The sequence below is a fragment of the Bufo bufo genome, chromosome 9 (genome assembly GCF_905171765.1).
Source record: "Bufo bufo chromosome 9, aBufBuf1.1, whole genome shotgun sequence".
Taxonomy (NCBI): domain Eukaryota; kingdom Metazoa; phylum Chordata; class Amphibia; order Anura; family Bufonidae; genus Bufo; species Bufo bufo.
In genome coordinates this window covers 197,988,184-198,060,272 of record NC_053397.1, presented here as the reverse complement: position 1 = coordinate 198,060,272, position 72,089 = coordinate 197,988,184, and the positions used below count along the sequence as shown (strand labels likewise).

The 72,089-nt window shown below is 45.4% G+C and overlaps 2 protein-coding genes across 2 annotated transcripts; one reads left to right on the top strand and one right to left on the bottom strand.

Moving 5' to 3' along the window:
• Nucleotides 1-39,334: 39,334 nt before the first annotated feature.
• LOC120978862 (cytochrome c oxidase assembly factor 7) lies at nt 39,335-42,607 on the bottom strand. The gene is made up of 3 exons (XM_040407244.1): nt 42,447-42,607; nt 40,722-40,862; nt 39,335-39,859 (listed from the first exon to the last, which is right to left on the bottom strand). The coding sequence occupies exons 1-3, from the start codon at nt 42,550-42,552 to the stop codon at nt 39,411-39,413; spliced, it is 696 nt and encodes a 231-aa protein (XP_040263178.1). The 5' UTR covers nt 42,553-42,607; the 3' UTR covers nt 39,335-39,410.
• A 4,858-nt stretch (nt 42,608-47,465) lies between these two features.
• On the top strand, nt 47,466-71,798 carry ZYG11B (zyg-11 family member B, cell cycle regulator). Its single transcript, XM_040407720.1, has 14 exons — nt 47,466-47,662; nt 50,347-50,512; nt 53,845-54,599; nt 58,100-58,240; nt 59,208-59,384; nt 60,980-61,044; nt 61,268-61,367; nt 63,240-63,290; nt 63,742-63,903; nt 64,441-64,488; nt 68,808-69,005; nt 69,229-69,281; nt 70,646-70,743; nt 70,840-71,798. Exons 1-14 carry the CDS (start codon nt 47,660-47,662, stop codon nt 71,022-71,024), a joined length of 2,202 nt encoding a protein of 733 aa, XP_040263654.1. The 5' UTR covers nt 47,466-47,659; the 3' UTR covers nt 71,025-71,798.
• The last annotated feature ends 291 nt before the right edge of the window (nt 71,799-72,089 follow it).

Below are 72,089 nucleotides of genomic sequence, written 5' to 3'. Positions count from 1 at the left end.
CAGCGCCACCTGCTGTTTGTTATTTTCCTTGTTTGTAGTCCATCTCTGGCTGATCGAACGTCCTCAGTTTAAAACGTCAACATATGTTCTGTTAGAAGCTGTGGCAGTTACAGGGAGAGAGACACAGATACAGGCAGAAAGGACACGCTCCCTGAGCAGCCAGGCTGAAGATAATCTAGCGGAGCAATCGGAGCAGTGAATGTGGAGATCTCTGGATCCATATGGAGTACAGGGCCAGTTCTAGCCTTGTTAGAAAGGTATTGTCAAGTACTATAGGATGGCTAATTTCCAAATCCTTACATCAATCATGGTATAACCCCTTTAAAAAATGGTTTAACTGTCAGGTTTTCATGGGGTTTTTGAAGATTTTTATTGGCCTTTTTTTTCACCCAACCAGGGGTGCACCACCAATGAGACCAGGTGAGGCGATCGCCTCAGGCAGCACCAGGTAGGGGCAAGAGGGGGGCAGTGGAAGGGCCATGGGCAATGAGCGCTTTCATTGTGGCAAAGGGGTAAGGTTAAGAAATTGGCATGGGGGAGGGCGCCATTTCAGTTTCTCGCCTCAGGCAGCAGTAAGGCTAGGTGCACCCCTGCACCCAACGCCTGAAAACACCCACAGGATGGTCACATGATCACCCAGGCGCTATTTTCCTGGCTTCTACAGCAGAGAGAGAGTTTTGTTGGATTCCTCTATGTGTTCCCTGTGGTTTTTGGCATATTTTGTGCTTCTTTTGGAGTGCAATATGTCCTTAGGATCCGTAGACCAAGTACCACTGCTTTGGCTGATTTCCGGGTAAGTGAGAAGGGTAGGGGCGGACTGGCCGTAGACCCTACAGGGAAGTTTCCCAGTGGGACAATGCTCAGGGGGCTACCCGAGCCCTCCTCACAGCCTCCGAACGGGTCTGATGCTCTCAGCATTAATTCATGCTAGGAACATCTGCTACTTATGTAACACCCCAGAGGTGCATTATCACCTTTTACGCCTCCCCACTATCTCTTATGGTTAACCCCGTGTCATCCCCTGTATTAATTCCCAGGGCCTGCAAAATGTATATCCCTATTTCTATGCAAATGTTATTTTTAAGTGTAATATACCTGGTTTACCAGCAGATGGCGGCATATATGGCAGAGCTAGTTCACCTAGAATGGAACCCCTCTTTCCATTCTAGCTTGCTCCCTCTAGGGAGAAGTTCAGCTAGTTAGAGTCAGTCTAGCCTAGCCCTTCGAGGGGAGAGGTCGAGTCTAGCTTAGCCCCTGCTAGGGGAAGGCTGTGTCCCCTGAGGGTGCTCTGCTGGATCAGGAGGCCAAAGCAAAGAGCCTCGAAAGCCAGGAAGAAAGTTCCCTGGACAAAGACAAACCTATTGACCAGACTACAGAAAGTAAAGTACAGCAGAAAGGAAAAGATTCAATTTAATCCTGTTAGCACAGCAGAGCCAAAGAGAGCAACAGATGCAGCAGTTGCCGAGTGTGTTTGCCTGCCAGAAGTCATGCCAAAGCCTGCTGGTAACCAAGACAAAGCTTGTAAATTGTTTGGGAAAAAGTTTATTCAAGTAAAGTGCGCTGCGCTTATCTTATGCTCCTGGCTGGCAGATGAAAGTGCCCTCCTGACTTCAACTGTATTGCCGTACTCAGGATCGTGATAGAGTTGAATGCTGCCACGGGGGCGGCGGTATTTTCTGATGCACTGTGTATTTTGGCTCTGCTGGGGTAATATTTTGTGCTGCATTACAGAATTGCTGGCATAGTCTACTTGTGTTGGGGCTGCCTACTTATTTTGGCCCTGCCTTCTGTCAATTTGGACCCGCCTACAACATGGGGCCACTTTTCGTTTTTTTTTCTCCCAGGGCTACTTTAAAGGGGTTGTGTCACTTCAGCAAATAGCATTTATCATGTAGAGAAGGTTAATACCAGGCACTTACTAATGTATTGTGATTGTCCATATTGCCTCCTTTGCTGGCTGGACTAATTTTTCCATCACATTATACACTGCTCGTTTCCATGGTTATGACCTCCCTGCAATCCATCAGCAGTGGCCGTGCTTGCATACTATAAAAAAAATAGCCTATGAGCGCTCCCACGGTGTCAGTCACTAGGCAGGCCGGCACTTTTTCCTATAGCGTGCTAGTTATGACCACCCTGGATTGCAGGGTGGTCGTAACCATGGAAACGAGCAGATTATAATGTGATAGAAAAATGAATCCAGCCAGCAAAGGAAGCAATATGGACAATCACAATACATTAGTAAGCGCCTTGTATTAACTTTCTCTATGTGATAAATGCTATTTGCTGAAGTGAGACGACCCCTTTAAGTTCCTAGTCCAGCCCTGGAGAAGGGTCCTGTTCAGTAACCCTTTCAATGAGCCAGAGTGGAGAGACACTGAGAATACAGAACTCCAAGTCCCTCATGGATACAGAGTTAAAGGGGTATTCCAGTGGTTAGAGGACAACTGTTAGATTGTGGGTGTCCAGCCACTAGGACATGCACTGGTCACAAGAATAGGAGTACTGTGCCCTCCCTAGTATTGCATCAAGCAAGCACACTGCTGCTCCATTCAACTCTATTGGACTGCTAAAGATAGATATAGTGCAACGCTCAGCTATCTATCTCCACAGTCCTATAGAAATGAATGGAGTGGCAGTGCACATGCTTGACCACCACCCCATTCAAATAGGAGACATGGGACCCTCATTCCTTTGATCAGTGGGGGTGCCAGTGGCCAGACCCCTGCCAATGTAACAGTTGGTAATGTAAATTGATCAAATATTGGCTACCTCGAGTGACCACTAGGGGGAGCTCTGGAGCATACTGCATACTGTTTTGTGCATTACAAATGGTGTAAATCATTATATCATCCTGCTATGATGGCTTAACTGTAATCCAACTGTGTGCAATCATATACGTCCTACAAGCCATGGAAAATTAATTTTAAATATATAAATATATATATATATAGGCTTTTTTTTGCAGCTTGGAAGCAATGGATGATAGACACAAGCTGCAGATTGAGAGTATATAAAATCCCAATATGCCCTGTTAGATGTGTTAAACGTAAGAACAATGGTATCATTGATTATATTTTATGGAGGACCCATTTTCTCTTAAGATACTGTTAAGATTGCGAACTCTAAAATGTGTGAGGACAACAACTAGGACAAGGAAACAGTGGGATCTTACGCCACCGGTTATGTGACGACGCTCAGGAGGTTATATAACGGTGACTGGAGTTTCCAATTTACATTCATGTGTTGTTGATGAAATTACATCACGGTGACAGGACATCCTAACCTAGTCCTCAGTGTCAAATAAGAACCTAATTGATAACGTGCTTCTTTATGAAAAAGTCATGAAGCCCAATGCTGTGCATCGATATACAGCCATTATTCTTGATCCATTGTTGCATAATGTTATGACCCGGTGTGCTCTAATACATTAACTGCAGGGTGGTAAGAAGATGCATCACGCAGACACAAACATAAAATTGAGATTGCTTGAAGGACAGGCCTGGATGGAGACATGATAGGTACCTTATCTTAAAGGGATTGAAGGCGCAGCAGTTGCAGAGAGAGCAGAAGCTCTAGGTGTAACGGTAACGCCCCCGTTGCTCTTAGAGGCTCTTTTACATATATTAAAACAATTTTTATCAGCAATTATTATTATTTTCTGATTCAGAATGTAATCCTTCCTCTCATATGTGGATGAGGTAGTAAATATGCACATAGGTACATGTTGTACTTCATCCAGGAACCGTTTCTGATAGGATCCTTTATGCTGCGGCAAGCTTTGAACATGGCCAATCAGAGGATATGATTATGAGGTTCCTCCTCCAGTCATTTTGGAAGCCACCCATAATCTAATCAGAGCTGGTGTCCACCAACAGATCCACTGGTGTTCTGGATGACCACTGTTTAAGAGTCCACCCCTTGCAGTCTTGGGTCTGAAATAAGCCCGAGGGCTGGTCCCACAGGTACATAGGGTGCACGATGCCACACAGACACAGACAACGGTTCTTTCCCAGCAGTTGAGTTTACTGAACAATATAGTGAACAAGAAGCTGAGAATATATAAACAGATTGGTACACAGAGAATAAACCAACAGTGAATTTAACACAGCCTAACAATAATCCAGTAAATGTGATGTTTTCCCCAAAGTCCATTAAGCAGCCTAGCTGCACTTGTATGTTCCTGGACGAGTTCCTCGTTGGGGTGCACCCTAAGTATTGCACAATACTATTTGTGATCCACAGGGAAATGTCTGTCTCTTTAAATCAGACTTCCCTATTTGTAATCCACAGGTAAATGATGTCTGTCCCTTTGATTGCAGCTATAATCCTTACTCCAGCTCCCAGTATATAACACCCTATGAGGAGCCAGCGAGATAAGAAGGTGTCAGCGTATGAGTCCCTTAGGGCTTTGCATTAGCTTGCAGCCCGTACACCGCAATGCAACTGTATTTGGAGCGTTATTGTCTGTCCAAATGCCACTTTACCAGTGTGGCAATGTGATACGACACAGCCGCACTTACAATTCCTTGAACAGGTTTTTGGTGCTTTCCTAGTCCACTCCAGAACTGGATCCTACAGAAACGACACTCCTGGGGTCGTTGCTGCAAACCTCCCCTTTGTTCTGTCGCCAGCCTTCACTGTGAGCGGTTCTATTCCCTTCCAGAATCTGCAGAGAAGATCTCTTCTGGTCTCCAGCAGCACCAAGCACAACCTCTGTCTCCTCACTGCCTGCCCCTCCTCTCCTTCACAGGGAGAGACTGTGATGCAATAAGTCATTTGCTAAGTGCAGTGTCAAACCTGCATATATTCCACCTGCTATCACGTTTGTAGGGGTACACAAACAGCCATAAATTAGCTAATTACCTACTTTTCAAACAAAACAGGTTATTCATATTACTCTTATAGGCAACTCATGTAGACTTTTAGCATGTTATCCTTTGCTGCAATCTACTGACCAAAGTGAGACATTGCAGTAATTATACAATTTTCACATGGTGAGTAATACATTTAAGGTCCCTTGCCTCACATCCTTACAGGTCCATACATTAAACACCGTTGGTCTTACGACAGCTTTTAAAGGGGTTTTCCAGGACTTCTATGGTTTTTAAAAGATCTGCTCATGTAGTTTCTTACCTCATGCACATCTTTCCCATGCTTCTTCTTTTTCAATTTTGACTCTCCTGACACGTTTTCACTATCAATCCTCTTTGTTTCTATCCCATATGTAGTGCTTCCTGTTGCTGTATCAAACCAAACCCATGATGCACTTTTCCTTTCTCTGCCACAGAGACTTTTTTTTTACTAAGCGTTGGTCCCTATCTGCAGACAGATAGAGGCTCTGACTGATCTTCTTAAACATCGTGTCTAGCTCCACTAGAACCTTCTAGTCAGAAGGAGTGGAGAAGCACAGCCTAAAGAAAAACAATGTTGCAATTTGGATAGCATTTCAATGCAAGTCTATGGGAAAAGCTATTTTTCCAGACATAAACAATTCTTCAGGCATAAACAACAGAGCTACTTTTTTTTCTCTCCAAAACTCTGCATAGGTAATAAGGCATAAAGTCTCTCAGTATTAACTCACTATGCATTAACCCTTTTCACAGTGCAGTGCAATAACTGTTCAAATGGATATATTACGATAAACATATAAAATACAGTTCAACCATAGGAAACAGTATAAATGCACTTAACAGCATAAATCACAGTGCAAGTTAACACTTCAAAGTGAAATAAAATAGGGAGTTGATTGCTTTGCACTGAAGTAAAAGGGGCAGATATCCATAGTCCAAAGTACCTTTGCTCCAAGGCACTACATATATTTTGTATTGCTATATATGTAATACTGTATGGCAGTAGATGGTAGCTTTCTCCAGCAGCACATGTTGGACCCATGTGTGAATTTCCAGACTGTCTAATATAATTTTCTCGTCCTGTATTATGCAGACATTAATATTCTTCAAAACAGATCATATGAAGTACCATAATTGTAATGATGGTAATAATATCCTGTGTTTGTCAGAAGAGATCGGGATGATGGCTCTCGGTTCAATCAGATAGAAATTAAACTCCATTAAACTTTGCCTTTTGATCTCAGGCACTTCAGAGGGTGCATGTACTGGAGTGTTCCCAAGTTAGGCGGTCGTATCTCTCGCTGGACAAGAAGCGGTGATCACAAGCGTACATCACGTTCTCTATCAAGCACTTCATGTCTTTATTATTTTATAATTTATTTCTGAAATACAATCTGTATCTGTAGAATATGGCATATGGGATGTAAGAAAACTCTCCAGGGCAGCACTCCAATCTGCCTAGGACAACCACCCTATCTAAAGCCAGCAGCAAAGTAACTGAGCATTTTGGTGCCAACTTATTTCTGCCATGATCTCTCCAATCGTTTAAAGGGCATCTGTCAGCAGTTTTGTACCTATGACACTGGCTGACCTGTTACATGTGCACTTGGCAGCTGAAGGCATCTGTGTTGGTTCCATGTTCATATGTGCCCGCATTGCTGAAAAAAACAACGTTTTAATATATGCAAATGAGCCTCTAGGAGCAACGGGGTGTTTGATTGGCTAGACCAGGTAGGCTTGATCACACTTCAGTTATTTGGTCAGTTATTTCCATCAGTTATTGTGGTGTAATGGCAATGCCCCCGTTGCTCCAAACTATTGTTTGGATTTTTTTGAGACAGAATTGTACGCCAGAATATGGGTGCAAAATCATGCCCCTCTTTCCCCACAAAGCAACAGCCCTTTCCACTAAGCCCCTCCTGGTTGTCAGAAAAAGTGTAATAAACCTAGATCTGCCAAATTGTGCCATTTTGCACCACTTTTTTAGACATATTTTTGGTGCGGGCACATAATGTCTTTGTTTTATAAGTTTATTTTTCCTTGTGTTTTTTTTCCGGAGTCTCCTGACCTGTTTCCACCATGTAAACCAATCCCTCTGGTTTGTTTCCATCCTGTATGTAGCACTTCCTGTTCCTGTATCCAACCAAACCCATGATGCACTTCTCCTTCCTCTGCCACAGCTCCAGCACCGACCCTAACCACACCCAGCTACTTTATAGCTCCTCCCTCACAACTAATTACATAGACACTCCCCTATCACTGCCCCTAACAACGCCCAGCTAGTCTATAGCTCCTCCCTCCCAGCTAATTACATAGACACTTGCCTATCACAGCCCCTGACATAGCCCAGCTACTTTATAGCTCCTCCCACCAGCTAGTTACATAGACACTCCCCTATCACTGCCCCTAACGACACCCAGCTACTTTAGAGCTCCTCCCAACCAGCTTGTTACATAGACACTCCCCTATCACTGCCCCGCCCATGGACATGACATCACAGGAAATAAGGAAGAGCTGCATGGACATAGTCATGTGACCACAGCCTAGAACGGAAGATAGGAGTAATAAAGGTAAAGGAAATACATTACAAAATTACAGCGACCTCCATAAATGAATATTTTATAGGATGTTGATGCAAACCGGAAAACCCCTTTAATATAGCACCAACCTACTCAGCAACTCTGTACAAAACCATCAGTTCCTGTCGGTCCTTGTTACCATGGGGCTCCCAATACAATTTTCCCGGAGTGATATTGCTTTGTAATTGCATACTTAAACGCTTGTGCAGGAATGCCATCATTTCCAGTAAAACCAGTATAAAACGTTCTAAAGAATGTTTCCTGGTAACTCACATACGGCGTCTTGTATAATGGCAGTATTTATTCCTCCCTTTCCATAAACAAACACTTTTTTCACGTATCCAGAAAGCAGGTCGTTAGAGAGCCCCTGCCCCCCCTCCTGACATGTCGGTTTTAGTAACTACTTGCATTCCCCGTGTAATAACAATCCTGGAGCATCTCTTCTTATGACTCTATATTGTGCCGTTCTTCTCTTATTTCTGCTAAAAGTTGATTATTGATAAAGATCCAGATGGGTGTTACCAGTTGGGGTTGTCTCTGCACCAGTTCTCATTTGACAATATCAGACACACTCAGGGGCCGATTAGCCATAGACCTTACAGGGAAATTTCCTGGTGGGATGATGTCCAGGGGGACCACTTGGGCTCTCCTCATGTCCGGCCAGTGGAAGGTTTTGGGGATGTATTTTGTGATGGACTGTGGTATTTGGCTCTGTTGGGGCGGTATAATGTGCCACAATATGGTATTGCTGGCCCGGCCTTTCATCAATTTGGATCCAACTACAAAACGGGGCCACTTTTAGTATTTTTTTTCCAGGGCCACTTTAAGTTCTCAGTCCGCCCCTGGACACGCCCCTGACTGGTAACATCCATCTGTACCTTTATCCATAAACCTTTAGCAGGAATAGTAGAGGAATGGCACCGCACAGAGTCGAATGAATAGATGCTCCAGAATTGTCAATTCATGTGGGGTATAATGACGGTATTTACTAAAATACACCTGTCAGGAGAGGTGACGGGTCTTCTTTACGATGGATACAAAATCAAACTACACAATTCAGTAGAAATAATGGTCTGGAAAAATGCAATTATCTGATAATTAGCACCCTGGAAAAATAACGCGTCTCTCCACAGGTTAATTAGACCCTTTCTACACAGTCACAGGGTCCCAAGATGCGGATTTACTCTGGTGCAGCTGTAAGAACCATTATCCCAGAAAAGCAATCAGCAGGAGAACGTACATATTTGCAGATCATTTCTATATGTAGTAATCAAAATAATCATTTTCTAAAAAAAATTGCACATCAATTATTTCAGCTATTTACAAAAGTAATTAGAAGATCCGGGTGTAGGAGCCCAGTCGCACATCGCCGAGCTGCTTCATTATATTCTGGCTTGTAGATCTAGGCGGCAAATCGCGGTTATGAAATGTATTGCGCCAGATATCTGATACTAATATATCTGCGCCAGATATCTGTCTAAAAAGTGGTGACAAATGGTGCCAATTGGTGTATTTTGGCGCATCTAGGGTTTCAACCCCTTTTTCCTGACATACTTGACAAGAGGGTGGGACTTAGTGGAAAGTGGGAGGGGCATCATTGAAAAGGGGTGGGGCCTAACAGTGCTATTTTGCACCAAAGTTTCAGAGCAATTCTAGCGTAAAATTCTGTCTTGAAGTAAGCCAAACAATAGTTGGTAGAGAGTCCGCGAAAAGTGTCCGTCCCGGCACCGGATCTATTACCCAGCCTGAGGCCCTGTGATAAATCTGGTGCAGGTATCGACAGCCAGTCTAAGGCTACTTTCACACTAGCGTTCTTGCTGGATCCGGCACGGTTCAGCAAAAACTCTTCCGTTACTGATAATACAACTGTCTGCATCCGTTATGAACGGATCCGGTTGTATTATCTTTAAAATACCCAAGACGTCTTGAATAGAGTTGAGCGAACACCTGGATGTTCGGGTTCGAGAAGTTTGGCCAAACAAGTCAATGGGGACCCGAACTTTTTGGCACTAAAAAGGCTGTAAAACAGCCCAGGAAAGAGCTAGAGGGCTGCAAAAGGCAGCAACATGTAGGTAAATCCCCTGCAAACAAATGTGGATAGGGAAATGAATAAGAATAAAAATAAAATAAATAAAAATTAACCAATATCAATTGGAGAGAGGTCCCATAGCAGAGAATCAGGCTTCACGTCACCCACCACTGGAACAGGCTACTGTCACACATTTAGGCCCCGGCACCCAGACAGGGGAGAGGTTCATTCAACTTTGGGTTGCCCCGCAATATAATGGTAAAATTAAAAAAAGAGGATTGAATGAAGTGCCCTGGAGTACAATAATATATTGTTAAGGGGAGGTAGTTAATGTCTAATCTGCACAAGGGATGGACAGGTCCTGTGGGATCCATGCCTGGTTCATTTTTATGAACGTCAGCTTGTCCACATTGGCTGTAGACAGGCGGCTGTGTTTGTCTGTAATGACGCCCCCTGCCGTGCTGAATACACGTTCAGACAAAACGCTGGCCGCCGGGCAGGCCAGCACCTCCAAGGCATAAAAGGCTAGCTCTGGCCACGTGGACAATTTGGAGACCCAGAAGTTGAATGGGGCCGAACCATCAGTCAGTACGTGGAGGGGTGTGCACAGGTACTGTTCCACCATGTTAGTGAAATGTTGCCTCCTGCTAACACGTTCCGTATCAGGTGGTGGTGCAGTTAGCTGTGGCGTGGTGACAAAACTTTTCCACATCTCTGCCATGCTAATCCTGCCCTCAGAGGAGCTGGCCGTGACACAACTGCGTTGGCGAGCTCTTGCTCCTCCTCTGCTTTCGCCTTGGGCTTCCACTGGTTCACCCTGTGACATTTTGGAATGCTCTCAGTAGCGCGTCTACCAACGTGCGCTTGTACTCGCGCATCTTCCTATCACGCTCCAGTGTAGGAAGTAAGGTGGGCACATTGTCTTTGTACCGGGGATCCAGCAGGGTGGCAACCCAGTAGTCCGCACACGTTAAAATGTGGGCAACTCTGCCGTCGTTGCGCAAGCACTGCAGCATGTAGTCGCTTATGTGTGCCAGGCTGCCCAGAGGTAAGGACAAGCTGTCCTCTGTGGGAGGCGTATCGTCATCGTCCTGCGTTTCCCCCTAGCCACGCACCAGTGATGGGCCCGAGCTGCTTTGGGTGCCACCCCGCTGTGAACATGCTTCATCCTCATCCTCGTCCTCCAGTAGTGGGCCCTGTCTGGCCACATTTGTACCTGGCCTCTGCTGTTGCAAAAAACCTCCCTCTGAGTCACTTCTAAGAGACTGGCCTGAAAGTGCTAAAAATGACCCCTCTTCCTCCTCCTCCTCCTGGGCCACCTCCTCTTCCATCATCGCCCTAAGGCTGGGTTCACACGGGCGTGTCCGGATTAGATCCGGATGCGTCCCGGTGTATTGCGGCAAACCCGCGCGATAAGGTACGCAATTGCAGTCAGTTTTGACTGCGATTGCGTTCCGATGTTCAGTTTTTATCGCGCGGGTGCAATGTGTTTTGCATGCGCGTGATAAAAAACCGACTGTGGTACCCAGACCCAAACTTCTTCACAGAAGTTCGGGCTTGGGATCGGTGTTGTGTAGAATGTATTATTTTCCCTTATAACATGGTTATAAGGGAAAATAATAGAATTCGGAATACAGAATGCTTAGTAGGTGATCAATTGAGGGTTAAAAAAAATAAAAAAAATTAACTCACCTTCTCCTCTTAAACGCGTAGTTCCCGGTCTCTTCTTTACTTCTTTAATGATGAACTACCAGCTAGGACCTGTGGTGACGTCAGATCACCACATGGTGATGGACCATGTGATTGGAGCATGTGATCTGACGTCACCAAAGGTCCTTTAGCCGACAGCTCATCAGAAGAGACTGGGAACTATGCGATCAAGAGGAGAAGGTGAGTTAATTTTTTTTTTTTTTTTTAACCTCTCCAGCGCTATTTTACTAAGCATTCTGTATTCAGAATGCTATTATTTTCCCTTATAACCATGTTATAAGGGAAAATAATACAGTGAATAGACTGTCACCTAGCAACCATGCGTGAAAATCGCACCGCATCCGCACTTGCTTGCGGATGCTTGCGATTTTCACGCAACCCCATTCACTTCTATGGGGCCTGCGTTGCGTGAAAAACGCAGAATATAGAGCATGCTGCGATTTTCACGCAACGCACAAGTGACGCGTGAAAATCACCGTTCATCTGAACAGCCCCATTGAAATGAATGGGTCGGGATTCAGTGCGGGTGCAATGCGTTCACCTACCGCATTGCACCCGCGCAGAAATCTCGCCCGTGTGAGCGCAGCCTAAGTGTTTTCTCAAGGAGACATAGAAGTGGTATTGTAACGCTGATAACGGCGTCATCGGCACTGGCCATGTTGGTGGAGTACTCGAAACAGTGCAACAGGGCACACAGGTCTCGCATGGAGGCCCAGTCATTGGTGGTGAAGTGGTGCTGTTCCGCAGTGCGACTGACCCGTGCCTGCTGCAGCTGAAACTCCACTATGGCCTGCTGCTGCTCGCACAGTCTCTCCAGCATGTGCAAGGTGGAGTTCTACCTGGTGGGCACGTCGCATATGAGGCGGTGAGCGGGAAGGCCGAAGTTACGCTGTAGCGCAGACAGGCGAGCAGCGGCAGGATGTGAACGCCGGAAGCGCGCACAGATGGACCGCACTTTATGCAGCAGCTCTGACATGTCGGGGTAGTTGTGAATGAACTTCTGCACCACCAAATTCAGCACATGCGCCAGGCAAAGGAAGTGCGTCAAGTCGGCTAGTCCCAGAGCTGCGACGAGATTTCGCCCATTATCGCACACCACCAGGCTGGGCTTGAGGCTCACCGGCAGCAACCACTCGTCGGTCTGTTGTTCAATACCCCGCCGCAACTCCTGCGCGGTGTGGGGCCTGTCCCCCAAACATACAGTATGAGTTTCAGAATGGCCTGCTGACGTTTACCCCGGGCTGTGCTGAAGTTGGTGGTGAAGGTGTGTGGCTGACTGGATGAGCAGGTGGAAGAAGAGGAGGAGGAAGCCGAGTAGGAGGAGGAGGCTACAGGAGGCAAAGAATGTTGCCCTGCGATCCTTGGCGGTGGAAGGACGTGCGCCAAACTGCTCTCCGCCTAGGGCCCAGCTGCCACTACATTTACCCAGTGTGCAGTTAGGGAGATATAGCGTCCCTGGCCGTGCTTACTGGTCCACGTATCTGTGGTTAGGTGGCACACTTGATTTTATCGGATACTTGGTTGTGCACGGAAGGCACGGCTCTCTTGGAGAAGTAGTGGCGGCTGGGAACAACATACTGTGGGACAGCAAGTGACATGAGCTGTTTGAAGCTGTCTGAGTCCACCAGCCTGAATGACAGCATTTCATAGGCCAGTAGTTTAGAAATGCTGGCATTCAGGGCCAGGGATCGAGGGTGGCTAGGTGGGAATTTACGCTTTCTCTAAAATGTTTGTGAGATGGAGAGCTGAACGCTGCCGTGTGACATGGTTGAGATGCATGGTGACGGAGGTGGTGGTGTTGGTGGCGGCACATCCTCTGTTTGCTGGGCGGCAGGTGCCAACGTTCCTCCAGAGGCGGAGGAAGAGGCCGAGGCGGCGGCAGCAGAAGAGGTAGCAAGTTCCTTGTTTTTAAGGTGTTTACTCCACTGCAGTTCATGCTTTGCATGCAGGTGCCTGGTCATGCAGGTTGTGCTAAGGTTCAGAACGTTAATGCCTCGCTTCAGGCTCTGATGGCACAGCGTGCAAACCACTCGGGTCTTGTCGTCAGCACATTGTTTGAAGAAGTGCCACGCCAGGGAACTCCTTGAAGCTGCCTTTGGGGTGCTCGGTCCCAGATGGCGGTGGCCAGTAGCAGGCGGACACTCTTGGCGGCTGGTGTTCTGCTTTTGCCCACTGCTCCCGCTGCTCTCTTCCCTTCCCCGTCTGCTCAGTTGCAGATGGGCAAGGTTCTTCTCAGGCATCCTGCTGTCCATGGTGCTGAACAGATCTGTGCTAAAGGCAGAGATCTGTTCAGACAAAGTGTAAGTGAAATACAGTACAGTACACTATGTAGTGTACTGTACTGTATTATACAGACATCAGACCAACTGGATCTTCAAGTGGGTCTGGGTAAAAAAAAAAAAAAAAGTGAAAAAAGTAAAAAAAAACAAAAAAAAAAAACACATTTATCCCTCATTAAAAATGTAAAAAATAAAATTCCCTACACATGTTATATATCACCGCGTCCGTAACAACCTGATCTATAAAACGGTCATGTTACATTCCCCGCCTGGTGAACGCCATAAAAAAAAAAAAAATTGAAATTGAAATTTTGCCCACCTTGCTTCCCAAAAAAGGTAATAAAAGTGATAAAAAAAGCCGCATGTACGCCAAAATAGTACCATTTAAACCGTCGCCTCATCCCGCAAAAAAATGAGCCCCTACATGAGACAATGGGCCAGAAAAAAAAAAACACTGGCTCTCAGACTATGGAGACACTAAAATTTTTTTGGGGGTTTTAAAAAATATTATTGTGTAAAACCATAATAAATAAAAAAAAGTATACATATTAGGTATTGCCGTGTCCGTAAGAACCTGCTCTATAAAAATATCACATGATACAACGTAAAAATAAAAAATAAAAATGGTGTCTAAAAAGCCATAATTTTGTCACCTTACATCACAAAAAGTGTAATAGCAAACGATCAAAAAGGTATACGCACCCCAAAATCATACCATTAAAACAGTCATCTCATCCTGCAATGAGACCCTAACTAAGACAATCGCCCAAAAAATAAAAAAAATTATGGCTCTCAGACTATGGAGACACAAAAATTATTTTTTTTGTTTCAAAAATGATATTATTGTGTAAAACTTAAATAAATTTAAAAATGTAAACATAATAGGTATCCCTGCGTCCATAACAACCTGCTCTATAAAAATAGCACATGATCTAATCTGTCAGATGAACGCTGTAAATAATAAAAAAAAATTAAAACGGTGCCCAAACAGGTATTTTTTGGCAAATTTTCCATTTTAACAATTTTTTCCGGTAACAAAGCAAGGGTTAACAGCAACACCCCATATGTGGTCGTAAACTGCTGTATGGCCACACGGCAGGGCGCAGAAGGAAAGAAATGCCATATGGATTTTGGAAGGCAGTTTTTGCTGGACTTGTTTTTTGACACCATGTCCCATTTGAAGCCCCCCTGATGCACCCCTAGAGTAGAAACTCCAAAAAGTTACCCCATTTAAGAAACTACACCCCTCAAGGTATTCAAAACTGATTTTACAAATTTTGTTAACCCTTTAAGTGTTCCACAAGAGTCAATGGCAAATGTAGAGGAAATTTCAGAATTTTAATTTTTTGTTACTTTGCTTCACAAAAAAGTGAAATATAGAGCAACCAAAAATCATATGTACCCTAAAATAGTACCAAACAAACTGCCACCTTATCCTGTAGTTTCGAAAATAGGGTCACTTTTTTGGAATTTCTACTCTAGGGGTGCATCAGGGGGCTTCAAATGGGACATGGTGTAAATAAACCAGTCCAGCAAAATCTGCCTTCCAAAAACCACACGGCGCACCTTTCCCTCTACGCCCTGACGTGGGGCCGTACAGTGGTGTACGACCACATATCGGGTGTTTCTGTAAACCGCAGGGTCAGGGCAATAAATATAGAGTTTTGTTTGGCTGTTAACCCTTGCTTTGTTAGTGGAAAAAATGAATTAAAATGGAAAATTTGGCAAAAATTTTTAATTCTGAAATTTCATCACCATTTGACATCAACTCTTGGGGAACACCTAAAGGGTTAATTATGTTTGTAAAATCAGTTTTGAATACCTTGAGGGGTGTAGTTTCTAGAATGGGGTCACTTTTGGGTGGTTTCTATTATGTAAGCCTCGCAAAGTGACTTTAGACCTGAACTGGTCCCTAAAAAGTGGGTTTGCATCTAAACGTCCCCAAAAAATATAATGTCATTCCCAAAATGATCCAAACATGAAGTAGACATATGGGGGATGCAAACGAATAACTATTTTTGGAGGTATTACTATGTATTATAGAAGTAGAGAAATTGAAACTTGGAAATTTGCAAATTTTTCCAAAATTCTGGTAAATTTGGTATATTTTTATAAATAAAAATGAATTTTTTTGACCCCATTTTACCAGTGTCATGAAGTACAATATGTGACGAAAAAACAATCTCGGAATGGCCTGGATAAGTAAAAGTGTTTTAAAGTTATCACCACATAAAGTGACACTGGTCAGATTTGCAAAATATGGCCTGGTCCTTAAAGGGACACTGACAGGCCCAATAAGCATATTTTGGTATATATATATGACAGTACAGGTCTTATCAAGTGTAATAAAAGCATATAAGTATCCCCCCTGTCCACCTTATAAATACAGTAAACTGAAGTTTTATAACCTGGTTGAATCGTCTTCATTCTGCCCAAGGGGCGGCGTTTCATCTCCACTTGCGCCCAGCCAGCCGCCCCCAACTGCCGTTTTGAAGCGCCGCCCAGCTCATCAATATTCACTTCGCTGGGCGGCTACTACTGTCCCCGACTTCACAAGATCCGGCGCATGCCCAATACAATCCTATGGGCATCGGCCTCTGTCTCATCTTCAGCGCATGCGCCCGGCACCTTCACTGGCCGGGATCACATCGTGCCTGCGTTCAGTCTGCATCTTAGAGGCCGCTACAGCCTCTGTGTTATGCGCATGCGCCGGGCACTGTTCAGAGCAGCGCTTCAGAGCGCTGCTCTCTTACACCTCAGAAGGGGTTAATACTAGAAGATGAGACGGAGGCCGATGCCCATAGGATTGTACTGGGCATGCGCCGGATCTTGTGAAGTCGGGGACAGTAGTAGCCGCCCAGCGAAGTGAATATTGATGAGCTGGGCGGCGCTTCAAAGCGGCAGTTGGGGGCGGCTGGCTGGGCGCAAGTGGAGGTGAAACGCTGCCCCTTGGGCAGAATGAAGACGATTCAACCAGGTTATAAAACTTCAGTTTACTGTATTTATAAGGTGGACAGGGGGGGATACTTATATGCTTTTAATACACTTTAGAAGACCTGTACTGTCATATATATACCGAAATATGCTTATTGGGCCTGTCAGTGTCCCTTTAAGGTGAAATAAGGCTGTGTCCTTAAGGGGTTAAAGAATCTACTCTGCCAATGTCTTGGTGGTTTTAATGTTATGGCTCATAAACATATTTGTATTTTTTCCACGTGTAAAGAACTTTTCTAAGCGGCAGCCACATTTATCATTCTTAAAAGGCAGTTATATCTGTAGGAAGTAACGCTAAGAGCCTTCATTTAAATCCTGCCATTTACAATTAAGCTCTTTCATTTACATAATTCGGGCGTTCGATTCTGCACAGAATGTTTAATCGGTTCTGTTACTCCAGCGACTTACAGCCAGTATTTCGGAAGAAAGGATAATCTCGCCGGTAATCACACTTCTTGTAGTCCTATTAAAAAAAAAACATGGAAAGTAAGGCCATTAAAGGTGATAGCGCAGATCTGAAAATCTGCACAAGGCGCGGCCTTCTTATAGTCACATCAAGAAGAAACACCTTGACTGTTAGGGACGCAACCGAGAATCAGCTCCTTGGTCTTTGGAAAGGATTTGGATCTGTCTTATTGATTGTGTAGACTTTGAAACCATTCTATATAGTGAATGGGAGCCCCTCGGCATATTGCATGGGCAGAGACGGCTTGGGCTACTTGTTTTTAGAACGTCAAAGGAATTGGGACATCTTATGCCCTACCATAATGGAGGCGATGCCTAAGGCTACTTTCACACTAGCATTTTTGCTGGATCCGGCAGGTGATAATACAACCATCTTCATCCATTATGAACGGATCCGGTTGTATTATCTTTAACATGGCCAAGACGGATCCGTCATGAACTCCATTGAAAGTCAATGGGGGGGACGGATCCGTTTTCTATCGTGTCAGAGAAAACAGATCCGCCCCATTGACTTGCATTGTGGGTCATGCCGAATCCGTTTTGCTCCGCTTCCCAGGACAGAAAGCAAACCGCAGCATGCTCTACGGTATGAGACCGGAACGGAATGCATTTTGGAGCACTCCGTTCTGTTCAGTTACGTTTTCTCCCCATTGACAATGAATGGGGACGCGTTTTTTTCCGGTATTGAGACCCTATGACGGATTTCAATACCGGAAAATAAAAACGCTAGTATGAAAGTAGCCTTATGTTAATACTGGTGGTGTAGTCAGAAAATGTAAACCCTGTGCAAGCGCTGTCACCTAAAAAAAAACAGATATCAATGTATACCATGCATGCATTCCATTCCGTTTGGTTGCGTCCCCATCACGGACAGAATAATGCTGCGAGCAGTGTTTCTGAGTGCGTCCTGGGATGCGGAGCAAGACGGATCAACATCATGACACACAATGTAATGTCGATGGTGGCGGATCAGTTTTTTCTCGGACACAAAAGAAAATGGATCCGCCCTCCGTTGACTTACAATGGTTTTAGAGACGGATGCGTCTTGGCTATTTTAGAGGTAATACAACCGGATCCGTTCAGAACGTATGCAGACGGTTGTATTATCGTGACGGAAGCGTTTTTGCTGATCCGTGACGGATCCAGCAAAAAAGCTGGTGTGAAAGTAGCCTTAGGCCTCCAGCACACGACCGTTGTTGTGTTCCATTCTGCAAAATGGGGTTCCGTTGTTCCGTGATCCGTTTCCGTTTTTGTTTCCGTGTGTCTTCCTTTATTTTTGGAGGACCACCAGACATGAAGGAAAGTAAAAAAAAGTCTAAGTCAAGGTTTGCCATGCAAATGATAGGAAATAAACGGACGCGGGTTACAATCTTGTGTGCCTCCGCGTTTTTTCACGGTTCCATTGACTTGAAAGGGTCCGCGAACCGTTTTCCGTGAAAAAAATAGGACAGGTTATATTTTTTTGACGGACTGGAACCACGGATCACGGACGCGGATGACAAGCGGTGCATTAGCCGAGTTTTCAACGGACCCATTGAAAGTCAATGGGTCCGCAGAAAATCACGAAAAACGGCACAACGGACACGGAATAAAACAACGGTCGTGTGCATGAGGCCTTATACCGATAAATTATCCTCACTTCAATGAGGCTAAGCTGCGCCTAGGCCATGTGACGTGACGCCACTGGCCTAAAAAAAAGCTGAGAGAAGGCCGCAACGTTAGCGCGAGCACCGATGTTTTCTCAAAAAGCTGATCGGCGAGGGTCCTGGGTGTCGGGCCCCCACCAATCAGATACTGATGTCCTATGCAGAGTATAGGTCATCAGTATAAAGATCTTCTACAATCCCTTTAATAATAAAACCTTAGATATTTTTACTCTAGCACCCTGTCACCTTCTGTGGAGCCTTCACCCATGCCTGAAACCTAAAGTGCATTTTATTTTAGATAAAGTGCATTTTCCATCATACGAACCTGTCTGCTTCACCCGTCATTGTTCTCTCTCTAATATAAGAGTTTTTACATTTGTTCCGTTGCAATCCTGTGTGATGGGTTAGGAGCAGTTCAAGAGCTGCTGTCAGGCGGAGATGCCTTGAAGGAACATTTTCTGTCTTTTCTTTACTTTGCTATGGGTTTAGAGAGCAGCCTTGACAATAATGCATCTCAAAGGGAGTCTATCACCAGCGACTAAGCCGTTTGCCTGGACACATAGCTGTCGTTCACCTGATTAAAATGCCGCTTTTCTTTTGTTGATCTGAGGCTCCGTTCCCAAGTAATAGTACTTGGAGAAATGCGCTTACCTTAGTGCGTGATGCGGAGCAAGCACGCTCCCACTAAAACTATGGGTCCAAGAAAGCCACGTACAAAACAAAAGGATGGCATCGGGTGGTTTTCACTGACCATTGCTAGGAGATGCTCTGGAAACTAATTTTCAGCCTTGCAGTGCAGCGCCCCAGAGGAACACTGCAAGGGGTAATTTATGGTTAATGAGTTAAATGTTGTCGTTTACTGTTAAAACTCTCATTTCTTGGCGCACCGTGTATACCGAATGGCAATGAACGAGCAATAAATAGTTAACACTGACAGAACTAGTTAGGCTAGGTTACCAGGGTGATGGGCTTGGTCCATCTCCTGATTAGTTAGAGAGTCTTAGCTGAGCAGAGCAAGAGACAAGACCTGTATGTGTGAGTTCCTGCAAAGAAGGCCCAAAGAGAAACCTCATCCAGGAGACCACTCCTAAGACTGAAAAGCTGCTAGAGAGCTACTTAACGGAGAGACTTTCTCTGAGAGGAAGAGAACAGACATCTATAGAAGGTCTAGAATCACCAAGGCCGTGCTCCAGATTGAGACAGTAAGGTATCCCTTGTTTATGGCATTTAAAGGTTTTTTGGAGATTTTTAGACTGATGACCTATCCTCTGGATAGTTCATCATTATCTGATTGGTGGTGGTCCTACACCTGGGACCCCCACCGATAAGCTGTTTTGAAGCTCACCAAGCACAGTGCTGTACATTGTATAGCGGCTACGCTTGGTATCACGCTTAGCCCCATTCACTTGAATGGGACTGAGCTGTTCCTAGGCGACGTGACTGATGAACGTGTCATCACAAGACCTAGGAAAAGCAGAGAGAAGGCTGTCGCGCTCACAGGAGTGCCGATGCCTTCTCAAACAGATGACCGGTAAGGATCCTGGGTGTCGGACCCGCACCGATCAGATACTGATGACATACCCAGAGGATCATCAGTATAAAGATCTCCGAAAACTCTTATAAAGACTTTACTGCTGTGGACAGGGCTAATTGCCTCCGGCTCCCACCACACTTCAGATGGACTAGCCACCCGAATCTAAGATCTGCACCCATCAGCCTGGGAATTGCAGAAGATATTGACAAGTTCAGAATAGCACACCTGCGGTTATCTTGTAAAGTGACTCAGGGACTACTACCATCCTCATTGCTGCTGCCCATACACAGCTATCGGGAAAAGCACTACACTGTGATATACTTTGGAACTATGCGTTTGCTGCCATATGTATTACTACGCCCATCATCAATTCAGTAAAGATAGACTTTATTTATTGCAACCAACGGGCCTGGTTATTGTCTCCACCATTCGCCGACCCCTGCACCCGACCTCCTTCCTTGCACCCTTCCGACTATCCACCATCGAGGACTATCCAGCTACCACCAAGGCAGGAGCTCCAGAAAGTCAGGGAGTGCCCCGAGAGAAGACAAGGTGCACCCTCCATTCATTGTGCATGGCCCAGGGGAGATAGCCTCCATAAACTACTGACACTATCAGAGCTTCACCTCCGGGCCGCTGCCTCAGTGTACGGATGAGACACAGAGGACCAAAAAACAGACACAAGGACCAACAACGGACCCATCACCGACTGGGCGTATTGCCATGGGCGTCATCATGGACATGTGAAAGAAGTCTGTCCCGTTCTCCCTCTGTTGTCACGTTCCCCGGACGAGGGATCCATTATCATAAAGGATCAGGAGCCCATGTAGAGGGATGAAGTAGTAATTATTCATGTCCACGTTTTGGAGAAAGCTATCGTGTGTTCTTCTTTCTAGTCTTAACCTCATCTTTCAGGGTGAAAAAACATAAAAGCAATAAATCCAGTAATTTTCTGCTCTGCGGCTCACGTCTTGTCTGCAATACGGCGAGCGCGAAGGAAACCAAGCTCCTGAACATGTTGCTCACCTGTGTGAACTGAATCTAACGGACCTGCTACAAATTCCACCGGGCGACAAGAAAACGCCTCATCGATGAAAAATGCATGAAGCGTAATTGGTTATTGCAACAGGGGATTTCACAGAAGAGAACGCACGCAGGACACCTCGCTGTGGAAGGATTTTATTACAGTATTTTCCATTATGAGCATCTTACAGCAGCAGAATTCTAATAACTCTGCTTATCGTACAGAACCCGGCGCTAATTTATGGAATTCTCATTGTGCAGCGGAAATGATCACACGGAGCAGGTGTGGGAAGATGAAACAAGCCTGCCGTCCGCTCTGGAGAGTCTGCCATATAGAATCTATCACTAGACTTTCAGCGCACGCTCTCTTCCTATAGAACAAACAGAAAGCCTGGTACACAGAAATGTCTCCCGGGGCTTTCTATAGGTTTTCTATTACTTTGACACTTTTTGAGATATTTCTTTCTAATGTGTGTCGCGCCAACCATAATCAACCTTGTATAGTCACATCCAGAGTACTGGAGTCCGCTCAAGGACCTGCAGGGAGGTCACCTGGAATTTTGGCTGCCTGCAATTTATCTTGCAGTTAAAGGGGTTGTCTGGGTTCAGAGCTGAACCCGGACATGTCCCCATTTTCACCCAGGCAGCCTCCCTGATATAGGCATCGGAGCATTTTCATGTTCCGATGCTCTCCTTTGCCCTGCGCTGTATCGCGCAGGGGAAAGGCTTTTTTTTGGAGATCCGTATACAATGCATGGCGCTGTGCTTGGTTTCCTGGGAGGAGGAGACAGCACTCACAGGAGCACCGCAAAATCTGCAAACAGCTGATCGGTGGTGGTGTAGGGAGTCAGACCCGCACAATAAGATATTAGATTACAGATCCTGAGGACAGGTCAAGAATATGTCACTCCCAGAAAACCCCTTTAATGGCATAGTTTTTGGGGTGCATATATGTTGGGGCATTAAGAAACTTTTTTTTTTCAGGATGGGGAGTGGGGGAAAAAAAAACTGAAATATTTTGTGTTTTGATATTATGACATACACCAAGCAGTCGGTGTGGTTATTGAGTTGATGTTTTTATGGGTTCTATTATGGGGTACATGTAACTTTTTATAATTTATATTCCATTACCGTAATTTTCTCTTGATAAGACGCACCTAGTGATAAGACACTGTTATTGGGGGGTATCTGTGGATGACGCACTGTTATGGGGGGATCTGTGGATGATGCACTGTTCTGGGAGGGGGGGATCTGTGGGGGGATCTGTGGATGATGCCCTGTTCTGGGGGGGGATCTGTGGATGATGCATGATTCTGGGGGGGGGGGATCTGTGGATGATGCACTGTTCTGGGGGGATCTGTGGATGATGCACTGTTATGGGGGGGGATCTGTGGATGATGCACTGTTATTGGGAAGATCTGTGGATGACGCACTGTTATGGGGGGGGGATCTGTGGATGACGCACTGTTGTGGGGGGATCTGTGGATGACGCTGTTATGGGGGGGAATCTGTGGATGATGCACTGTTATGGGGGATCTGTGGATGATGCACGATTCTGGGGGGGGATCTGTGGATGATGCACTGTTCTGGGAGGGAACTGTGGATGATGCACTGTTATGGGGGGGGAATCTGTGGATGATGCACTGTTATGGGGAAGATCTGTGGATGACGCACTGTTATGGGGGGGATCTGTGCATGACGCACTGTTATGGGGGGGATCTGTGGATGACGCTGTTATGGGGGGGAATCTGTGGATGATACACTGTTATGGGGGATCTGTGGATGATGCTCTGTTGTGGGGGGATCTCTGGATGATGCTCTGTTATGGGGGAGAATCTGTGGATGACGCTCTGTTATGGGGGGATCTGTGGCTGATGCTCTGTTATGGGGGGATCTGTGGATGACGCTGTTATGGGGGGGAATCTGTGGATGATGCTCTGTTATAGGGAGGGGGGAATCTGTGGATGACGCCCTGTTATGGGGGGGAGGGGATCTGTGGATGACGCTGACACCATTACATTGGGCCTTGTTTAGAGCAGCCTTCACATGTAAAGTCTATTCAGTTCAAACCCTAGCGGTGGTGCTGCTTTGCTAAACTAATCACTAAGCTGTAAGCAGTACTGACTATGAAAGCAGTTGAGGAAGGCTGGACGGGCCGAAACACGTCCTGTGTATGGATCAATCTGTATATGGATCAATAAAGCATTGAAGAAAAATCGATACGCCTGCTGGGATTTATTCTGATTTTACAGTGGGAGCGATCCCTTCACGTACAAGCGAATTTACAAGGTGGTGAGCGGTCGTTCTTCTATATCTGACTATGAAAATGTGCGGGTGCGTTACGGGAACAACCGCGATTTTTCCGCGCGAGTGCAAAACATTGTAATGCGTTTTGCACTCGTGTGAGAAAAATCGCGCATGTTTGGTACCCAAACCCGAACTTCTTCACAGAAGTTCGAGCTTGGGATCGGTGTTCTGTAGATTGTATTATTTTCCCTTACAACATGGTTATAAGGGAAAATAATACCATTCTGAATACAGAATGCATAGTAAAACAGCGCTGGAGGGGTTAAAAAAAAAACAAAAAAACATTTAACTCACCTTAGTCCACTTGATCGCGTAGCCCGGCATCTCCTTCTGTCTCCTGTGCTGAACAGGACCTGTGGTGAGAATTAATTACAGGAACAGGACCTTTGATGACGTCACTCCGGTCATCACATGATCCATCACCATGGTAAAAGATCATGTGATGGATCATGTGATGACCGGAGTGACGTCATCAAAGGTCCTGTTGCTGTAATTAATGCTCACCACAGGTCCTGTTCAGCACAGGAGACAGAAGGAGATGCCGGGCTACGCGATCAAGTGGACTAAGGTGAGTTAAATGTTTTTTTGTTTTTTTTTTAACCCCTCCAGCGCTGTTTTACTATGCATTCTGTATTCAGAATGGTATTATTTTCCCTTATAACCATGTTGTAAGGGAAAATAATAATGATCGGGTCTCCATCCCGATCGTCTCCTAGCAACCGTGCGTGAAAATCGCACCGCATCCGCACTTGCTTGCGGATGCTTGCGATTTTCACGCAACCCTATTCACTTCTATGGGGCCTGCGTTGCGTGAAAAACGCAGAATATAGAGCATGCTGCGATTTTCACGCAACGCACAAGTGATGTGTGAAAATCACCGCTCATGTGAACAGCCCCATTGAAATGAATGGGTCGGTATTCAGTGCGGGTGCAATGCGTTGACCTCACGCATCGCATCCGCGCGGAATACTCGCCCGTGTGAAAGGGGCCTAAGTGATGTGCGCCGCCGGCCTGCCCGCTGCTTTCATAGTCAGTACTGCTTACAGCTTAGTGATTAGTTTAGCAAAGCAGCACCACCGCTAGGGGCTGAACTGAATAGACTTTACATGTGAAGGCTGCTGTGACCGGGGTCCGGCTTAATGAAGTACAGTGACTGCGCTGGGCCCTGCCGCCACTGCAGGAGCAGTTACTAGCCTTCAGGCCCCTCTCTCCAGAGATGGAGCTTCTTACCGGGCACCTGAGGGCAGTACTGCCCTGATAGTGCCCCTGTCTACAAGTCACAGGTCCATCGCAGGACGCTATGCCTATGCAGCACAGCCTGCGATGTGCCAGCCATGTAATATTGCTCTATTCGCTTTATAAGACGCACTGCCATTTTCCCCCACTTCTGGGGGGGGGGAGGGGGGTGCGTCTTACAAAGCGGAAAATATGGTAGTTTTGGGCAAAAAAAAAAAATTCTGTTATTTTTTTATGTACATTTTTACGGTGTTCACCACAGTATAATTTTATTATTTATGTTTAGCAAGGTGTATTTTAAATATATATTTTTTTAAACATTTTATTATTATTTTTTGTCCCAAATGAGTTGCAATCCCTTGTATAATATACTGCAACACTTTTGTATTGCAGTGCATTATAACTGTTAGGCCTCTTGCACATGAACGTGTGCGCCCCGTGGCCATGCAGCAGGCCGCAATGCAAGGACACCCACCGTGGGGCAGTCGCAGCAGTCCGCGATCCGTCCGTTCCACAAAAAGATAGGACTCCGTAGTGCTTCCGTAGGGTTCCGTTCCGTGCTTCCGTTCCGCATCTCCGGATTTGTGGACCCATTGAAGGCTGCGCTCCGTGGCCGTATTGTGGAACGCCCATTTGAAGTGAACGGGTCCGCATCTGTGATGCGTAATGCACACGGAACGGTGCCTGTGTATTGCGGATCCGCAAATGCGTTCCACAATACGGCCACGGAGCGCAGCCTTCAATGGGTCCACAAATCCGGAGATGCGGAACGGAAGCACGGAACGGAACCCTACAAAAGCTTCCGTGGGGTTTTGTCCCGTACATCCGTTCCGCAAAAAGATAGAACATGTCCTATCTTTTTGCGGAACGGCCGGATCGCGGACCCATTAACCACCTCAGCCCCCAGTGCTTAAACACCCTGAAAGACCAGGCCACTTTTTACACTTCTGACCTACACTACTTTCACCGTTTATTGCTCGGTCATGCAACTTACCACCCAAATGAATTTTACCTCCTTTTCTTCTCACTAATAGAGCTTTCATTTGGTGGTATTTCATTGCTGCTGACATTTTTACTTTTTTTGTTATTAATCGAAATTTAACGATTTTTTTTGCAAAAAAATGACATTTTTCACTTTCAGTTGTAAAATTTTGCAAAAAAAAACGAGATCCATATATAAATTTTGGTCTAAATTTATTTTTCTACATGTCTTTGATAAAAAAAAAATGTTTGGGTAAAAAAAAAAATGGTTTGGGTAAAAGTTATAGCGTTTACAAACTATGGTACAAAAATGTGAATTTCCGCTTTTTGAAGCAGCTCTGACTTTCTGAGCACCTGTCATGTTTCCTGAGGTTCTACAATGGCCAGACAGTACAAACACCCCACAAATGACCCCATTTCGGAAAGTAGACACCCTAAGGTATTCGCTGATGGGCATAGTGAGTTCATAGAACTTTTTATTTTTTGTCACAAGTTAGCGGAAAATGATGATTTTTTTTTTTTATTTTTTTTTTCTTACAAAGTCTCATATTCCACTAACTTGTGACAAAAAATAAAAAGTTCTATGAACTCACTATGCCCATCACGAAATACCTGTGTGGTAAGGAGTTTGAAATCAAATTCTGTAAAAAATGACCTGTGAAATCCGAAAGGTGCTCTTTGGAATATGGGCCCCTTTGCCCACCTAGGCTGCAAAAAAGTGTCACACATCATTTTTTACAGAATTTGATTTCAAACTCCTTACCACACATTTGGGCCCCTAGAATGCCAGGGCAGTATAACTACCCCACAAGTGACCCCATTTTGGAAAGAAGAGACCCCAAGGTATTCGCTGATGGGCATAGTGAGTTCATGGAAGTTTTTATTTTTTGTCACAAGTTAGTAGAATATGAGACTTTGTAAGAAAAAAATAAATAAAAAAAAAATCATCATTTTCCACTAACTTGTGACAAAAAATAAAAAATTCTAGGAACTCGCCATGCCCCTCACGGAATACCTTGGGGTGTCTTCTTTCCAAAATGGGGTCACTTGTGGGGTAGTTATACTGCCCTGGCATTTTCCAGGGGCCCTAATGTGTGGTAAGTAGGTAAATGACCTGTGAAATCCGAAAGGTGCTCTTTGGAATGTGGGCCCCTTTGCCCACCTAGGCTGCAAAAAAGTGTCACACATGTGGTATCTCCGTACTCGGGAGAAGTTGGGGAATGTGTTTTGGGGTGTCATTTTACATATACCCATGCTGGGTGAGATAAATATCTTGGTCAAATGCCAACTTTGTATAAAAAAATGGGAAAAGTTCTTTTGCCAAGATATTTATCTCACCCAGCATGGGTATATGTAAAATGACACCCCAAAACACATTCCCCAACTTCTCCTGAGTACGGCGATATCAGATGTGTGACACTTTTTTGCAGCCTAAATGCGCAAAGGGGCCCACATTCCTTTTATGAGGGCATTTTTAGACATTTGGATCCCAGACTTCTTCTCACGCTTTAGGGCCCCTAGAATGCCAGGGCAGTATAAATACCCCACATGTGACCCCATTTTGGAAAGAAGACACCCCAAGGTATTCAATGAGGGGCATGGCGAGTTCATAGAAATTTTTTTTTTTTGGCACAAGTTAGCGGAAATTGATTTTATTTATTTTTTTCTTACAAAGTCTCCCTTTCCGCTAACTTGGGACAAAAATTTCAATCTTTCATGGACTCAATATGCCCCTCACGGAATACCTTGGGGTGTCTTCTTTCCGAAATGGGGTCACATGTGGGGTATTTATACTGCCCTGGCATTCTAGGGGCCCTAAAGCGTGAGAAGAAGTCTGGAATATAAATGTCTAAAAAATTTTACGCATTTGGATTCCGTGAGGGGTATGGTGAGTTCATGTGAGATTTTATTTTTTGACACAAGTTAGTGGAATATGAGACTTTGTAAGAAAAAAAAAAAATTTCCGCTAACTTGGGCCAAAAAAATGTCTGAATGGAGCCTTACAGAGGGGTGATCAATGACAGGGGGGTGATCAATGACAGGGGGGTGATCAGGGAGTCTATATGGGGTGATCACCACAGTCATTGATCACGCCCCTGTAAGGCTCCATTCAGACGTCCGTGTGCGTTTTGCGGATCCGATCCATTTATCAGTGCATCCGTAAAAATCATGCGGACATCTGAATGGAGCTTTACAGGGGGTTGATCAATGACAGGGGGGTAATCAATGACAGGGGGGTGATCAGGGAGTCTATATGGGGTGATCACCACAGTCATTGATCACTCCCCTGTAAGGCTCCATTCAGACGTCCGTATGCGTTTTGCGGATCTGATCCATCTATCAGTGGATCCGTAAAAATCATGCGGACATCTGAATGGAGCTTTACAGGGGGGTGATCAATGACAGGGGTGTAATCAATGACAGGGGGGTGATCAATGACAGGGGGGTAATCAATGACAGGGGGGTGATCAGGGAGTCTATATGGGGTGATCACCACAGTCATTGATCATGCCCCTGTAAGGCTCCATTCAGACGTCCGTGTGCGTTTTGCGGATCCGATCCATCTATCAGTGGATCCGTAAAAATCATGCGGACGTCTGAATGGAGCTTTACAGGGGGGTGATCAATGACAGGGGTGTAATCAATGACAGGGGGGTGATCAGGGAGTCTATATGGGGTGATCACCACAGTCATTGATCATGCCCCTGTAAGGCTCCATTCAGACGTCCGTGTGCGTTTTGCGGATCCGATCCATCTATCAGTGGATCCGTAAAAATCATGCGGACGTCTGAATGGAGCTTTACAGGGGTGTGATCAATGACAGGGGGGTAATCAATGACAGGGGGTGATCAGGGAGTCTATATGGGGTGATCACCACAGTCCTTGATCACGCCCCTGTAAGGCTCCATTCAGACGTCCGTGTGCGTTTTGTGGATCCGATCCATCTATCAGTGGATCCGTAAAAATCATGCGGACGTCTGAATGGAGCTTTACAGGGGGGTAATCAATGACAGGGGGGGTAATCAATGACAGGGGGGTGATCAATGACAGGGGGGTAATCAATGACAGGGGGTGATCAGGGAGTCTATATGGGGTGATCAGGGGTGATCAGGGGTTAATAAGGGGTTAATAAGTGACGGGGGGGGGGTGTAGTGTAGTGTAGTGTGGTGCTTGGTGCAACATATTACTGAGCTACCTGTGTCCTCTGGTGGTCGATCCAAACAAAGGGGACCACCAGAGGACCAGGTAGCAGGTATATTAGACAATGTTATCAAAACAGCGTCTAATATACCTGTTAGGGGTTAAAAAAATCACATCTCCAGCCTGCCAGCGAACGATCGCCGCTGGCAGGCTGGAGATCCACTTTCTTACCTTCCGTTCCTGTGAGCGCGCGCGCCTGTGTGCGCGCGTTTACAGGAAATCTCGGCCATCGCGAGAGGACGCGCCGGCGCGTCCACTCGGAATGAATCAACCACCTCCAGGACGCGTCTGTGCGTACAGCGGTCCGGAGGTGGTTAAAGTGAATGGGTCCACGATCCGCTGCGGCTGCCCCGCGGTGGGTGTTTGTGCATTGCGGCCCGCAATTTGCAGGCTGCTGCACGGCCACGGGGCGCACACGTTCGTGTGCAAGAGGCCTTAATTGTACACTGACAGGGAGACTATTAGACTTTCCATATATGTCTGACCTAGAGGCCATTGTTAGGCCCCTTTTATGTTACGTCCCCCCCCCTAACATAAAACTTCCCAGGCAAGTTTAGGGTGTTACCAGGAGGGGCTTGTATGTCATGAATTGACAACTGCGATGTTGTCAAGTATGCCCTTCCCTCTGTTTAACCACGTGGATGCTGCAGTCACTATTGACAGTGGCGTCTAAGGTGAAAACCTGCGGAGATCAGTTATCTCCGATCCCGGCAGTTGTAGCAGGAGCTCAGCTCTGTCTATCAGCAGTATCTCTTAGGTACAGTGGCAGTGCCCCCGTGATGTATATTTCCCATCATAGCAAGAACCTGATCATGATGGACAGAGCCTAAAGGGTTAAGACTGCAATGTCGCTTTGCTTAAATCACAACTGATAGCGAATGTGTTTGCACTGAAATCCAGCAGATTTGGATTTCTGCAGAATGTCATAGTTCCTTTAACTGCGATTTAGCAGCGTCATGGTGAGCTTATGGTCACCAAAGTCACCGTGTGACCCCAGCCTAAAACAGGAGTATAGACAAGTTGCTCACATTTTATTTCGTTCTAACAGATATTTCAGATTATATTGTATCTGTGCGCCCCCTAGTGGTCTGGCAAAGGAATTGTACAAATGAAGCAGCTTTATAAGACAGCACTGTATCTCTTCATCATCATTAGGAAAAAAGACAACCATGAAACAACTAATTTCACGCTGTAAAGGACTACGGTAAATTAAAACATTAAATGAAAGTAAAAAAAAAAAAGAATTTTCAGGATCAAGTAAATGTTCAGCCTGATCGTAAAGTGGTTGCCTTATGAAGACAACCTATTTTTGCATAGAATTTTTAGGTCAAGTTCCATAACCCCCAGCATTCAGTGTTTAAACTTGCGGTCAGACATGTCTTGTAACACATGGACGGGCTACAATTAGGGTTGCCATCTTTCCCAAACAAAAACTACCGGCCTAGTTAAGCCACAGCCCAAATGGGTTGTGGTTGTGCGGGCAAGGCGCTCGACACAAGGCGTTAAGTCGCTATGTCATAATGTGGCTCGCAGTATTCATAATGCCCCATTAGTGTCCCCAGTAATATTAATACCCCCATTAGCACCCCTAAGAATTAATAATGCCCCAATTAGTGCCCCTAAGAATTAATACTGGTCCCATTTAAGCCCCCCAATATTAATAATGCCCCCCCCCCCCAATATTAATAATGCCCCCATCTCTGCTTGTGCAAAAAGAACTCGCCTCATACATTTGATGGCGCCGCTGTGAACACTCGCTGCTGACTGGAAGCTTAGGACAGGACCTGCGCTCCAGCATGATGACGTCTCGCAGGTCCTGCTTTCAGCCAATGCTGTAAAACGTCATCACGCGGGAGCGCAGGTCCTGTCCTGAGCATCCCGTGAGCAGCGAGTCTTCACTGTGGCGCCATCAGATGGAGGTGGTGAGTTTTTTTTTTTTCTTTTTTCCTTCTTAACACAAGTGGGGGAGGGGGCAGGAGTTAAGGGTTGTACTAATGAGCGCTTCACAATGGAAGAGCTCATTAGTAACAGTCCATATAGGAAAATACCGGCAATTGATATTGCCAGTAGAAAAAAAAATTACCGGCAGGGGCGCTAAATTACCAGCTTGGCCAGTGAGATACCGGCCAGGTGGCAAGCCTAGCTACACTAAACCAAGAAGGAGATGCTGAAACGATGACCATATGTACTGAATTGTCTGATTTATAAAACACATTTTCAGACATCGTTAGGGCACCCTCGTTCAAGACTCTCACCTGTTACCAAGAATACAGATACACACAAAGGCCCTGACTTATCATGCCTTCACTCCAGGATTCTAGCTTCAAAAAGTTGCAAAATTGGGGCTTTTTGAATTTTTGGGACTCACTAGCTAATGAGTTTTACTCTAGATTTAAAATGTAACTTTCATGTTTTCATAAAAAAAAAAAAAAAAGCTCATGTTACTGCTGCTGTAGCATTATACATAAAGCAATCTTTAGTTTCTTCACATACCACTGTTTTCCTTGAGCTTTTCCCTTAGTTATGGCTGTTTTGAACCTTACAATATAAGGATCTTCTCAAAATAGCTCCTCTGCCAGTTCTCTGAAGCCAAAACTGCCTTCCCTCTCTTCCCATACACACTTGCTTTGGCCAGCAGCTTCCTGCCAGCCAATCAGATTGGATTACTGAGAGACACGCCTCCTCACTCTGAAGCAGGCATGCAGTGTGGAGGACCGTCCCTCCGTCTTCTGTTTACACTAAAGGGAAGACAGACGAGCCATAGCAACGGTCTTTTAAGAGACCAGTGGAAAGGGACAGGGGACATTAATGAAAGCTGTTATAAGGTAAAAAAATATGACAGTTACACTAACATTTTGCGAATTTATCATTAGGGGAATATGTGAAATCAGTTTTTCTCGAGTCTGCATTGGCGTACTTTCTGCCACATTTATCAAGTCGCATGTTGTTTGATAAATTTGTCTTATCCTTAAGGGTGCATTCACACGACTAGTTTTGGCCCGCATCCGATCTGCATTTTTGAAGATTGGATGCGGACCTATTCATTTCAATGAGTCCGCAAAAAATGCAGACAGCACACTGTGTGTTGTCCACATCTGTATGTCCGTTCCATGGCCCCCCAAAAAAAAATAGAACATGTCATATTCTTATATTTTCTTGCGGACCGCACCCTAAACCTAACACTTTGGTCTAGAAAAGCTTCTCCAGTTTTCCTACTCCACCCTCTCAAAAAGTCGCAGTTGCCCTCATGATAAATTCCCCCTATAGGTCATAGAATTCAGTGGGAACTGAGGTGGCGCTGTAAGGAAACAGAAGAACTTTTGATGTTTGCCTTTACAGATCACGCCTGATCAATGGAGGTCTCAGCAGGACACCCTGTGAGCAGCTTATTTTCGGTGGCCCCTTTTTTTGGAGAGTCCCTCTTTATTAGCGCACTCCAGGCAAAACTGACTTTGTGCCAAGTACAGGAACATGGGGTGGTGGACGACTTACATATTCTCTTTGGTGTGCTTCAGTGGCGTCGCCAGGGGGGGGCCAGAGGGGGCCGCGGCCCCCCCTACATCATGCTGTGCCCCCCCCATCATGCTGTGCCCCCCCCCCCCATCATGCTGTGCCCCCCCTCTTTATTATTAATATAATGGCCCCCTCTTTATTATTAATATAATGGCCCCCTCTTTATTATTAATGTAATGGCCCCCTCTTTAATAACAAAGCGGGGACATTATATTAATAATAAAGAGGGGGCCATTATATTAATAATAAAGCGGGGACATTATATTAATAACAAAGAGGGGGCTATTGTATTATTAACAAAGAGGGGGGCATTATAATATACAGAGGAAATAATATTATGAGGAATGGGGGACTATCTGTCTGGCTCTAGCACAGTTTTGGGAGGCAGCAGGATGACAGTGTTGAGACACCAGGAAGGAGAGGATGAGAGTAAAGTGAAGAACCTAAAAAAAATTCTGTGAAACTCTGCAGAGACGAGAAGCGGCTGAAAGAAAGTATCATGGCGGTCTTATCTCTGGATGAAGACATCGAGGAGAGTCTACATCACAGGAGATGTCACTGGATGTAACAGGTATGGGGCGGTATTCTACTGTAATAATAATGTCCATGCACATATCTGTTTCACAGTAGGGTTGGGGGAGGAGATTGAGAATATGGCCCACACTGCCGCATTCGGCCCCAGACTTCAGGTCACACTGTGTGTGTTCTGAATTCTGGGGCCTCACACCCATCTACTACATTATCTGTACTCAGAGTTATCACTGTGTTATCTGTGGTGTTACATAGGACTGCAGGTGATCTACTACAGTATCTGTTAAAAGGGGCGTGCCTGGGGTAGGGGGGGGGGGCGCAATTTTTGGCTTGCCCCGGTGCTGGCAACCCACGCTACGCCACTGGGGGAGAGAGAGGCGTGTCCCTTCCCCTTCCTCTGATAGGCTGCAGGCCTAGTGCCTGCAGCCTATCAAAAGCCGGCGCAGGCGGCGCGATGACGTCATCGCGCCGCCTGAGCCTTACAGCGCGGGACACAGAAAGAGTCTGCATCGCATCACTGACACTGAGGTAAGTATAAGTGTTTTTTTTTTGTTTGTTTTTTTACAATAGTGTTACTGGCACATTATGGGGGCTTATTACAATGGGGGGGGGGGGCTTAATACTGGCACATGATGGGGGGGACTTAAAACTGGCACATGATGATGGGGGGGACTTAATACTGGCACATGATGATGGGGGGGACTTAATACTGGCAAATGATGATGGGGGGGACTTAATACTGGCACATGATGGGGGGACTTAATACTGGCACATGATGATGGGGGGGACTTAATACTGGCACATGATGATGGGGGGGACTTAATACTGGCACATGATGATGGGGGGACTTAAAACTGGCACATGATGATGGGGGGGACTTAAAACTGGCACATGATGATGGGGGGGACTTAAAACTGGCACATGATGATGGGGGGGACTTAATACTGGCACATGATGATGGGGGGGACTTAATACTGGCACATGATGACGGGGGGGACTTAATACTGGCACATGATGATGGGGGGACTTAATACTGGCACATGATGATGGGGACTTAATACTGGCACATGATGATGGGGGGACTTAATACTGGCACATGATGATGGGGGGACATAATACTGGCACATGATGATGGGGGGACATAATACCGGCACATGATGATGGGGGGACTTAATACTGGCACATGATGATGCGGGGGACTTATTACTGGCACATGATGGGAGGGACTTAATACTGGCACATGATGGGGGGGACTTAATACTGGCACATGATGATGGGGGGACTTAATACTGGCACATGATGATGGGGGGGACTTAATACTGGCACATGATGGGGGGGACTTAATAATGGCACATGATGGGGGGGACTTAATACTGGCACATGATGGGGGGGACTTAATACTGGCACATGATGGGGGGGCTTAATACTGGCACGATGGGGGGCTTAAAACTGGCACATGATGGGGGGGCTTAATACTGGAACATGGGGGGCTTAATACTGGCACATGATGGGGGGGCTTAATACTGGCACGTAATGGGGGGGCTTATTACTGGCACGTAATGGGGGGGCTTATTACTGGCACGTAATGGGGGGGCTTATTACTAGCACGTAATGGGGGGCTTAATACTGGCACGTAATGGGGGGGGCTTATTACTGGCACGTAATGGGGGGGCTTATTACTAGCACGTAATGGGGGGCTTATTACTGGCACATTGGGGGGCTTATTACTGGCACGGAATGGGGGGCTTATTACTGGCACGGAATGGGGGGCTTATTACTGGCACGTGATGGGGGCTCTTGTTACTGGCACGTGATGGGGGCTTATTACTGGCACATTGGGGGGCTCTTGTTACTGGCAGTGGCACGTTATTGAGGGCACTTATTACTGGCACATTATTGGTGGGCACTATAGCGGCATCTACTGAGGCCACAAAGAAGGGGTGTTTTATATGGGGGGCTCTGTACAGTAGCATTTTATACTGGGACACATTATGGTGGGTACTATGGAGTCATCTACGGGGGGCACTAAGAAGGGGTATTTTATACTTGCAAATTATGGGGGACACTGAGGGCATCTACTGGGGCACGATATATGGGGCATTTTATACTGGTACATTATGGGGGGCACTAGCAGGAAGGGGGAAGAGGAGCACTATGGAGGCATTTACTGGGGCACTATATAGGGGTATTTTATACTGGCACATTATGGGGGACATTAGCTCAACTGGGGGCATAAGGGGGTATGTTTTGCACATTATAAGGAGAATTATTTCTATTGGGGGGCATTATGGTGGGTTTTATTACTCCCCCATGGTATGACCCCCTAGTAGCAGCACCAGCCTCTCCCTGCTCTGCTATCCCTCTGCCCCTTCTCCAAATCCTTATTATGAAATCTTTCTCATTAGGATAAAACACAACATCAGCTCCGCCGAGCCCCCGGCCAAGTGTTGAAGTGGCGTCCGAGATCCCCAAGGGCCAAGTAACTGTAAGTGTTCATGTGAAATATGTTTATTTTATATATGTACACTCCTGTGAGAGGCAAGGAGGGAGATCTGTGGATGACACTGTTATGGAGGGGGAAATGGGGATGACACTGTCATGGGGTGGATCTGTGGATGACACATATAGCATAAGATGCTATATACGGTACGTGGCATCCACAGATCCCCCCCATAGCAGTGTCATCCACAGATCCCCCTCTTTATAAAAGTGTCATCCACAGACAGCTGGACTTTTCTTCCCTGTTGCGGTTTTAGGTATTGGGTAAAGTATTGCAGCATTTCTAAGCATACTTGTGTAAATGTATCGTTGTTATAGCTGCCCCCCCTACTTTTGTCCTGGCCCCCAGTGTGCCCCCCCAAAATTTGAAAGCTAGAGACGCCACTGGTGTGCTTTATAGGAAGTCTATCAGCAATTCTGGCCCCTGCCAAACTGCTGGCAGAGATAGATATGTGATGGGTAAAAGGGGTTTACATATACCTGGGTGGGAAGAAAGGTTTTTAATACCCTCAACCCTGATCAAAAGTGCCTTGCATTGTAAATGTCCCGGGCTCTCTGCGTTGTAAGGTTCCCCAACCCCTCCGAGTGGCAGGTCTCCTGTTTGGACACTAGAGCCATCAGTTAGCTAGGAGAGGAGTTGGGGCGCTTGGGTCACTGCACATGTAGGGCCACCTCCTTGGCACTTGTGATCCTGGCGCCAAGTTAATTAAAACTTTTTTCTGTTTGGTAATGCAAAAAGAATGAGCTTTTAGAACTCATGCACACGAATGTATTGTCTTTCCGTGTCCAAATGGTTTTTCTCTGCCGACACATTCTATGGGCCAGATTTATCATTAGCTCAAGTCAGAATAATGGAATGAAAAAGTCGCAAAAAAATGCGCACAAATTTGCGACTTTTTTTCTGCTTTGCACTATGCTCGCCAGTTTTCTGAAAGTGGGCGTGTTTATTTATGTAAATGAATCTCTAGACAGATTTACTATTGGGACTATTTAAAGAGTCGCAAAAAAATACGCAATTTCACTCCAGTGAGGACCATGCTTATCCTATGAGACTTTTTAATAGAACATGCGACTTTTTTGTAAGGACGTGCGACTTTTGTAAAGCTGCTTACTGACGGATAAACTGCTACCGTCAAACCACATTTATTACAGTCTTAAAGGGCCGATCATAAATCTGACTTGGCTAAAACTGACTTTAGCCATATGTGAAAGTGGAGCGAGCTGTCAGAGGAATGATAAATGTGGCCCTATGTTTCGTGCACTGGACTTTGTAACCTACACAGCTACGTGTTGGTGTAGATTTTAACTATTATTTATGCCAGTTGGCATTTAATGATAGGAAATCCATTGGCCACAGAAGGCAGTGCCTCTCCCGTCAAGCCTCACGCACTTGGCACATTCAAAAAGAGGGGAGAGAAATTAGCCCCTCGCCTCCTCAATGTTCCAGAGCTGGCCACATCCACTGAAGCCCTCGTTTGCATAATGAATAAAAGTCTTTGATTTCACAATCCAGGTGTCATTTTAATAAGCAGGATCAACCCTACTAGGCAATAAGCCTGGTTTAACAGGACTGATCCTGCTGACTGATGCTCTTTAAATAGAAACGGCTGGCTCCAATAGTACCTATAGCTTGCAAAATGCCCAGACCTTTAGAAACAGACTTGGCTCACAAACATTAAAGGGAACCTGTAGCTGGGATTTTGTGTATAGAGGACAGTTAATTTGCATATGTATCAAATCGTTTTTTTACACAATAAAAGCACACAGAGCTATGGGGACTGGATATTGCGGATGTGCTAGCGGCCATCTAGCAACCCATGTCCTCAGCTCTATACACAAAATCCCGGTGACAGGTTCCCTTTAAAGGGGTTCTGCAGTGTAGAACTTGCTCGTCTGAAAGGGGGCCCTAAGAATTCAGATATAAGCTCTACCTTAAAGGGGTTTTGCATTTTTTTTTTTATTGATGATCTATCCTCTGGATAGATCATCAGCATCTGATCGGCGGGGGTCCGACGTCCGGGACCCCCGCTTATCAGCTGCTTGAGAAGGCAGTGGCAGTGCCCTTCTCACTGTTTACCGCAGGCCCAGTGACGTCACGACTAGTATCAACTGGCCTGGGCGCGGCTAAGCTCCATTCAAGTGAACAGAGCTTAGCCCCGCCCAGGCCATTGATACTAGTTGTGACGTCACTGGGCCTGCGGTAAACAGCAAGAAGCCCTTCTCAAACAGCTGATCGGCGGGCGTCCGCCGATCAGATGATGATGATCTATCCAGAGAATAGATCATCAGTTTAAAAAAACAAACTGCAGAACCCCTTTAAGGTAGAGTTCATATCTGAGGTCCCCTTTCAGACCAGCAAGTTCCACACTCCGGACTCGCAGCCCGAGTACGCGGCAGCTCCTGGCCTGACCTCCCAGCACTGACGGGGGAAGGGGTCCCATAGTATTACAGTGGTCCCTCAAGTTACAATATTAATTGCTTCCAGGACGACCATTGTATGTTGAAACCATTGTAACTTGAGTAATCGGTTCGAGAGCCCCAAAATGTCATCTAAGACAAGAGTATATGAAGATTTAATAAAATAAGCAGATAACGAAGACAGATAAAACAAGTCCTTAACTATAAGGCCTCTTTCACACGGGCGTTGCGGGAAAAGGTGCGGGTGCGTTGCGGGAACATTGTAATGCGTTTTGCACTCGCGTGAGAAAAATTGGCATGTTTGGTACCCAAACCCGAACTTCGTCACTGAAGTTCGGGTTAGGTGCTGGCCAGATTGTATTATTTTTCCCTTATAACATGGTTATAAGGGAAAATAATAGCATTCTTAATACAGAATTCATAGTACAATAGCGCTGGAGGGGTTAAAAAAAATAATTTAACTCACCTTAATCCACTTGATCGCGCAGCCGGCATCTCTTCTGTCTTTTTTGCTGTGTGCAGGAAAAGGACCTGTGGTGACGTCACTCCAGTCATCACATGGTCTGTCACCATGGTAAAAGATCATGTAACGGACCATGTGATGATCGGAGTGACATCACCACAGATCCTTTTCCTGCACACAGCAAAAAAGAAGACAGAAGAGAAGCCGGGCTGCACGATCAAGTGAATTAAGGTGAGTTTAATAATTTTTTTTATTTATTTTTTTAACCCCTCCAGCGCTATTGTACTATGCATTCTGTATTCAGAATGCTATTATTTTCCCTTATAACCATGTTATAAGGGGAAATAATGATCAGGTCCCCATCCCGATCGGCACCTAGCAACCGTGCGTGAAAATCGCACCGCATCCGCACTTGCTTGCAATTTTCACGCGACCCCATTCATTTCGTGAAAAACGCACAAAGAGGAGCATGCTGCGATTTTCACGCAACACACAAGTGATGCGTGAAAATCACCGCTCGTGTGCACAGCCCCATAGAAATGAATGGGTCAGGATTCAGTGCGGGTGCAATGCGTTCAACTCGCGCATCGCATCCGCGCGGAATACTCGCCCGTGTGAAAGGGGCCTAACAGTCAGGAATAGCTGCTAACTAGCAACTTACCCAGCTAGTTTACCAGAGAAGTGACCTTGATTGGTTGGATCTGAGTCTGAGACATTGTATGTTGAGTCTAGTTTCAACTTGTGATGGGTCAGAAAAGACAATTGTCTGCTGAAAATATTGTATCCTGAAGCCATTGTATCTTGAGGGATAACTGTATATTGATCTATGAGGCTATGTAACCCTTAGAGGTCTACAATGTATTGGATAACACTGACATGATGCTGTCAGTGTTATCCAATACATTCCAGAACTGTAAGGGTAATATAGAATCATAAATCAATATAATGCTATGCGACCCCGGCAGGGCTGGGAGGTCAGGACGGGAGCTGCTTCGAGTCCGGAGTGTGGAACTCGCTCATCTGAAAGGGGCCTTACATAGAATAAAGCAGAAGGATGCAGAGAAGTGGGGGGCGTGATTACATAATTTTATTACACATATTGTCCATGTGGCTGTATCCCTGAAAATCATTCTTTTAATCTGTTGTTCTTTACAACCCAAAAGTAATTTCTTGAGACTCCTTTTGTTTTTGGTGGAGATCCTTGGCACGATTTTTTAAAGTTTCTGCCTTGGCGTCATCTTTTTTGACGCCATCCCCAAGTTTGTACATTCGGCTGGCATTAGCGCATGCCCAGATATGTCCCAGTTCACAGGCCTTCTCCGAAAAATGCAGAGCGCGAGTCATATCCTTGGGAAATCCGGGTAATCCCTCCAGGTAGATTGCACTAAGGTTGAAGCAACTTGGTGCGAATTTGCCTTCGCAAGCCTTGGTATAATAATCCCTGGCTACACGTACATCGGGTTTCCCATCGTCGTTTATGCAACCATCTTGCGCCAACAGCCCAACGTTATGGCAGGAATCAATGGATTTCTTCCCTCCCTTAAGACATGATTTCAGGAAGCAATTATAGGCAGCTTTTAGATCGACTGGAAGACCTCCTGCACAAAAAACAAAAGATATTTTCCATTATTGTTTTTCATTCAAGCTGTAAAAGGGTATAGGGCTAGGGCTGCATGGCGACATGGATGTCACACTAAAGTCGTGCGGCATTTATTGGTGTCGCACTGCGACATGCTGCGATTGCGACACAACAGACGCAAAAAATCCATCCAAGATGAATTTGTATGTGACTGTCGTGTCGCATGTCACAGACACCTTAGACTATTATAAAAAAAATTGCGCGACTTTAGTGCGACATTTGTCGCAATGTAGTCTTACCCTATATGTCGCAGTTTAGCCCAAGCCTAAACAGGAACAATAGAGAACTTAAGGTGGGAGGGTGTGTGTCGCTGTACACAAAGCTTAAAGGGGCTGTTCACCTTTTGGGAGGGGGTTTGGTCAGTGACCTGCTTCCCCTTGCATCATGTCAGCTGATCACTGATGAAAAACGGGCCAGGTCACTGCTGCAGCCAGTCAAGAGGATGTTGACAGCGAGGCGGCGGCCGGGCAGCAGGTAAACATATTTTCTTTGCGCGCTGTGAATTCATCGACTCTCTCTTGGTCATGATTAGTGTTGAGCGAACTTCTGTTTTAAGTTCGGCGTCTAAAGTTCGGCTTCCGGTTAGCGGAGAATCCCGATATGGATTCCGAATTATTGATTCCAAACTTTAGACGCCGAACTTAAAACAGAAGTTCGCTCAACACTAGTCATGATGTAACATGCGGTGTCCCACGTGTCTACAGACCGTAAAATAGAATAGCCCCCCCCCCCAAATAACGAGGGGGTCTGCAATGTAATGACCTGATAACACACAGCACGTGTGAGGTCATTTCGTCAGTTATACCTCACAGCTTACATACCTTTCCCCGTCACATGGTACGCCCCCAGTTTGAAGCAGCTCTCGCTATGGTCGTTCTGCTCACAGTTAATCTTCAGTACTTTGGCCGTAGCTTCAAAGTTTTTTTTTATATTCTCTAAATACTCAGCTAAACGGTGACACCCTGGAAAATAAAAAGGAGGACGTATAATGTAACTACATAGGAAATGGAGAAACACGTCTAAGGGTCCATTCACATGCCCGCAAGTGTTTTGCGGTCCACAAATTGCGCATCCGCAAAACACAGACACCGGCAATGTGCGTTCTGCATTTTGTGGACCGCACATGGCCGGCACTTTAATAGAAATGCCTTTTCTTGTCTGTGTCTGCGGACAAGAATAGGCCGCATCTTTCCCGGCCCCATTGAAAATGAATGGGTCCGGATCCGTTCCACAATGTTGCGGAACGGATCCGGATCCATTTTGCGGACATGTGAAGGTTACAATGTGGTTAATAAAATTAATTATAAGGGCTTGTTCACACGACCGTATGGCTTTTTCAGTGTTTTGCGGGCCATTTTTAACGGATCTTTTTTTTGTTTTTTGTTTCAGTAGTGTTTCTGGTTCCATTCCTTTTTTTTTTCCGTATGGCATATACAGTAATTACATAGAAAAAGTTGGGCTGGGCATAACATTTTCAATAGATGGTTCCGCAAAAACAGAACGGATACGGAAGACATACGGAGTACCTCCCGTATGTGTTCCGTTTTTTTGCGGACAAATTGACTTACATGGAGCCACCGGAACGTGATTTGCGGGCAATAAAAGGACATGTTCTATCTTTGAAGGGAACAGAAAAACGGAAAACTGAACGCATACGGAGTACATTCAGGATTTTTTTTGCGGAACCATTGAAATGAATGGTTCCGTATACGGAACTCAAAACGTTCGTGTGAACGAGCCCTAAAGCTTAAAAATAAAAATCACATTGATAGAGGCACAGCCCAATGTACGGGAGCTCAAAGCATCTGAAATAACACTGAAGAAGCTGCGGTCCACAAGAGACACGTTACCGACGGCCATGCCCACACCGGGGGAGAAAGTAAACAAGCCACGGATCGGAAGATAGACACACAGGAGCCGGAGCACAGGACTGCAGCGTTGAGGAGCAAGTAAATATGAATATTTCAATGGAGGAGGAGAGCTGTGTGCATCAGTAAAAGCCTTAGGTATCCCAGGACAACCCCTTTAAGGCCTCGTGCACACAGCCGTGCCCGTAGTGCGGCCCGATTTGGAATTTATTTCCAGCTTCCCACTACACTGTACGCATTGTAAAATAGTGCCATTAGAAAGTAAAACTATGTGAACGGAAAAAAATATAAAAAATAAATTTATTAATTTAAAAAAAGAAGTTATGTCTCTGGGAAGGCAGGGTGTAAAAACTAAAACTCAAAAATGGAAAGTAGCAAGGTCAAGAAAGGGTTAAATAACCAAAACAGGTTCCCTTTTTTTTTTTTTACTATTACCAGCTGCTGAAAACGTGTGCAGACCCCATCTGCAGTGTGGGCAATCCTCTGTACACGGACACACATAATTCTAGGCTGGATACATTGAAGCAAACCCACAGCTGCAGCAAAGCCTCTGTGTTAATAAGGTTTCCCCAGGGCGAGGTGCTGAGCAGGTCTAGGTCTGTATACAAGAGAGCCGTATACAGTAACACGTGACCCTGCTGAGCCTTGTAGTGCACTGGCCACCCTCATAACTCTCACCATCCGCGTCCTTCTCTCGGTGGCACTGATAGGAGTACTCGGTGCCCAGGTTGTCAAGAAACTCCTTCACTTCTTCCTCACTCTTGAAGTCCACCAGCCCAGCCATAGCGACCGCATGTACCGGTCACTGTGACCTCCGGGCCCCGCCTACTACTACAGCAAACCCGGAAGTAAGCGTATCCATGATAACGGACCCACGCCAACGCTGGGCGCTGAGTGATGACGTCAGAGACAGGCTTAAAACTGAGGGGGCGGGGCGAATATGTAAGTTTATAGACAGGGAGTGTATAAAATATATAGAGCGCAGTGCGGCCTGGTCTGCTCCTCTATACTACTCACCTCCACGGCACACTTACCTACATAGTGTACACTCCCCTTTTTACACTTACCTCTACATGCTATAGACTTACCTAGAGTGTACACCCTATACACTTACCTCCCCTACACACTGACCTAAATCATGTATACTTACCTCATCTCCCCTACATATTATACACTTACCTCCTCTACATGCTATAGACTTACGTAGAGTGTACACTCCCCTCCCCTCTATACACATACTTCACTTCCCCTACATACTGTACATTTACCTAAATCATGTACACTTACCTCCTCTACATGCTATAGACTTACCTAAAGAGTGTACACTCACCTTCCCCTACACACATACCTCCCTTACACACTGACCTAAATCATGTACACTCCCCTCTGTACACTTACTTCATCTCCCCTACACATTATACACTTATCTAGTGTACACTTACCTCTCCTACACACTTGTCTAAATCATGTACACTTACCTCACCTCCGCTCCCCTCTATACACTTCCCTAAATCACGTACAGTACACTCACCTCCCCTACACACTTGTCTAAGTCATGTACACTTACCTCGACCCCCCCCCCCCCCATATTATGTACACATACCTCTCCTCCTTTACATACTATATACAGTGAATTCGGAAAGTCTTCAGATCCTTTCACATTTAGTTTTGTTGCTCCTTGTGCTAAAATAAAATAAAGTTCACGCCCCCCCCCCCCCATCATTCTGCACTCAGTACCCCATAATGAGAACAGAATGGTAGAAATAAATCTTTGCTAATTATTGAAAAGGAAAAACTAAAATCTTGCATTGATGTAAGTATTCAGACCCTTTACTCATGACTTAGGCCTCATTCACACGTCCGTGGAACACGGTCCGTGAGATACCGGACTGGCATCCTGCTGAGTGCAGGAGCGCACGGCGTCATTGGTTGCTATGACGTTGTGCGCTTCGTGCCGCTGCAGTATAACACTTGTATGATCTATACGAGTGTATTACTGTACTGCAGCGGTGGCACGAAGTGCATGGCGTCATAGCAACCAATGATGCCGTGCACTCCTGCACTCAGCAGGATGCCAGTCCGGTATCTCACGGACGTGTGATTTAGGCTTTAGTTGAAGCACCTTTGACAGGGATTACTGCCTCCATTTGCAGACAAGGATAGGCATATTCTATTAGTGCCGACAATCTGCGGTCCGCAAAATGCAGAATGCACATTGCCGCTGTCCGTGTTTTGTGGATCCACAAAACACGTTACGGACGTGTGAATGCAGCCTAAGAATCTAGGAAGAGTCATAATTCTTCCAAATGTCTTCCATTTAAGAATTATGGAGGCCACTGTGCTCTTGAGAACTTTCAGTGCAGCAGAAATGTTTTTGTCCCCTTCTTCAGACCTGTGCCTCCGCTCAATCCTGTCTCTGAGCTCTACGGGCAGTTCTTTCCTCCTCATTGCTTGGTTTTTCCTCTGATATGCATTGTCAGCTGTGAGATCTTATACAGACAGGGCTGTGTCTTTCCCAATCATCTCCAATCGACTGAATTTACCACAGGTGACTCCAATCAGGTGGAGAAACATCTCAAAGACAATGAAGAGACCCTGAGGCCCCTTTTACATGAGCGAGTTATCCGTGCGGGTGCGATGCGTGACGTGAACGCATAGCAGCCGCACTGAATCCTGACCCATTCATTTCAATAGGTCTGTGTACATGAGCGTTTTTTTTTTCACGCATCAGTTCTGCGTTGCATGGAAAACGCAGCATGTTCTATGCTCTGCGTTTTTCACGCAGCCCTGGCCCCATAGAAGTGAATGGGGCTTCAGTGAAAAACGCATTATATCCGGAAGAAAGTGGCGGATGCAATGCGTTTTTCCCTGATGGTTGCTAGGAGATGTTGTTTGTAAACCTTCAGTTTTTTTTCACGCGGGTGAAAAACGCATCAAAACACATTGCACCCGCGTGGAAAAAAAAAAACTTAACGCAATCGCAGATAAAAAAACGGACTGAACTTGCTTGCAAAATGGTGCGAGTTTCACTGAACGCATCCAAACCTAATCCGTCACGCTTGTGTGAAAGAGGCCTAAGGGCTCATTCAGACGGCTGTATGTTTTGTTCCGCATTTTTGCGGAACGGGTGCGGACCCAGTCATTTCAATGGGGCCGCAAAAGATGCGGACAGCACACGGTGTGCTGTCCGCATTCGTTGTTCCGTTCCGCGGCCCTGCAATAAATTTAGAGCATGTCCCATTCTTGTCCGCAATAGGCATTTTCTATGAGAGTGACAGCCATATGGGGTCCGCAAATTGCGTAACGCACACAGGCCGGTATCCGTGTTTTGCGGATCCGCAATTTGTGGACCGCAAAACACATACGGCCGTCTGAATGAGCCCTAAGGGTCTGAATACTGATTCTGTTTTCACTTTCTCATTATGGGGTATTGAGTGCAGATTGATGGGGGGGGGGGGGGACGTAATAAAAAATAAAAAATTAGCACCAGTAGCAACAGAACAAAATGTGCAAAACTGAAAGGCTCTGAGGACTTTCCAAATGTGAGGTAAATGCGGTGGAAATTCAAATAACAAGGATGCGGTGAACATTATCCTTGGATGCAGACACCTATAGACAATACGCTGCATGCCGCGTCATACCCTAAAACTGGGGTCAGCCACGTTCAGCGCTCCGGCTGTGGTGAAACTACAACTCCCAGCATGCTCCATTTATTTCTATGGGAGTTTCAGAACAGCCAAGCAAGTATGCATGCTGGAAGTTGTAGTTTCCCCTCAGCTGGAGCGCTGAACGTTTCTGATCCCTGCCCTAAAATCTCTTCTTCTGAATGCGGTTTTGTAAAACGCCATTCTCTGGCTGTGTATAATCAGTGCGGCGTCCTGCACCACAACGGGGACTGAAAACTGATTCTGGTTCTATTTATGGGGACACTCAGACACCCTTTAAGGGGGCACTGCTGCACTCACTTCTTATGGGGGGCACTCCTGCAGTGTTTATGGACACGCCGAGACTGTTTATGGAGATATTTTGGCACTGCATTTCTTATGGGGATCCTCTTACACAGTTTATGCGGACGCTCTTGCACTTCTTATAGGGGAACTCTGCTACTGTTCATGGGGACACGTTTACATTTTTTATGGGGACACTTGCCATTCTTTTGGGGGCTTTATAGCACTTTTTATGGGGACACTTCCACTTCTTATAGGGACACTTTAACATTGTTTAAAGGGGACACTCGCTTCTTATGGGGGTCCTCCAGCAGCGTTTACGGGAACACTCTGGCTCTATGGACACAGTGAGACATTTTGGTACTGCGCCTCTTTTGGGAACATTCTTGTACTGCTTATGGGGGGTATTCTTATGCTGTTTAAGGGGGCACCCTAGTAGATTTCATAAGGACACTGGTGCAGACATCCCAACCTGCAAAAACTCATTTCAGGGAGGTTTTCTTTTTTTTTTCTTTCACAAACTTTTTATTACATTTTCCAGACATATGCAGTATCTGCACACTGTGCTCCATGGTGTGGAGGACTGGGCTCATTACCCTGCCCCAAATTATCATATTTATGTATATGATTAATGGGATTCTGTCACCACCTATAAGCCCTGTGAGCTAAACATCTGCTCATGTCCAGGGCAGCATTCTGATTTCTAAGGTGGCCTTATAAAAGCTATTTGTGGCTTTATCCTGCGGAAAAACAGGTTTTACTAATCTGTCAATCATTGAATTAAGGTGCCCAAGCAGGGGAGGTCTGTGGATGCATGGTGCCCGGCCGCACGCATCGCCGTTCGTGCCCAGCGCCGCCTTCTACTCCTCAGTGCCGCCTCTCCCTCCCTCCCTCCCCCTCCTCCCGCTTTGAGATCCCGCGTGTGCGCACAGGCTCAGCCTGATGCGCCGTTGCGGACTGCTGGCATCGACTTCTTCTTGCACTGTGCGCACGCGCCGAGAAGGGGACACTGCTACAGGTTGCCGGAAAGGTTTACTGCGAGTAAACTAGAGATGGGAAGTTCGGATCTTTCACATGAATCGGTTCATTTGAATCAGTTCATTTGCTGAGCTGACAAGAAGCAAGTGAACCCTGTGTGTAATTATCTACCCCACTGCAGGAAAAAAACAAGCATGGGGTGGGGGGGGGGGATTTAACACTGGGGTAAATAATATAATTAAAATGTCGGGTTAAATGTGTAAATGTATTTTCAAAAAAATACATCTCTCTCAATAGTTCTATAGCTACTGAATGAGACAGAAGGGATGCCTTTAACATATATATCTCCTTGAGAAGCCAATTTGACCCTAAAGGGTTAATTCAACCTGTAATGTAAACTCTGTGTCCTGTCACTTCTCTTCTCTCTCTGCTATCAGTGAACCTTTCCGGGATATATTGTCTGACATGCGGGTGTCAGGGAGCCGCTATCTAATAGCGGGAGACTCCCTATACTTCAGGGAGACTTGAGATCCCTGCTGGTGTTGTTTATGGAGGCAGTCTGACTTATGGGGGCAGATGAGAGAGCACGGCAGGAGTTGTAGTTACTGTCACTCCCATCATGTCACGTATCACATCAGTGCTGTGCTCTCTCCTCCACCCGTTATGTAATCTGCACTGAGCCCTGTCCTGACTGACCCCGCACCATCTATAACACCCGCGGTCCCTTTAAGAAACGTTGCGTAGCAACGCGTTCATTTCCCGGCCTGCTGCGCCCGGGCCTCCCACCACCACCACTACTCCGGGCTGGAGGTTGTGACTTCCTTACGGGCCGAACTTCCAGAAGCTTGGGGCCGAGACGAGCCAGGCACCGGCAGACGACTTGGTCGGAGGTGCGGGGCCTTCCCGGGGGGCACCAGGCGGAAGAGCGAGGAGAACCGCATCTGATGATCTGATCCTGAAGTAAACATGGTAGGTGCACTGAGCGCCCCCTGCATGGACGCGGGTGGTGGCCCCTCCTGGGGTGCAGGTTCTGGAGCAGCCATCCCCTATATGGGGGTCTGCTGTCAGCCCCTGGGACTGTGCTGCACTATGGATGACATCACACAATTTGTGACATCATACATCTTCATATTCTGTGAAAATGTTACGCCATCCCCCCCTCCCATGGCGTGTAACACTTGTGTAGCCACAGGTCGTCGCTACATGGCGGCAGTCGGATGTGGGTGTAGGTTTGTCAGGTCCCACCGCCACATGGCGGTCATCGAGTCACATGTAACTGCGGCTAAAAGGGGGTTACCCATATTTCTAGGACCACCGCCAGTCCTCAGCTGTCTCCATAACGCCCATAGGTGTCAATGGAGAGACCGTCTGACCGCTTCCACCATACGTACACATTCACACTCTGCATGTGAAAGCTGCCGCTGGGTGCCTCTGGCAGAACAAAAGGATTGGACATGTGGAACTCCAACCGCCTGAGCCTTATCCTTGCCGTTGGGGGAACCTTGGACGCCCCCATCCATAAGCATTAGCTGGATAGTCCCGCCAAAATCGTCAAATTTGTAATGGCTACAGTATTATTAAAGGGGTTGTCTGAAACTTGACTGATAATCGATCCTCAGTAGAGATGAGCGAACTTCTGTTTTAAGTTCGGCGTCTAAAGTTCGGCTTTCGGTTAGCGGAGGATCCCGATATGGATTCCGAATTCCGTTGTGGTCCGTGGTAGCGGAATCAATAATGGTCATTATTGATTCCGCTACCACGGACCACAACGGAATTCGGAATCCATTTCGGGATCCTCCGCTAACCGAAAGCCGAACTTTAGACGCCGAACTTAAAACAGAAGTTCGCTCATCTCTAATCCTCAGGATAGGCCATCAGTATCTGATAGCTGGGGGGGGTCCGACTCTTAGCACCCCTACAGATCAGCTGTTGGAAGGGGGCCCTGGCGGCACCGCCCGCACATCAGCTGTTGGAAGGGGGCCCTGGCGGCACCGCCCGCACATCAGCTGTTGGAAGGGGGCCCTGGCGGCACCGCCCGCACATCAGCTGTTGGAAGGGGGCCCTGGCGGCACCCCCCGCACATCAGCTGTTGGAAGGGGGCCCTGGCGGCACCCCCCGCACATCAGCTGTTGGAAGGGGGCCCTGGCGGCACCCCCCGCACATCAGCTGTTGGAAGGGGGCCCTGGCGCTCAGGTGGCCTCTGATGAAAGATCCACTTTACATAATCATGGATGGTTAGAACTGGATGCTAGAATCGGATCACGTACGGCAGGTATGACCACACAGGATAGGACTAACCCTGTCCATATGGGACCCCTTTCTATGTGCCAGAATGAAGACCCTCTCTGCAAGAACAGCTCCTGCTCCAGAGGGCCCCGGGGGCCCATGCATTACATGGATGGCTGTTGACTTGCGGCTGGCGATGACACGTGGGGGCTAAAGAGACAGGCTTGTTTTTGATTAGGTTCCTGTCTTCATGAAACAACCCCTTAATTAACAGGATGCTAATGTGTTGTAGCGACACATCTAAGGTATTGATCAGTGGGCGTCTCTCCTCAATGCAGCATTTGGTGGGGGTCTTGGTGCTCAGACCCCACTGATATGTCTGAGAGATCAAACATTTTTGCAAAGCTCAGCGACACTTAAGGCCTCATGCACGTGACCATATCCGTTTTGCAGTCTAAAAAATACGAATGTAGTCCATCTGCGAGCCTCAATTTCTCAGACAGGAATAGGGCATGTTGAATAATTTGCGGAACAGACACACAGATGCGGACAGCACAAGGACATATTTTTTTGCAGACCCGTAGAAATAAATGGGTCTGTGTGTAATCTGCAAAAGATAGATTGCACACGGACTCCACGTACAGTTGTGTGCATGAGGTATAAAGCTAGGACTACATGGTCACAACACACGATTGCCGTGTAGCACTGCCGCCATTGAAATGCTGGATTTTTTTTTAATTAATTTTTTGCAATTCTGGGCAAGTTGCGCTTCGACCCCATTCAGTTCAGTTGTGACAAAGATCGCCATGCAACCCCAGCCTTAAAGGGCATCTGTCAGCAGTTCTGTCCCTATGACACTGGCTGACCTGTTACATGTGCGCTTGGCAGCTGAAGGCATCTGTGTTGGTCCCATGTTCATATGTGCCCACATTGCTGAGAAAAATTATGTTTTAATATATGCAAAGGAGCCTCTAGGAGCAACGGGGGCGTTACCATTACACATAGAGGCTCTGCTCTCTCTGCAACTGCTGCATTCTCTGTACTTTGACAGGACCAGGCAGTGTAAACGTCATCACACCTGGATCTGCCAATCAAAGTGCAGAGAGAGCAGAGCCTCTAGGTGTAATGACAACGCCCCCGTTGCTCCTAGAGGCTCATTTGCATATATTAAAACATCCTTTTTCTCAGCAATGCGGGCACATATGAACATGGGAGCAACACAGATGCCTTCAGCTGCCAAGTGCACATGTAACAGGTCAGCCAGTGTCATAGGTACAAAACTGCTGACAGATGCCCTTTAATTTAGCCACTGGTCATCCAGATGATCAATGTCATTATTTCTGGTCACCCGCATTTCTACCAGGGGGTTTCTTCCTTCATGTTGCATACATGGCTTTGAACTCAAGTTCCTTTGCTTTCTCTTGTAGGAGGAGGCCACACCGAAGTCCTTGATCGATATAGCGCTGCATTACTTGAGCGCCAACCTTGAGAAATTCTGCTGGAAGAGATCAGACGGGACGTTCTATTTAAATGATGCCGCCGTCTTCCCTCAGGAGGTGGCCGATCAGCTGCTGCGCACCATGGCCGTACAAAGTAATCTAAGCTTGGGATGCTACAAGCCAAAGCCTAAAATGATGTAGTATACACAATGTGCCTAGAGTTCAGAGCCATTCACAGCACATTTTCAGCTTCCGATGTATATGCTGGAAAAAGCAATGTATACCTCCAATAGCAGTCTGTTCCGTTTCCCACTGTATGGGCATCTAGTGGGCTATGTCCTCCATAGGCTCCCATTTTTATCTTTTACTGTATACTGTTGGATGGAGCCCTGTGGACCCTTCTACTAGGAGCTTTTTCTGTCCTACGCACCAAGCATGCATCACTATTGGGAAGAGGTAGCCAGAGATCTGACTGCATTAATGGCAGCCCCCCTGCTATATATACTTTGTGATTTCTACTGGGATATACAGTTGGCGCTCTACCTGACAAAGCCTCCAAAACGTGATCTTTTAAAGGGCATCTGTCAGCAGTTTTGTTCCTATGACACTGGCTGACCTGTTACATGTGCGCTTGGCAGCTGAAGGCACCTGTGTTGGTCCCATGTTCATATGTGCCCGCATTGCTGAGAAAAATGATGTTTTAATATATGCAAATTAGCCTTTAAGAGCAATGGGGGCGTTGCCGTTACACCTAGACATTTCTTTCCTTTCCCAGCAGAGAGATCCTTGCAGCTCCCATGTGGCCCCTTCACTATGCTACAGATTCTCACTGCTGTGCAGGTACTGTACATCAGCCCCATCACATCGTAGAGGTTCACATCTCTTTCTAATAGGACCTTCCTCCTCCTTACTTTCCTTTTAGTTCCCTAAGTACATACAACAGACATAGATACATTTTCTTTTCCTAGTTCTTTCATCATTCTGGTTGTTTGTTTCATTGAATCTGTCGTACTTGTACCTTACCTTTTTATTTTGCAGCGATGCTTTGAAAAAGGTCCAGATTTGACCAAAACGTCAACGCAATCCAGAGTGTACTTCAAATGTAACATGGAGATTTTTTTTAAAAAAAATTTGGGGGGGGATATCACAATTTTTCACTTGAAAACTTTGTTTTTTCACTTTTTTGCATATCATTTGGATTTGTGCACAGAGCATTACATTAAACCTTCCTACTTTGCATACTAACCTGAGAGTGCATGGTTTCATTACTTAGACCATTACACCTAGAGACTCTGCTCTCTCTGCAACCGCTGTGCCCTCTGCACTTTGACAGGACCAGGTGGGATCACGTTTTCACTGCCTGGCCCCATTACTAAAAGTGGAGAGGGCGCGGCAGTTGCAGAGAGAGCAGAGCCTCTAGGTGTAATGGTAACATCCCTGTTGCTCCTAGAGGCTCATTTGCATATGTAAAAAAAATCGTTTTTCTCAGTAATGTGGGCACAGATGCCAAGTGCACATGTAACAGGTCGGCCAGTGTCATAGGTACAAAACTGCTGACAGATGCCCTTTAGATATATGAAGGAAAAAGACTGGCACTCATAAAATGGATGCGATCCATTAGGGCGCATTCACGCGACCCTGCTGTGATTTGTAGAAAGGACGGCCCATTATAGAAATACAGATTCTTGTCTGCGATTGCGGACAAGAATAGGACACACTATGGGCCAGATTTATCATTACACTTGCATCTTACTCCACTTTTACATACAGTACAGACCAAAAGTTTGGACACACCTTCTCATTCAAAGAGTTTTCTTTATTTTCATGACTATAAAGGCATCAAAACTATGAAGTAACACATGTGGAATTATATACATAACAAACAAGTGTGAAACAACTGAAAATATGTCATATTCTAGGTTCTTCAAAGTAGCCACCTTTTGCTTTGATTACTGCTTTGCACACTCTTGGCATTCTCTTGATGAGCTTCAAGAGGTAGTCCCCTGAAATGGTCTTCCAACAGTCTTGAAGGAGTTCCCAGAGATGCTTAGCACTTGTTGGCCCTTTTGCCTTCACTCTGCGGTCCAGCTCACCCCAAACCATCTCGATTGGGTTCAGGTCCGGTGACTGTGGAGGCCAGGTCATCTGGCACAGCACCCCATCACTCTCCTTCATGGTCAAATAGCCCTTACTTTCAAAGTTTTCCCAATTTTTCGGCTGACTGACTGACCTTCATTTCTTAAAGTAATGATGGCCACTCGTTTGTCTTTACTTAGCTGCTTTTTTCTTGCCATAATACAAATTCTAACAGTCTATTCAGTAGGACTATCAGCTGTGTATCCACCTGACTTCTCCTCAACGCCACTGATGGTCCCAACCCCATTTATAAGGCAAGAAATCCCACTGATTAAACCTGACAGGGCACACCTGTGAAGTGAAAACCATTTCAGGGGACTACCTCTTGAAGCTCATCAAGAGAATGCCAAGAGTGTGCAAAGCAGTAATCAAAGCAAAAGGTGGCTACTTTGAAGAACCTAGAATATGACATATTTTCAGTTGTTTCACACTTGTTTGTTATGTATATAATTCCACATGTGTTAATTCATAGTTTTGATGCCTTCAGTGTGAATCTACAATTTTCATAGTCATGAAAATAAAGAAAACTCTTTGAATGAGAAGGTGTGTCCAAACTTTTGGTCTGTACTGTATGTCCAAAGTCACTTTTGGCCAAGTCAGATTTATTAATGGTCCTTTAATACTGTGATAAATGTGGTTTGACTGTAGCAGTTTATCCTTCAGTAAGCGGCTTTACAAAAGTTGCACGTCTTTACGAAAGCATGGTCCTCACTGGAGTGAAATTGCGCAAATTTGCGACTTTTTAAATTGTCGCAATAGTAAATCTGTCTAGAGATTAATTTACATAAGAAAACACGCCCACTCTCAGAAAACTGGCGAGCATAACGCAGAGCCAGTAAAAGTCGCAAATTTTTGCGCAGTTTTAGAGATTGCGCAAAAAAAGCAACTTTTTCACTCCATTATTTTGACTTGAGCTAAAGATAAATCTGGCCCTATATGTTTTGCCGGGCCATGGGACAGAACAACGGATGTGGAGAGCACGCCGTGCACTGTCCGCAACTTTTGCGGCCCCATTGAAATGAACGGGTCCGCACCGTTCCGCAATTTTGCGGACCCATTCATATGGTCGTGTGAATGAGCCCTTAATTTGTTTATCGATGAAACAAGACCCGAGAATGGGATAGAACCTGTGGCCTCTTACTCTGGTGGTAGCACTGATACATAGAAGTCCTGTTTTTTCCTGCTTTTACTATTGCACTGGGATATACCGTTGGCACACACACCGATCTATAGATCAGGGGGGGAGCGGGGAAGCCAAGGCGCCCGAGCCGTGTTGTTCAGGTGGGGATTCTCAATCTCAGCTGTCATGTTGTAATACTTTTTTCGATCTTTCCTTTTTTATTTTTTCAGGACAGCTCAACGAGGTAACTGTAGGAATTTTCCGCGGAAGCCAGTTGCGACTTAAGCGTGCATGTATCCGCAAGGCGAAGATCTCTGCCGTGGCCTTCAGGAAGGCTTTCTGCCATCACAAATTAGTTGAATTGGATGCGACTGGGGTCAATGCTGACATAACTATTACTGACATTATAACCGGGCTTAGTAGTAGTAAATGGATCCGGGACAACCTCCAGTGCCTGATCCTAAACTCCCTGACCTTGTCCCTGGAGGATCCATATGAACGATGCTTCAGCTGCTTATCTGGACTTCGCGCCCTGAGCATCACAAATGTACTATTTTACAATGAAGATCTCGCAGATGTGGCTTCTCTTCCCAGGTTGGAAAGTTTAGATATCTCCAACACATCGGTGACCGACATCTCCGCTCTACTGGACTGCAAGGACAGACTGAAATCCCTCACAATGCACCACCTAAAGTGTCTGAAGATGACGACCACACAAATATTGGAAGTGATCAAAGAACTCAGCCAGCTCAATCACTTGGATATATCTGATGACAAGCAGTTCACATCAGACATAGCCTGTCGTCTGCTGGAGCAGAGGGATATCCTGCTCGGCCTCGTCTCATTAGACATCTCTGGCAGAAAGCATGTGACGGATAAAGCGGTGGAGGCCTTTATCTTGCAACGGCCTCAAATCCAGTTTGTTGGTCTTCTGGCCACGGAGGCTGGGTATTCGGAGCTTCTTTCTGGAGAAGGCAATGTGAAGGTGTGGCATTAATGTATTTCCAGCTCCTGTCTATCCCCTGTTGCCTTCTTCACTGTGTAGTAGCCGGGCTACTGCAGCTCATTCAAGTGAATGGGACCTGAGCTGCAGTAACCCAGCATGGCCACTGCAAAGTGGGAGGAACGGGGTCCTGGCTGTATCAGTCGTGGCGGCTGCAAGCTGCTGATCATTGGGGGTGCTGGGTGTCAGACACCCCCAGATCTGATACTGAGGATAAGGTCATCAGTATCTAGAGCCCAGACAAATGCTTTAAAGGGGCTTTCTGGTTTCCTTCCACATCCTTTAAAATAATAATTTTTGAAGGTCACTGTAATTTTGTAATGTATTTCCTTTACCTTTTATTGCTCCTATGTTCACTTCTGGGCTGTGGTCACATGACCATGTCCATGCAGCTCTTATTTCCTGTGATGTCATGTACATGGGCGGGGCAGTGATAGGGGAGTGTCTATGTAACTAGCTGGGTGGGAGGCGCTATAAACTAGCTGGGCGTGGTTAGGGGCGCTGCTGGAGCATAGAAAGAAGAAATGCATCATGGGTTTGGTTGGATTCAGCAACAGGAAGTGCTGCCTACAGGAGGGAAACAAACCAGAGGGATTGGTTTACTTGGTGAAAAGAGGTCAGGAGAATCCCAAATTGGAAAAAGAAAAGGCATGAGGAAGGTGTTCGTGAGGTAAGCAACTACACAAGAAGCTCTGGTAAAAATCATAGTATTCCAAGAAAATCCCTTTTAGGTATTCTCAACTTTTAGACAAGTTCTGCTCATTTGGTGAGGCAGTAAGAATAGGGTATTCAGTATTTTTTTTCCCTGGAAGCTGAATGCTGAATCCCAGTTACGGTATATTCCCCTGTGCAGGTACAAAAATGCTTGCTGATTGATCCCAATGTGAGCAGAGATTGCTGAAGTTTTATGGAAAAGCCAAGAAGGACAGGGGTAATCTGACACAATGGTCAGCAAGTATAATGAGCACTGCGGGGCCCCTCGCCTCCACTGCAGACAGTATCCAAAATGAGCTATTTGGCGAGCGTTGAGGCGTCCTGACGTTGCTCGACGTGCTAATTGTAAAAGGTGCATGAATCTGAGTTCTACTGGTGAATAGCTTGTAAGATCCATGTACGGATTAATGCCCAAATTTCTACATGTCTGAGTATCTGTTTCCTCAGGAGAGAAGTGCTGCCAGAGGAGCCTGACAGCAGCTTATCGCCCTCTCCTTACGGCAGTAAATGTGTACATTCGGTTTGCTGAAGACATTCGATATTCTTGGCAGATCCCATCCGTATCCACCTTCCTATGATGCCCAGCCAGTCACCATAAAGGGTCCTGTGGTGGTAATCATACTTACTTGATCCCCATCACTGGGTTCCGGCTCTGTCACTGCCCTGCTGGCTTGCAGGTCCTGGGTCTCCCCACGTCAACATCTGGATTGATGTGGGTCACATGACTGCTGCAGCGGTGACGTTAACCAGTGATCTGACCATAGTGGGGTTGTGTTGCCCAGGTGTCACGTCACTGGGTCACATGACATATGGTTGACACTGGAAGACCTGGGACCTGCAGAGCCGGTGGGGCGGGGATCAGGTATGTATGATTTCCACTGTGGGACCACTGACACCCTGGGGGGATCTGTAGAAAAGGTTCCTATGAGTGAACAACCCCTTACAGGTGGTGCCACGTTATTATTTTTTACACATTTTACTTGCATTTTTTATTATTTTTCACACTTTAGCATGCTAGGATTTGAAAAAAAAAACACCACAAGCAAAAAGTGTCTTGAAATACCACTGCACAAAATCAGTTTTTGTAACAATGTTTTATAATTTCCTATTGGTCATTGTGTAACATCTCACCGTGGTGTCTTTGATACCAATAAAATTGTGGGCAAAGAAGATTTTTTTTAATTTTTTTTTTAAAGTGGACCTTTCATCGGTCCAACATTGTAAGATAACTATCAGGCTGTGTAGAGCGGCGCCCTGGGATCTCGCTGCACTTACAATAGCGGGGCGCCGCTCCGTTCTCCCGCTATGTCTCAGCCTGGAAGAAGAAACGCCCAGCGAGAAACAGGGCAGACTCCTCCCAGTATAACGAAGTCAGCGAAAATACCGGGAGACCTAGCGGGAGAACGGAGCGGCGCCCCGAAATATTAGTAAGTGCAGTGAGATCCCGGGGCGCCGCTCTACACAGCCTGATAGTTATCTTACAATGTTTGGACCGATGAAAGGTCCTGTTTAAATTTGTGTGAAAGCACTCTAATCCTTTGGTCCAGAAAGTATTAGCCAGGCGCTTATCCCCCTTGCTTGCAGTAGCGTGCGTATATGCTCAGACCATACAATAATGCATATATATGGGGACGTTGGGAAAGATGGTTGTACTTATGGTACGGCCACACACCATTCAAATTCCGCTGCGAAAATACAGGATAGAAGCTCGATTTCTGCGGCAGACTTTGGTAATGGATTTGGTAATATCTCATCCACTTTGCTGGCACTGTAATGCGCTGCGGATTATCGGATTATCCTTCACATGTGAACATACACTTAGTCTGCCAATTAGGCCTAACTTCAGCAAACCAGAAACAAACATTTGTCAATTGACAAAACAAAAATTTCTGCTGCTGTAATAAATATGAAACTTTGTCATCAGAAAGGGCATAATGTGCTCTCGCTCATGAGACTGTATGGATTTTGCAGTCCACAAAATGCTGATCTGCAAAATACGGATGACGTGATCTATCTTTTTTGCGGGGCTGCGGAACGGACACACAGATTCGGACAGCATGTGGTGCCCGGTCCCATTAAAATGAATGGGTCCGCATCTGATCCACAAAAACTGCAGATCGGAGGAGGACCAAAAATATGGTCGTGTGAATGGGGCCTAAGAATATATACCCTTTGGGCAATTAGTCAGTCTTTTTATTAGTTGGATTACGGGTTGGAGTTTAGCAAATTGGTAGCATGTAAAGCCAGCCTGAAGAATAACGTCAGGACCAGCCGACCACCTAATGTGTATGTGGGGTGTCCTAAATTCCCGAGAAGGAGAAGTCGGGCATGTTGGATTTCGTTATGCTCGCTTTTTTTCCTCTCATGGGACATTAGCCGCTAATCTTCTCCCAGTTGAGAACACGTATACGCTCAGCCAAGTTAAGTTTATGAAGATAGCCAATATTATCACTGTGCAAACAGCAGTAGTTCATATTTGGCAAGTTTTTATATTTTCAATAGATTGCACTTTGAGTAGAGGTCTAACTACATTGAAACTTTCTGTTTTATCCCAGTATACAATTCCAGCGGTGGGCTGCAGTGGTTGTGCCCGCTCCTATATCGGACCTGCCCCTTTTAGGTCAGACACCCAGGAAGGCCATTTGGAAAGAAGTTATTACAAACACTCAAAACCCCTGTTTGCTTTTATTATTATTATTATTATTATTATTATTATTATATTTTGGACAATTCTATATTTTTTAATAACTTCATTGTGTACTTTAAAGGTTTCCGGTGAAGCAAATCAGATCCAGATCGCAGAGGCACTCCGCAGATACAGTGAGCGCTCCTTCTTTGTTCGTGAAGCCCTCTTTCACCTGTTTAGTCTGACACATGCCATGGAAAAAGCAAATCCAGAGATGTTGAAGGTAATGACACACTTAGGCCACCTGCACTTGCTGAAGAGTACACGTGTTTTTTTTTTTTGTTTTTTTTTTCTTCGCAGAGTCTTGTGCAGAAAAACTGAAGCGTAATACAGACCTGCAAAGTGTATAAGATCAGACAAATCTTATGTACACCTTCACCAGGTTTTTAAATCCACAGCAAGTCAATTTGCTTGTGCGTTTTTTTTTTTTTTTTTGTTTTTGTGTGGATTTCACCCTTTGCAATGCAAGTGTGAGATCTGCAGCAAAACTGCAAGTAACATGTTTTTTGGTGCAGATTTGGTGTGTAAACGCACAGAAATCTGCAAGGAAATCTATTTGGATTTTGTGCCGCGTGTATACATAAGTGATAGCATTATATATAATGCATTCTAGGCATTTATTTTGCAGGCAACAGCTATGATTGACTGGTGGGTGCAGACTAGCTGTATTGATATCTCTCCATAGATTGCACATAGAGACAGCAGATTCTGCCTCCTGACTCAGAAAAAGAAGGATTTAGGACATTATAGAGACATACCGAGCAGCTCAATCCTCCACCGCTCTCCATAGATGATGTAATCTGATGCTTTAGTGCAGTGTTTCCCAACCAGTGTGCCTCCAGCTGTTGCAAAACTACAACTCCCAGCATGCCCGGACAGCCTTTGGCTGGAGGCAACAGCTGGAGGCACACTGGTTGGGAAACACTGCCACACTGCTTTAGTGAACCGACAATCCATCTTGGTCTCTCAAGACGGATTTATCACAGAATTCAGAAAGCGTTTTTTTAAGGAAGGGGGGGGGGGGGGATATGCTGATAACTGGAGAACAAGGCATTTTTCTCTGATAAGATATATTACAAAGTTTCTTATATTCACCTGTACTATTGAGTTTTGCAAGGTTTTGTGAAATAACAGTGACATTTTAAGGCAAGAAGCAGCATTTTGATTGACCTTTTATGTTTTCTTTACAGTTAGTGGTAATAGGCATGAGGAACCACCCTACCAATCTACCTGTGCAGCTTGCTGCCAGCGCTTGTGTTTTTAACTTGACCAAGCAGGACCTAGCAGCTGGAATGCCTGTGAAACTTCTAGCCGATGTAACTCACTTGCTGCTAAAAGCTATGAAGAATTTTCCAAACCATCAGCAGGTATGGCCTAATCATTTACCAGTGGGCAGCAAAATTCAGTAAAGCGCTGTGACGGCATGCCATCTCCAAGATGTGCCAAAGCAGCTCGGACTCATCTCATAGGTTATAAACCTGCCCTAGTAGCTGTAATCATCTCTGGGGCTAAAGCTGGCCATACACTCGAGCTAGACAGTAGCTATTCCGCACTGTAATCATGCACACTCTGCGGACTGTGCGCAATTCTGTTGAAGACCCTCAGGCTGTGGCTTGGGAACAAAGGATTGGAAATTTTGACATCTAACATGACGGATCCTTCTTTCCCCTGACATCTGTTCAGATATCGTGAAAAAGACTCCCTAAACATACATTGTCAAATCTCTGAGCTCATCTGAAAATCTTGTTTGGCTGTAAAAAGGACCTGTCACCTCTCCTGACATGTCCGTTTTAGTAGCTACTACTTCACTTTACTCCCAATGAAATAACCATTTTGGGGTGTCTTTTCATGTAACTATATATTGTATTCTTTCTCTCTTATTCCTATTTGAAGTTTATGAATGAATTGCCAGCAGTCAGCAATAAAGGTCCAGCTGGATGTTACCAGTCAGCATTGTGTCCTGGCACAGTCTGACACTATCCAATCAGACTGTTGGCAACTCCTTCCTAAACATCTAGTAGGAGTAATAGAGGAATGGCACAACATAGTTATAAGAATAAATACACTTGGATTGTTTCATGGGGAATGCAGGCTGTCTGCTGAAATATTCACACTACACAATTTTAATATGGAATATGGCCCAGTTATCAGTTGCCATCACTGAGGGAACCACCTTTTGTTCTTAGGGTACTTTCACACTAGCGTTTTTCTTTTCCGGTATTGAGTTCCGTCCTAGGGGCTCAAATCCAGAAAAGAACTGATCAGTTTTATCCTAATGCATTCTGAATGGAGAGTAATCCGTTCAGGATGTCTTCACTTCAGTCTTTTTGACTGATCAGGACGGAGAAAATACTGCAGCATGCTACGGTTTTATCTCTGGCCAAAAAAACTGAACACTTGCCTGAATGACGGATTCAGCATTTTATTCCATAGTGCCAGATCCGGCATTCAAAATAACGGAATGCGCAGACCGAAAAAAAGGTGAAAAAAATAAATGTCGGATGCGTTTTTCCGGATGACACTGGAAAGACGGATCCGGCATTTTAATGCATTTGTAAGACTGATCAGGAAGGATCCTGATCAGTCTTACAAATACCATCAGTTGGCATACGTTTTGACGGAACTGCTTGCCGGATCACTCTGCCGCAAGTGTGAAAGTCGCCTTATTTGGAAATTCAATATCATGTGCTGGCCACTGAGATGACTCGCTGACCATGTAATGCATGAATGGGCCTAGATGCACTTACATAGTGGCTCTCACTTCTTGTAGAAGGGGATCACAAGTGGTGGACCCCATCTATGATCCCCATATGTTTGACTCATGACCATTCCCTGTCCATACGGAATAAACCATTTTAAGATTATGTACATTACCATGTGCTCATTTGTGGACTGTTTCATAATGTCTCTTGAATTTGACAGGTAATTATTAACTTTTGCTATTTTGTCTTTCTGTTTTTAGTTGCAGAAGAACTGTCTGCTGTCCCTCTGCAGTGATAGAATATTGCAGGACGTCCCATTCAACAGGTACCTATTATATGACGATGGTTGGTTGGTGCAATACTAATTGTAACCAGTGAAGCAATAACAGACCTATGCTACATCATTTACAAGGTTCCGCGTTTTCATCTAGAGAGGCTCTGTCCATCTGGTTGATAGTACAATGTACAGTATATGCTACAGTGATCTCTACAATAATGCCCACGATGACTGTCATAGTTAATTAGATCTTTGCACACTTGCTTTCTAGGTTTGATGCCGCAAAGCTTGTAATGCAGTGGTTGTGCAATCATGAGGATCAGAACATGCAGAGGATGGCAGTTGCTATAATCTCTATTCTCGCTGCAAAGGTTTGTGTGTGTGTGTGTGTATGTATGTATGTGTGTATATGTGTGTGTGTGTGTGTGTGTGTGTATGTGTATATATATATATATATATATATATATCTCTGTACTACTTCTCATAAATGGAAGTACTGTTGCATCTCTCACCCAGAGTTTATAAATGACGACAGAGGATGCTTTTTAATAGGGGCTCTGCAGGATAGGCTTCTGTCATCGTAAGGTTGCTGGAGGTACACATTAGTCTTTATGAGGGTCCTAACTTAAGGGTCCATTCACACGTCTGTCTGTGTTTTGCGGATCCTCAAAACATGGACACCGGCAATGTGCGTTTTGCATTTTGCGGACCGCACATCGCCAGCACTCTCATAGAAACTGCCCTTTCTTGTCCGCAATTGCAGACAAGAATAGGACAGCACATTCCGGCCCCATTGAAAATGAATGGGTTCGCACCTGTTCCGCCACATTGCAGAACGGATGCGGACCCTAAAGGCTATGGACTTTTTCTGCCCTTTTTGTTTGTTTGCTAAAAGCAAACTTAAGCATTTTTCTAAATAGTCTATATTAAACATTTCCTAACATTTTGCTTCTACAGAGTGTTGGCAAGTCGTGAATCTGCCAGAGGATTGCACCTGTTTCTGAGACCTCCCTGTCCCTTCTTCCAGTGTTAGAGACTGCAGAAGGGAGAGGGTGCAGGTTGTACATAGCAGATCAGAGTGTGGAGAGTGGCAAGCTCACGCAGATTGTAGATAGGGAGGAAAGCGCACACAAGTCAGTTTAATCACAGTGGCTCTATACAAGTGTGGGGAGAAAGCAGAGCACCCACGGCAAACCGCAGCGGAGAGAATCGCACATTGCTTGGCATCTCTGACTTCCAGTACAAGTGAGAGGAGATCCCTTATGAGCTGTACAAAGGGAAGTCAGTCCAGGAGCGAAGCTGTGATTGACATCTACTTTCCAGCTGCTCTGAAATCCTGGACATGGGCACTTCGCTAGTGCACTGAGGTGTATACACGTTGGCTCACTGTGCGTGCTTGAAGTAAACCTTACAGCCCATGCCCAGAATTTTAGAACATGATTAGAATACTCCTTAAAAGCTGAAGACTAGAGATGAGCGAACTTCTGTTTTAAGTGGCCATTATTGATTCCGCTACCACGGACCACAACGGAATTCGGAATCCATATCGGGATCCTCCGCTAACCGGAAGCCGAACTTTAGACGCCGAACTTAAAACAGAAGTTCGCTCATCTCTACTGAAGATATGTTCCCTTTAAAGGGGTTGTCCGCTTTTTTACCTACATTTCAGTAAAGTCATAGCTATTGTTTAATGGCATAAGAACCTTCTAAATCGCTTTCAGGCTTACGTTATTCTGCATGGAGTTGCTGCCCCACCCGCCCCCTGCTTTTTTGGTTAGCAATCTAAACAAATGCGGGCGTCTAATAGCTTTTCCAAGATGGCACTTCTTTTCTCTACTCCACATGTGCTGAAAGATGTCAGTGCTAGTGCAGATACAGGACATCCTGGGAACTGATGGAAGTCCTGTGTGTGTGTCTGCAGTGAACACTTTCAGCGCATGACCAGTTAATCACAGAGGCACCAACCCGTGGGCATCAGGGGGGCAACTGCTTATTGACTTTGGCTAAATCACCTGTGGGCTTACCTTTCTTATGTCATTGCACACTACTTACTGTATGGCATTAGTGAAATTTATGTACAAAGCGGACAACCCCTTGTATGCCCTGAGAAGGGTACACTTCAAGTTGGGCACTGTAGTGAATGTTCACAGCTCATGTTTTACCAGCCTGGATTGGTATGGTTCATTTATAGTATTAACATTTGGTTGTGAACATGTAGGCAACACATCTTATTTCTTTTACAGCTATCAACTGAACAGACAGCACAGTTGGGAGCCGAGCTCTTCATTGTGCGGGTACGTTTCTTCACAGTAGACCAGGCATCCTCAAACTGTGGCCCTCCAGCTGTTGTAAAACTACAACTCCCACAATGCCCTGCTGTAGGCTGATACCTGTAGGCTGTTCGGGCATGCTGGGAGTTGTAGTTTTGCAACAGCTGGAGGGCCGCAGTTTGAGGATGCCTGCTGTAGACTTTGCAGACTTTCTATGGCATTTTGGAATAGATATTCCCAGTGAATGCACTTCCCTTACACTCTTGCACTTCTGCTCATCATATGACTTAAAGACCTAGATGGGAGCCCCTAGCGCAAGTCCATTCAGCCTGTACTCTTTATTAGTCAGAGGGGGGCAAGCACAGAGACCCGTGTAGCCATAATCAAGAGTAACTTTTAAAATGTGCATTTTCACAAAGGTTTTGGCACATGCACAGAAATCTTTATCTTTTTTTTTTTTTCCCCGCTACCAAAGCAACTTCTACAAATTGTGCGACAAAAGACCAGCCAGAGTCTAGTGGACACCACCTTGAAATTCACTCTCAGTGCTTTGTGGAACTTGACCGATGAATCGCCAACCACATGTCGACATTTTATAGAAAACCAAGGTCTGGAACTCTTCATGAAGGTCCTTGAGGTAAAGATTTGGCTTTTTTTTTTTTTTCCTGTTAATTGCATAATGCCAACATTTTCCACAGCTCCCTGGTTCCCAGTAGTGCACAAATACACACAGGGTTAACTGAATAGCCTGTTTGTCAGTTGTAAGAGTAAGGGCCTATTCACACAACAGTATTTTTCTGTCTGCAGTTTTACAGATCGGACGCGGACCCATTTGTTTCAACTGGGCCGCAAAAGATGCGGACAGCACACCATGTGCTGTCCGCATCCGCGCTTTCGTTCCGTGGCCACTCAAAAAAGATAGGACGTGTCCTATTCTTGTCCGTGTTTGTGGACAAGGATAGGCATTTCTATTATGGAGAAGGACATTCCGATCTGCAAAATGAGGAAATCACATGGCTGGTATCCGTGTTTTGCAGATCCGCAAAAAACGAATACATTTGTTTGAATGAACCCTAAATTGGAGAATCCAGATGAAACGCTGCAAATAATGCCCTTCCCTGGATTTGATCTCAAGTTCTACAAAAATTAACCTCTTTCTTCTCTCTTTTTCAAGACCTTTCCATCAGAGTCTTCCATTCAGCAGAAGGTCTTGGGTTTGCTGGTGAGAATTTGTTTGTTGTCTCTGTGGTGTGTGTGCATGTATAATATATATATATATATATATATATATATATATATATATATATATATATATATATATAATGATGAAAAAACGGACAGCACTCCAAGTAAAAGCTAGTGGTGTTTATTCACCCATGTGGATGGCAACGTTTCAGCTCATACAAGAGCCTTTTTCAAGCAATGAACACAATACAAAAGGGGGTATATATAGGCCAACTCCTATGACATCACAGTGTAATCAATTAACAACCAAGTACAATAAAGTGCAAATAGTGCATATGGAATAAGTAGAAATATAAATATGGCAGTGCAAGATGCAAAGATAAATCGATAGTATATATCAAATACATTATATAATAAATGCATAATAGCAAAAGAGTGCATAAAGATAAATTGATAATCAATACATATCAGGTGTATAATAAAGTGTATAATAGGTGGGAGGGACGAAACGATGCTGCCAAAGGGAGGGGTAGCGATGACATACCCGGTGTCGCCATCCGTGCCACACATGTCGAACACCGCCACGTCCGGCGTTCAGGTGGATGCAGTGCGCAGGTGCCAAGTCGCGTGAGCAACAAGATGTAACTTCCTCAAATGACGTAGCCGGAGCATGCGCATAAGTGTAAAAAGCTTTGTCGGCCATCTTGGAAGTGGTAAAAACCCTCAAATGGGGGAAAAGACAATAGACCGCATCAATGACGCGATGTAGTGTGATATCCTCACAAATAATAGTGAGAATGTGCGCAAGATGACAATGAAGAAACACTTAAATCAAAAAGGGGTAAGATAAATGATACTGATCACTGTGTGCGCATAGCCTGATAATAGACAGAGTACCGCAAAACGGAAATAGTGCCGTTTACCTGATTGTGTATCCATAAGGGACAGAGAAGAGAATGCATACATAAGATGCAACTCATCTCACAAATGCGCCAATTGAAGCAATATACCAAGCAACAAAATGTTGCGGGCATGCCACAAAAAGGCCCACAGCTCCCAATGGACACACATTCAATACAGGACACACAATAGATAGCATAATGTACCAAGTATGAAAAAAGTATAACCAAAGCAAAAAACAACATAAACACTGCATGGAAGCATGTATGTCATCGCTCCCCCTCCCTTTGGCAGCATCGTTTCGTCCCTCCCACCTATTATACACTTTATTATACACCTGATATGTATTGATTATCAATTTATCTTTATGCACTCTTTTGCTATTATGCATTTATTATATAATGTATTTGATATATACTATCGATTTTATCTTTGCATCTTGCACTGCCATATTTATATTTCTACTTATTCCATATGCACTATTTGCACTTTATTGTACTTGGTTGTTAATTGATTACACTGTGATGTCATAGGGGTTGGCCTATATATACCCCCTTTTGTATTGTGTTCATTGCTTGAAAAAAGCTCTTGTATGAGCTGAAACGTTGCCATCCACATGGGTGAATAAACACCACTAGCTTTTACTTGGAGTGCTGTCCGTTTTTTCATCTCTAATTGACGGGGTAAGCTGCTACATCCCTGGACATAGCACCCTCCTTGTATTTTTCCAGTGCCGCCATTATTTTCTTTTCTATCTATATATATATATATATATATATATATATATATATATATATATATATATATATATATACTCACCTAAAGAATTATTAGGAACACCTGTTCTATTTCTCATTAATGCGGTTATCTAGTCAACCAATCACATGGCAGTTGCTTCAATGCATTTAGGGGGGTGCTCCTGGTCAAGACAATCTCCTGAACTCCAAACTGAATGTCAGAATGGGAAAGAAAGGTGATTTAAGCAATTTTGAGCGTGGCATGGTTGTTGGTGCCAGACGGGCCGGTCTGACTATTTCACAATCTGCTCAGTTATTGGGATTTTCACGCACAACCATTTCTAGGGTTTACAAAGAATGGTGTGAAAAGGGAAAAACATCCAGTATGCGGCAGTCCTGTGGGCGAACATGCCTTGTGGATGCTAGAGGTCAGAGGAGACTGGGCCGACTGATTCAAGCTGATAGAAGAGCAACGTTGACTGAAATAACCACTCGTTACAACCGAGGTATGCAGCAAAGCATTTGTGAAGCCACAACACGCACAACCTTGAGGCGGATGGGCTACAACAGCAGAAGACCCCACCGGGTACCACTCATCTCCACTACAAATAGGAAAAAGAGGCTACAATTTGCACGAGCTCACCAGAATTGGACTGTTGAAGACTGGAAAAATGTTGCCTGGTCTGATGAGTCTCGATTTCTGTTGAGACATTCAAATGGTAGAGTCCGAATTTGGGGTAAACAGGATGAGAACATGTATCCATCCTCTGATGGCTACTTCCAGCAGGATAATGCACCATGTCACAAAGCTCGAATCATTTCAAATTGGTTTCTTGAACATGACAATGAGTTCACTGTGCTAAAATGGCCCCCACAGTCACCAGATCTCAACCCAATAGAGCATCTTTGGGATGTGGTGGAACGGGAGCTTCGTGCCCTGGATGTGCATCCCTCAAATCTCCATCAACTGCAAGATGCTATCCTATCAATATGGGCCAACATTTCTAAAGAATGCTATCAGCACCTTGTGGAATCAATGCCACGTAGAATTAAGGCAGTTCTGAAGGCAAAAGGGGGTCCAACACCGTATTAGTATGGTGTTCCTAATAATTCTTTAGGTGAGTGTGTGTGTGTGTGTGTAATATATATATATATATATATATATATATATATTGTGTGTGTGTGTATAACATATGGTCAAGATTGGAAACTGCTCAAATCAATGACATTAAGAGGGGATTCCCGCTTTATAAAGTGCTCTATATGTAGGATATGTCATCTCTTTTTGATTGATGATGGACCCGACCACAGATCCTCACCGCTCTTGTGAATGGAGGATCTGAAGCACTGGCTAACCTTTGGGAACCCCCACCGCTCCTTATAATGATGAGTCTCTACTCAGCATCCCCGTCACTGTTTTTCCCTATACAGCTTATGCTGAAGCTGGACTCATTCACTTCAATGGGGCCACTCTTCAGTTCCCCGCACAGTGGCTGGGAGGTGGATGCCACACCAGCAAGGCATCTCCTTCGTTCTGGTGTGATGGGGAGAGGAAGTGGGGGGCCAAAGGTCAAACCTCCACAATTATAAAGTGATGGGACATTCTAACGGTATGCCATGACTTGATAAGTTTGGAGTTTGGAATACCCCTTTTTAAAAAATAATAATAATTATGGCCCTATCTTACCTTTTTATGGGATATATCCTTACTAAGCTATTTTCTGAAGTCCAATAGAAGTGAATGGACAGATGTGCCATAAGGCACCAAGGGGTTTGATTTATGCCAAGATTTAAGGGGGTTTAAAAACTTGGCCCAGGGTGGGGGACTGTATAAAATTAAAGAAAAAACTCTTGGGCCCTTTTCACACGAGCGAGTTCGACACTGTGGACTCGCAGCGTGTGTCAGCGAGAGCGCCTGTCCTGAACTCCCAGCACTGACGATGCGCATAGCATTATATTGATTTCTGATGCTATGTAACCCTTACAGTGCTGGGAGGTCAGGACGGGAGCAGCCGCTTGCTCCCGCTGCGAGTCCAACGCATGGAAGTCGCTTGTGTGAAAGGGGCCCTTGTCACTTTTTATGCCGTGCTGCTTCAGGGCAGCGCTCTTGTCCCCGAGGCAGCAATGACTTCATGTCCATTGTTCACATGGCAGCTGTTACCAGTCACTGGCCTCAGTGGATATTTGTGCATGAATCTCTACCTGACTGCCGAGGCAAATAATTTTCAGCATGCATGTCCACAGTGTGAGACGGGATGGGAGCGGGTCCCAGAGGTGGGACCCATACTGATCAGACATATCCTATGGATATGCCATAAATGTCCAGATGGAGGAGAAACCATTTCACAAGTGTCCAAGAGTTGTCTGGTTTTGCAGCTCCACTTCATTGAAGTGAATAAGGCTTGGTTGCTCAATACAAAATTTAGCTCACCGGGAAAGTTGATATGCTCGACTGCAGTTAAATAGGCTTTAACTTTCTTCAGTACTTGGTATGAGCAGACATTAGCATTTTAATACAGTAACATACGGTTTGGGTGGGATAGAAAATAGGGAAGTTTTCAGCAGCATGGGATATAGGAGATATGTAAAACAGTTGAGCAACATGAACCAGTGTAAGGTGATTATTAGATAATAAATGTACTTTTATGCCATGTTAGTCTTGCCTTGTTTAGTCCGTGTCTTCACTTGTTTTACACAATTGTCTCCGTGTCACTTGCAGAACAACATAGCAGAGGTGAAGGAGCTGCACTCGGAGCTCATGTGGAAGGATTTTATCAATCAGATCAGTAAGCTCCTGCACAGTGTGGAAGTGGAGGTCAGTTACTTCGCTGCTGGGATCATTGCACACCTTGTGTCCCGAACAGAAGAGACCTGGACCTTAAGCCCAAGCTTACGAGATACAATGCTGGAGCAACTTGTGAGTCGCCACTTTATGGATAACTATGATTTGGTTTGTTTTACTGTTCCAGATTCACAGTTGGAGAGCTGGCCTGTGCTGAGGCTTATTTTATTTTATTTTTAAAATTTTCTTTATCATGAGTCTGTATTCTTATTCCATATACAGAGTATATGTGTATACATAGTAACCTTCTTCTTACGCATCCGTGTAATGATTACAGAGCCTTGTCTGTGTTTTGCAGCATTCTGCCATACTCAGCTGGCCAACACCCGAATGTGAAATGGTAGCCTACAGGTGAGGAATGTTTCGACCTTTTGTCTAAGTCATTTGTTAGTCTCTAGTCACACCACGTTCAGCCTTCCCTCAGACAGGTGTATGGGGAGCATTGCCCAACTTAAAGGTGTTATCCGAGTAATGCTCCCCCATATGCCGGGCCCCGCACACTGATTCTACTTACCTGGCTCGCCCCTGCTGCTTCTCCCCATGCGCGATGAAAACATCCAGTGTTGGGGGGGAAGGCGAGCAGCCAATGGCAGGAGGTGATGGGGGGTAGCCTCCTAGCATCACGAACAACATCTTAGCAGAACACAACAGACCCTATTAGAAGTCCATCGTCATACAGAATTGGCACTGCAACTTAGTTTCCATTATAAATCAAAACCATGGTGCAAGTGTGAACAGAGCATATCCCATAATTATTCTAATGTATTGGAGGTTAAATCTATCCTGCAATCAAACTTCTCTTGCTCAGGTTTTATTCCAAGATGGCACCTTGCTGCAAAAATTAGGCGACAGTTCCTCTTTAGGGTATGTTTCAAAGTGCCGCACACCTTGTACCACAAAGTGGATGAGATGTTAGAACACCTCCTCCATACACTGTGCATGTGTCCGCACCAGAACCCGCGCATGTCTTGACATGTGGTGAGGATTAGAGATGAGCGAATTTCTGTTTTAAGTTCGGCGTCTAAAGTTCGGCTTCCGGTTAGCGGAGAATCCCGATATGGATTCCGAATTCCGTTGTGGTCCGTGGTAGCGGAATCAATAATGGCCATTATTGATTCCGCTACCACGAACCACAACGGAATTCAGAATCCATATCGGGATCCTCCGCTAACCGGAAGCCGAACTTTAGACGCCGAACTTAAAACAGAAGTTCGCTCATCTCTAGTGAGGATTTTAAATCCACAGCATGCCCGTTTATGTGGCAGATATCGCCCACTGATTGCACCCTTTACAATCCAGAGGATAAAATCTGTAGGATTTAGTGCAGATCTCGATGCTGCAGATTTTGGTTAGATCCTCTGTGTGAAGATACCCTGTCAGCTTCGCCAGTGGATCTCCATTGACTATAATAGAGACTAGAGGTGATGCAGCCGATTTCCGGCATAAATGCCAGGTGGCGGCTGGACAAAAACTGTTGCATGCAACGGTTTGTCCAGCCGACATCTGTGCCGGATCAGGCAATGCCGCAGATGTGAACGTACCCTATAAAACAGCCGACCACTTACAGCAGGGCCAGTAATATGTCTATAGCAGATGGTAATGTATAGAGAATCCCTAAAAGGAGGAAAAAGTGGAGCATTACTTGCCTGCCATATGTCACCAAAGCAGTTACTACAGATTATAATGCCAATTCTCTCTAATTTCCTCTCTTGCAGGTCTTTTAATCCGTTCTTCCCTCTCCTCGCCTGCTTCAGTACACCTGGCGTCCAGCTTTGGGCAGTCTGGGCCATGCAACACGTCTGCAGCAAAAACCGTATGTACTTGCGAAACGTGTTGCATAATTTTACCGGAGGGATATTGGAGACTATTGCTCTATAATGCTATACCTTTTGTACCGGTTTGTTTCTAGCTGTCCGATACTGCAGCATGCTGATTGAAGAAGGAGGCTTGGAGAAACTGCACCGCATCCGAGACCACACAAGTGCCAACCCAGATGTACTGCAGATTACAGTCGCCATTTTAGACAACCTTGATAGGCACCTTACACGGCACGGTAACACTTTTAGTCCAAGGCCATCTTCCTCTACAAAATGAGTCTGGAGTTGTCTTCTCCCGGGTTTGCCCAGTGTCGTCTGTAGTTTGAAAGTGTGCTGTGTGTGGGCTGTTTCTTTAAATGTCCCACCGGATGAGGCTTTTTCATTAGGGAGCAGAGACTTTTGTATTAAAACAGGAATTCAGCATTACCACTCATATATTTTATTTTATTTTTTTGCATGTGAGTGTGTTTAAAAAAAAAAGTAAAAAAAAAAAAAAAAAGGACTTTGTGTAAAAATGAGTATTGCAAATGATTGTTTTTCGTCTTGTGCTCTCGCTCCTGGTCAGGGAAGTTTTTGCTTTCATGTTTTAAAATACCGATGCAACAAGTTTTCTAGAATATGGAATTTACTGTTGACGCGATTTGCCATGTCACTACAATCTTAACCCTTTGTGAGTTCTGCGATGGCAAGGCACGTCCTTCTGCAGTCTCGAGAGATTCTGGGCGGAAGTAAAGTCTTGTAAATGAAAAGATATATTTTTAGTTGGTAAAAAAAAAAAAATGTAAAATATGAAGCTGCTGGAGACTTAACAGTGTAAATATGTTACATGAGATATTATCTTGTACAGAGATGAGATTTAAATTCCATTCAGTTGCAATGAAAACATGTGTATAACACCATGGAGGTTCACTTTAAGAATTTTTTTTTTTATCTATGTAGGCCCAAAATTCTGTTCTTAATAATTATATATTTTTTTTTTAATAGAGGTCTGACCTTTTCTCATGTAGAGCTCCATCTCCCAGAGTTAAAAGGGGTTCTCTGGGCTTTTAATATTGATGACCTATCCTCAGGATAGGTCATAAATATCAGATCGGCGGGGGTCCGACACCCGGCTTCCCCGCCGATCAGCTGTTTGAGGAGACAGCGCGCACCCGTGCCGTCTCCCTTATCTCTTCCTCCTCGCCGCTGTATGTCTATGGGACAGCAGCAGTAGACAGGGAGAAGGCACGTGCGCACTGCGCATGCCGTCTCCTCAAACATCTGATCGGCGGGAGTTCCAAGTCTTAGACCCCCACTGATCGGATATTGATGACCTGTCCTGACGATCGGGCTTTTAATATTG

What these genes read in the sequence shown, in the direction of transcription:
- ZYG11B (XM_040407720.1), top strand. An exon ending in GCGCACCATGGCCGTACAAA is followed by an intron (nt 50,513 to 53,844) that starts GTAATCTAAGCT and finishes TTATTTTTTCAG; the next exon opens with GACAGCTCAACGAGGTAACT. An exon ending in TCTTCATGAAGGTCCTTGAG is followed by an intron (nt 63,904 to 64,440) that starts GTAAAGATTTGG and finishes CTCTTTTTCAAG; the next exon opens with ACCTTTCCATCAGAGTCTTC.
- LOC120978862 (XM_040407244.1), bottom strand. Translation starts at nt 42,552, where the DNA reads ATGGCTGGGCTGGTGGACTTCAAGAGTGAGGAAGAAGTGAAGGAGTTT. An exon ending in CCGAGAGAAGGACGCGGATG is followed by an intron (nt 40,863 to 42,446) that starts GTGAGAGTTATG and finishes TTTATTTTCCAG; the next exon opens with GGTGTCACCGTTTAGCTGAG. An exon ending in GTACCATGTGACGGGGAAAG is followed by an intron (nt 39,860 to 40,721) that starts GTATGTAAGCTG and finishes TTTTTTGTGCAG; the next exon opens with GAGGTCTTCCAGTCGATCTA.